Source organism: Xenopus tropicalis, chromosome 5, assembly GCF_000004195.4.
Source record: "Xenopus tropicalis strain Nigerian chromosome 5, UCB_Xtro_10.0, whole genome shotgun sequence".
NCBI lineage: Eukaryota > Metazoa > Chordata > Amphibia > Anura > Pipidae > Xenopus > Xenopus tropicalis.
The window spans coordinates 7,386,629-7,458,717 of NC_030681.2; the positions used below are offsets into that span (position 1 = coordinate 7,386,629).

The 72,089-nt window shown below is 44.4% G+C and overlaps 1 protein-coding gene across 4 annotated transcripts; it reads left to right on the plus strand.

The window, feature by feature from the left end:
- The first annotated feature begins 7,341 nt into the window (after window positions 1-7,341).
- Window positions 7,342-46,728, plus strand: ehd3 (EH domain containing 3). 4 transcript variants are annotated; one of them, XM_031901777.1, is made up of 8 exons: window positions 7,342-7,900; window positions 20,598-20,774; window positions 22,967-23,064; window positions 30,668-30,715; window positions 37,407-37,819; window positions 40,054-40,218; window positions 42,283-42,729; window positions 46,615-46,728. In XM_031901777.1, the coding sequence occupies exons 1-8, from the start codon at window positions 7,674-7,676 to the stop codon at window positions 46,660-46,662; spliced, it is 1,623 nt and encodes a 540-aa protein (XP_031757637.1). In that variant the 5' UTR covers window positions 7,342-7,673; the 3' UTR covers window positions 46,663-46,728.
- Window positions 46,729-72,089: the final 25,361 nt, after the last annotated feature.

Sequence of the window (72,089 nt, forward strand, 5' to 3'; positions counted from 1 at the left end):
GATATAATCTGTGCAGGATCAGGGCCAGATTTGTTATCAGGGCACCCCGGGGCCGGCCCCCCGCGACCAACCCTAAATTAGTGCCGCCCTAGGCCTGGGCCTCGCCACTAATCTGGGCCTGTACAGGAACCTGATTGGTTGTATCACTGAGCCCGCCCCTGTGGTACCAGTGTCCCTGCTGGGGGGGCTCGCTATGTATGGGGCCCATGTGCCGTGGCGCCGGGTAGATAAGCGCGTATGTGAGTCACGGCGACTCCATGTAACAGGGAAAGTTACACAATCGGCACGTGATCCATCCCTGAGCTCCCTTGCCAACATTCCAATGGCATCGCTTTCATAATTACAATAATCCGATCCTTCCCAACTCCCGGCACGCTCCCTGCCATTGGCTCACAGCTCAGGTTAACCCCTTGTGTGCCCTGCGCTCTTCTCCCACATTATATAAAACCTGTAGCGCAAAGCTGGGGCCTACACGTAGCGACTGCTCCTTCGGGGGCCACATTGGGCCAATCCAATCTGTGATTTGTGAATTGTTGCCCATTAGGCTCAGACTGGGAATCTGATTGTGGCAAATGCCAGGGGCTACTGAAGGACATATTTACACTACCATAGACACTATTTACCAGGGGTACCGTAGGCAACCTGGTTGGCCACCCCGCCCCTGAAACCCCCCCACCACATGTGTGCACCCACGCAATGACAAGTGCCGGGGGCAATGACAAGCGTTGGGGGCAATGACAAGCGTTGGGGGCAATGACAAGCGCCGGGGGCAATGACAAGCGTCGGGGGCAATGACAAGCGTCGGGGGCAATGACAAGCGCCGGGGGCAATGACAAGCGTCGGGGGCAATGACAAGCGCCGGGGGCAATGACAAATGCCGGGGGCAATGACAAGCGTTGGGGGCAATGACAAGTGCCGGGGGCAATGACAAGCGTTGGGGGCAATGACAAGCGCCGGGGGCAATGACAAGCGTCGGGGGCAATGACAAGCGTCGGGGGCAATGACAAGCGTCGGGGGCAATGACAAGCGCCGGGGGGCAATGACAAGCGCCGGGGGCAATGCCAAGCGTCGGGGGCAATGACAAGCGTCGGGGGCAATGACAAGCGTCGGGGGCAATGACAAGCGTCGGGGGCAATGACAAGCGTCGGGGGAAATGTCAAGCGTCGGGGGAAATGTCAAGCGTCGGGGGCAATGACAAGCGTCGGGGGCAATGACAAGCGTCGGGGGCAATGACAAGCGTCGGGGGCAATGACAAGCGTCGGGGGCAATGACAAGCGTCGGGGGCAATGACAAGCGTCGGGGGAAATGTCAAGCGTCGGGGGAAATGTAAAGCGTCGGGGGCAATGACAAGCGTCGGGGGCAATGACAAGCGTCGGGGGCAATGACAAGCGTCGGGGGCAAAGACAAGCGTCGGGGGCAGTGACAAGCGTCGGGGGCAATGACAAGCGTCGGGGGCAATGACAAGCGCCGGGGGCAATGACAAGCGTTGGGGGCAAAGACAAGCGTTGGGGGCAAAGACAAGCGTTGGGGGCAATGACAAGCGTTGGGGGCAATGACAACTGTTGGGGCAATGACAAGCGCCGGGGGCAATGACAAGCGTCGAGGGCAATGACAAGAGTCGGGGGCAATGCCAAGCGCCGGGGGCAATGACAAGCGTTGGGGGCAAAGACAAGCGTTGGGGGCAAAGACAAGCGTTGGGGGCAATGACAAGCGTTGGGGGCAATGACAACTGTTGGGGGCAATGACAAGCGCCGGGGGCAATGCCAAGCGTCGGGGGCAATGACAAGAGTCGGGGGCAATGTCAAGCGTTGAGGGCAATGACAAGCGTCGGGGGCAAAGACAAGCGTCGGGGGCAATGTCAAGCGTTGAGGGCAATGACAAGCGTTGGGGGCAATGACAAGCGCCGGGGGCAATGACAAGCATCGGGGGCAATGACAAGCGTCGGGGGCAATGACAAGCGTTGGGGGCAATGTCAAGCGTTGGGGGCAATGACAAGCGCCGGGGGCAGTGACAAGCGTTGGGGGCATTGACAAGCGTTGGGGGCAATGACAAGCGCCGGGGGCAATGACAAGCGTTGGAGGCAATGCCAAGCATCGGGGGCAATGACAAGAGTCGGGGGCAATGACAAGCGTTGGGGGCAATGTCAAGCGTTGGGGGCAATGACAAGTGTTGGGGGCAATGACAAGCGCCGGGGGCAGTGACAAGCGTTGGGGGCATTGACAAGCGTTGGGGGCAATGCCAAGCATCGGGGGCAATGACAAGAGTCGGGGGCAATGACAAGCGTTGGGGGCAATGCCAAGCATCGGGGGCAATGACAAGCACCGGGGCAATGACAAGCACCGGGGGCAATGACAAGCGCCGGGGGCAATGACAAGAGTCGGGGGCAATGCCAAGCGTTGGGGGCAATGACAAGAGTCAGGGGCAATGCCAAGCGTTGGAGGCAATGCCAAGCATCGGGGGCAATGACAAGCGTCGGGGGCAATGACAAGCACCGGGGGCAATGACAAGAGTCGGGGGCAATGCCAAGCGTTGGAGGCAATGCCAAGCATCGGGGGCAATGACAAGAGTCGGGGGCAATGACAAGCACCGGGGGCAATGACAAGCGCCAGGGGCAATGACAAGAGTCGGGGGCAATGCCAAGCGTTGGGGGCAATGCCAAGCATCGGGGGCAATGACAAGCGTCGGGGGCAATGACAAGCACCGGGGGCAATGACAAGAGTCGGGGGCAATGCCAAGCGTTGGAGGCAATGCCAAGCATCGGGGGCAATGACAAGAGTCGGGGGCAATGACAAGCGTCGGGGGCAATGACAAGCGTCGGGGGCAATGACAAGCACCGGGGGCAATGACAAGCGTTGGGAGCAATGACTAGCACCGGGGGCAATGACTAGCACCGGGGGCAATGACAAGCGTTGGGGGCAATGACAAGCGTTGGGGGCAATGACAAGCGTTAGGGGGAATGACAAGCGTTGGGGGCAATGACAAGCGTTGGGGGCAGTGACAAGCGTTAGGGGGAATGACAAGCGTTGGGGGCAATGACAAGCATTGGGGGCAATGACAAGCGTGCCTAATCAGTCTAAAGGGTTAATATCGGCAGCTAGAATCAGCCCGTGTATGGCCTCCTTAAGACGGGGCTCCCCGAGATAAAAAAAAAGTCCAGGGGCCCCGGGGCCCATCCTTGATACTGCAGTACCCGCCCTAGGGAGAAGGGCAATAATATCTGTAAATTTAATTTAATTTGCTCCTCTGTTTGTTACTGTATCGGGCAACTGGATCCAGACCCGGGAGTTAGAAGTGAATAAACCCCCCGGCTTCCTGGAAACAAAATGGCACCAACACTGGAAACCTGGGGCATGTTGTCCTATGGGGGGTACTCCCGGCAGCTCATAAGCACTTATGGGAGTTATAGCTCAACAACATCCAGAAACAGTTTGCCCTAGTATAGGGTCTAGTTCATCTGTATCTGCTACGTAGGGTTATGGGGGTTGCCACCCAGGTAACTTACTAGCCTAAATGGTAATATACCTGCCAAGGCCAGTCCTTCCTCCGCCCCTGGCCGCCCCCTTAAGCCCCCGATCTGCCCAGAATCTAGCGGAAACCTACCCTTCTCCTCTTCCCCGATCCCCCTGGAGTCCCCCCATTTGTCACCGCCCCCTGCTGGTAACTTTCTTCTAAAATGGCGGCAACCCTACCGCTAGGGCCACAGCATTTTCTCCCTACAGAAGCATTTATACACTACTAAAGGGGAAGTTCACCTTTACGGTTTCCTTTTAGTATGTTATAGAATGGCCAACTCTAAGCAACTTTGCAGTTGGTCTTCATTATTTATTTTTTAAAGTTTTAGAATTATTTGCCTTCTTCTTTCAACTCTTTGCAGCTTTCAAATGGGGGGGTCACTGACCCCGGCAGCCAAAACCTATTACTCTGTGAGGCTCCAGTTTTATTGTTATTATTTCTTTTTAACACTTATCTTTCTATTCAGCCCCTCTCCTATTCATATACCAGCCTCTCATCCAAACCACTTCCTGGTTGCTAAGGTCATTTGGACCCTAGCAACCTGATTGCTGCTGAAACTCCAAGCTGGAAAGCTGCTGAATAAAAACTGAAGAATGTTACTCTCTACGTCATACTAAAAGTTAACCCAAAGGTGACCAACCCCTAATCGAAGTGGAAGGAATTTGCCCCACGGATGTGCTAATACCTCCCCATTGTGTTTACTTTATCTCTGAATTGAATCAAAGAGCTGGGAATCTGGGTTATAATGAAACTGTGACTGTAATTAGAGGAGGGGAGACTGCTGCTGTCTGACAGGTCCCGGCACGACTCACCGGCACCTAACCCCGTGCCACCCATTCTCCCCGAGCCCCGGGGTATTATAGAGAAGCCGAGTCCGACGTACGGGCAGCGCCATCTGGCTGAATACAAGCACCCAACCCAAATAAATATATTTCTATTCTTTCTCTTTCCACTCGTAGGAAGCCTTGTTTTGGAACAATTAACCCCAATGGACCCAGCTACACTAAACCGCTCCTGATAAGCTTCTTATTAATTTCCTGTTGTAAATAAACAGCGATAAGATACGGAAATTGTATTGGATCAATGCAAAAAGGGCCAAAGGGGAAGCTCATGTTCCCATGGAAATTGATATTCTGAGACAATTTGCAGTTGGTCTAATATAAACAGTTAATCTACTACAGGTATGGGACCTGTTATCCAGACCTGGGATAAGGGATCTTTCTGTAATTAGGATCTCCATAATGTAAGTCTGCTAAAAAATCATTTAAATATTGAATAAACCCAATAGGGCTGTTCTGCCCCAATAAGGGGTAATTATATCTTAGTTGGGATCAAGTACAGGTACTGTTTTATTATTACAGAGAAAAGGGAATCATTTAACCATTAAATAAACCCAATAGGGCTGTTCTGCCCCAATAAGGGGTAATTATATCTTAGTTGGGATCAAGTACAGGTACTGTTTTATTATTACAGAGAAAAGGGAATCATTTAACCATGAAATAAACCCAATAGGGCTGTTCTGCCCCAATAAGGGGTAATTATATCTTAGTTGGGATCAAGTACAGGTACTGTTTTATTATTACAGAGAAAAGGGAATCATTTAACCATTAAATAAACCCAATAGGGCTGTTCTGTCCCCAATAAGGGGTAATTATATCTTAGTTGGGATCAAGTACAGGTACTGTTTTATTATTACAGAGAAAAGGGAATCATTTAACCATTAAATAAACCCAATAGGGCTGTTCTGTCCCCAATAAGGGGTAATTATATCTTAGTTGGGATCAAGTACAGGTACTGTTTTATTATTACAGAGAAAAGGGAATCATTTAACCATGAAATAAACCCAATAGGGCTGTTCTGCCCCAATAAGGGGTAATTATATCTTAGTTGGGATCAAGTACAGGTACTGTTTTATTATTACAGAGAAAAGGGAATCATTTAACCATTAAATAAACCCAATAGGGCTGTTCTGCCCCAATAAAGGGTAATTATATCTTAGTTGGGATCAAGTACAGGTACTGATTTATTATTACATAAAAAAAGAAATAATTTTAAAAAATTCGGAACTTTCTGTATAATGGGTTTCTGGAAAAGGGATCCCATACTTGTACTTTATAAATACACAAGATTCTCCTGTATTCTGTGAAATTCCAGCTCTCAGGTGGCACTTTTTTTTACCTGTTTGGCATCTTAGATTAAGTCGCTGAAGGTCCTTTGGGTCTCTGGGCACGACATGCAGATGCTTTAGGGTCACTAGAAAGTGACCAGGTGAAAGGATGAACACTGGAAGTTTCAGACAATTAATTCATGCAGTACCATTACTGTCAGGGAGAGGAATATCTGTATCAAATACCTGTAGCGCAGAATGTCCCTCAGGTTACTGCATGCAGTTAGTGTAACGCTGCTCATCGGCATTTAACGCACTCGCAATTAATGTATTTCTATTTATTCTGCTTTAGTTTACTGTTTCTATACATTTACACAAACAAATCTGATAAAAAATAGAAAAATACAAAATCAGATCATTAAATAGTCAGGTTTTCCCATCTACTATATGGGCACAGAACCCCTCAGTGACTGCTAATATCCTTATCATTTACAGTAGGGGGTACATTATCCCTTATAATACATGAGTGATACTCAGAGTTCCCTGTATAACTCAGCCTGCAGCCTTGTGCCTTTATATGGGGGGCACAGAACCCCTCAGTGACTGCTAATATCCTTATCATTTACAGTAGGGGGTACATTATCCCTTATAATACATGAGTGATACTCAGAGTTCCCTGTATAACTCAGCCTGCAGCCTTGTGCCTTTATATGGGGGGCACAGAACCCCTCAGTGACTGCTAATATCCTTATCATTTACAGTAGGGGGTACATTATCCCTTATAATACATGAGTGATACTCACAGTTCCCTGTATAACTCAGCCTGCAGCCTTGTGCCTTTATATGGGCACAGAACCCCTCAGTGATTTCTAATATCCTTATCATTTACAGTAGGGGGTACATTATCCCTTATAATACATGAGTGATACTCAGAGTTCCCTGTATAACTCAGCCTGCAGCCTTGTGCCTTTATATGGGGGGCACAGAACCCCTCAGTGACTGCTAATATCCTTATCATTTACAGTAGGGGGTACAGTATCCCTTATAATACATGAGTGATACTCAGAGTTCCCTGTATAACTCAGCCTGCAGCCTTGTGCCTTTATATGGGGGGCACAGAACCCCTCAGTGACTGCTAATATCCTTATCATTTACAGTAGGGGGTACATTATCCCTTATAATACATGAGTGATACTCAGAGTTCCCTGTATAACTCAGCCTGCAGCCTTGTGCCTTTATATGGGCACAGAACCCCTCAGGGACTGCTAATATCCTTATCATTTACAGTAGGGGGTACATTATCCCTTATAATACATGAGTGATACTCAGAGTTCCCTGTACAACTCCAGGTATCCTGCTGTGGCAGTGAGAGCTAGGCCAGCCTGACACACAGCCATCAGATGATGAAATTAAAGCTAATGTAATTGTAATTATTGGGCAGATTACCCAGCATGCTGCGGGCCCCCAGACAAACAAACGCCTCATTACCTCAGGGGGTTTATTTATAGGGCCCAGCTATGCAGAGTGCTATTACAGACTCTCTCCTGTAGGTGTCGCCAAGCGAACACTTCCATGGAGATGCCGATCATTTCTCAGATCAGCCCTGTTACACTGCAGTACTGAGGAGCTAAGCCGGCCGCACCTCGTTAGACTTGGCCCCGCCCTCTCCGGCTTCATTCCCATGTTACAGTCGGGACGGCTTGCCAGGAGATGGGCACTTCCGGCTTAGGTCAGTTTCCTGGGAAGCTGGCAGTTAAAATCCAGCTGAGAACAGGGCTGCTGTCTATTTGTGGTTCCTCTTTGCTTGGGATGACATGAGAGGTCTGGGGAAGGCTTATTGCTGCACACAGCTCTGAGGGACACATTTAGCTTTGCACTTGCATGCCCTGCAGGATTGCCCATCAATCAGAGCTGAAAACCAAAGCTGAATAGTAAGAGTGGGGTCCATTGAGGTGGGAATATATATATAAAGGGCAGATTTGACTGCAGATCCCAGGGAATCGCTGGACATCTCTCCCCGCAGAGCGCGTTGCCTTGGCCGTGACAGCCCAACATGTTCAGCTGGCTGGGGACCGACGACCGAAGGAAGAAGGACCCCGAGGTCTTCCAGACGGTCAGCGATGGGCTGAGGAAGCTCTACAAGACCAAGCTGCTGCCCCTGGAAGAATATTACAAATTCCACGAGTTTCATTCGCCGGCGCTGGAGGATGCGGATTTTGATAACAAGCCCATGGTGCTCCTGGTTGGACAGTACTCTACTGGGAAGACCACCTTCATCAGGTATTGGGTTGGTGGGGTCTCAGTGCATGAGTATGAGTGTAAGCGTGACTGTGAGAGGGAGCCCGTATCATGGGACCATGGACTCACTTTGGGGGGAAAGTTGACTTTCTACTGTGACACTGATTCATTTGATAGTGTAGGAATGTCCAGCCTTCAGCTAACGTTAAACTGCTCACTCACCTACACGACAGTTACTCACTGACTTGGCATTGGCTTATAGACTAACTGTATTATCTGGGCTGATGGGCTCCGTTCTCTTAGGCTGATTGGCTCCATTTCCTAGGGCTGATGGGCTCCATTCGCTAGGGCGGGTGGTTTCAGTTCTCTAGGGCTGATGGGCTTTGTTCTCTAGGGCTAATGGGCTCTGTTCTCTAGAGCTGATGTTCCAGTTCTTTGGGGCTGGTTGTTCCAGGTCTTTGGAACTGATGGGCTCTGTTCTCTAGGGCTGATGGACTCCATTCTCTAGGGCTGATGGGCTCTGTTCTCTAGGGCTGATGGACTCCATTCTCTAGGGCTGATGGGCTCTGTTCTCTAGGGCTGATGGACTCCATTCTCTAGGGCTGATGGGCTCTGTTCTCTAGGGCCGTTGGGTTCCAATTTCTAGGGCTAATGGGCTCCGTTCTATCGAGGTAATGGGCTCCATTCTCTAGGGTTGATGGGCTCAGTTCTCTAGGGCTGGTGGTTTCAGCTCTTTGGGGCTGGTGGTTTCAGTTCTTTGGGGCTGGTGGTTTCAGTTCTTTGGGGCTGTTGGTGGTTTCAGTTCTTTGGGGCTGATGGGCTCTGTTCTCTTGGGCTGATGGACTCCATTTTCTAGGTCTGATGGGCTCCATTCTCTAGGGCTGGTGGTTTCAGTTCTCTAGGGCTGAAGGGCTCCATTCTCTAGGGCTGGTGGTTTCAGTTCTGTAGGGCTGATGGGCTCCATTCTCTAGGGTTTATGGGCTCCATTCTCTAGGGCTGATGGGATCCGTTCTCTAGGGTTTATGGGCTCCATTCTCTAAGGCTGATGGGCTCTGTTCTCTAGGGTTTATGGGCTCCATTCTCTAGGGCTGGTGGTTTCAGTTCTGTAGGGCTGATGGGCTCTGCATTCTCGTGCTAACAAAGCTTTATTCTTTAGAACTGATGGATAGAGTTGATAGTCTTCTTAATATAAGGCTAATTGGTAGGGCTAACGGAGCTCCTATCTATTAAGCTAATGGTTTTGCTTATGGACTGGTGTAGCGATGATGAGTAAAATTCTGTAGAACTGCTGGCTGGGGCTGGTGGGCTCACAGCTGTAAGGCTAAATGGTATGACTTACAGGCTCCTTACAATGGGCTTTTTACTGTCATACTGATGGGTAGGGCCGATGGGTTCCCTAATGTGGGCCTGATGGGTAAGGCTGATGGACTAACCATCCATTTGTGCAAAGCACAAGCATATTCTGTGGGTGATGGAAAGGAGGCGTGACGCCCTGTAGAACTTTTGGCTTTGTGGCAGTTGTACACCCTGGCTGTTGCTTTTCCCCCGTAGAACTAACTAAATATACAGTATACTCTGCAAAACATGCATTTTATTGATCCAACATAAAAAAATATATTTGGTGGGGATCTTTGGCATATGAGGGATGCTGGGGGTTGTAGTTCCACAAGAGACACAGGTCGTCCGTGCTATTAGAGCAATTTTATATGGACCAAGTGCCACTTATGGTTCTGTTAGTAATTATCTTAATGTAGTTCTGTAGGGTTCTCAGAGGACTGATGCTCAGAACAAAACACATAATGAAACACTTATAATATATAATGAGTTGGGAAAATGTGCTGAGGGTGCGCTTGGCGTTCATTTACTGCACTGCTGGGAGCTTGAGCGGAGTTTACATCAAGCATCGCATGTATTTCTCATGTTTCTGTACCTGCTGGTTCCATATTTCGTTTTTTGTGTTGGAATCAAATGGGCGGGGCTTTTCCAAAATTCATCATAAATCAGGGATAAAAATTGTCACAAATGTTGGTGGATATCAGTGTCTCCATTAATAATAATGACATGATTACATTTATAGTTACATAGTTACATAGGGTTGAAAAAAGACCAGTGTCCATCAAGTTCAACCCTTCCAAGTAAACCCAGCACCCACAGCCTATACTTACCTATCTATCCACTCACATACATAAACTATATATACAACCAGTAATACTAACTGTAGGTATTAGTATCACAATTGCCTTGGATATTCTGCTTGTTCAAAAACTCATCCAGGCCCCTCTTATAGGCATTAACAGAATCTGCCATTACCCCATCACTAGGAAGGGCATTTATTTTAATTATTACTATAAAATGTTAAATACAAATTCCGTTTATTTACATGTATATTAGACTTAGACTCTCATAGGAGAAGATATTGGCGCTGCTGTCGCTTCCTGTTTAGATGTTCCTGGTGGGAATCCTGTTCCTGTGGGAATGGCAGAGAGTGTCGCCTGAGACTGAGGTTCATGTAAAAGAGCGTCACGCGGGGCGGCAGCAAATAAACTTTGTAGAACAAGTATAGGAAATGATCACAGTATTTGCCCCCAGAGAGATAGACTTGTGTTATTAGGGGAGGCAGGGTGGCACAACATAGCAATGCCAGGAAAGGTGGCAGAGGGTGGTGCTGCTGGGTAAAATGACACAAGACGATGCAACGGAGTAAGGCGGCACAGGATTAAGGTATTGGGGAAGGTGGGAAAGGATGAGGTTGCTGAGGAAGGTGGGAAAGGATGAGGTTGCTGAGGAAGGTGGGAAAGGATGAGGTTGCTGAGGAAGGAGGGAAAGGATGAGGTTGCTGAGAAAGCTGGAAAGGATGAGGTTGCTGAGGAAGGTGGGAAAGGATGAGGTTGCTGAGGAAGGAGGGAAAGGATGAGGTTGCTGAGGAAGGAGGGAAAGGATGAGGTTGCTGAGAAAGCTGGAAAGGATGAGGTTGCTGAGGAAGGTGGGAAAGGATGAGGTTGCTGAGGAAGGTGGGAAAGGATGAGGTTGCTGAGAAAGCTGGAAAGGATGAGGTTGCTGAGGAAGGTGGGAAAGGATGAGGTTGCTGAGGAAGCTGGAAAGGATGAGTGCCTACCAACCATACGATAATTTGGCGGATTTGTCAGATTGACTGGGGAAAGGAGAGATAGGATGATGCTGTTGGGAAAGGTGGCACACAATAAAGGTACTGGGAAGGTGGCATGGGTGGGACAGGATAATGTTGTTAGGACACAATGACACTGGGTTAGGATGATGGGAAGGTGAGACAGGATGACATTGGTGGGGAAGGTGGCATGGGTGGGACAGGATTATGTTGTAGGACACAATGACACTGGGTTAGGATGATGGGAAGGTGAGGATGATGCTGTGCTGGAGGGGAAGGCAAGGTGACATTGGGGAAGGTGTAAGATGGTTGGGCTAATTTGGTGGGAGGTGGGAGAGGGAAGACAGGATGATGGATGCTTTTGGGGAAGAAATAAAGAGGCTGAGGTTCTTGTGGTTGGGGGAATGTGGTTGATAGAATCAGGTAGGTGAGACAGGATGTAACTGGGCCGGGCAGGCGGAACCCTGTACTTTCCCGAGTGCCCATACTGTATTACACTCTCTGTGCCAGTATTTCTGATGACTCCATGAAACATAAGAATTGCCTTTTCCCACCAAGGATGAAGCAGAAACACAAAACCGCAGTGGGAACCTACATCCCAACACTCCCAGTTACTCTAACGCTCACGTCTGGCAGCGGCACCACAACAACATCAACCAATCACAATTGCTCTTTTGCACTGATAATTAGTAATTATCTAGTATTTAAAGGGAAAATATAACCCCCACTTTATACATGAGCTCAGTCAATTGGAAAAGGTAAATAGACACTGACGGAACTGCCAAAAATAACTATTTTTTATTTGATGACATTGGCTACAGGTTGGTCTGGCCCTGTAATGGTTATATTGATCTCATTGGCTACAGGTTGGTCTAGCCCTGTAACGGTTATATTGATCTCATTGGCTACAGGTTGGTCTGGCCCTGTAACGGTTATATTGATCTCATTGGCTACAGGTTGGTCTAGCCCTGTAACGGTTATATTGATCTCATTGGCTACAGGTTGGTCTGGCCCTGTAAAGGTTATATTGATCTCATTGGCTACAGGTTGGTCTAGCCCTGTAAAGGTTATATTGATCTCATTGGCTACAGGTTGGTCTGGCCCTGTAACGGTTATATTGATCTCATTGGCTACAGGTTGGTCTAGCCCTGTAACGGTTATATTGATCTCATTGGCTACAGGTTGGTCTAGCCCTGTAAAGGTTATATTGATCTCATTGGCTACAGGTTGGTCTGGCCCTGTAAAGGTTATATTGATCTCATTGGCTACAGGTTGGTCTAGCCCTGTAAAGGTTATATTGATCTCATTGGCTACAGGTTGGTCTGGCCCTGTAAAGGTTATATTGATCTCATTGGCTACAGGTTGGTCTAGCCCTGTAAAGGTTATATTGATCTCATTGGCTACAGGTTGGTCTAGCCCTGTAAAGGTTATATTGATCTCATTGGCTACAGGTTGGTCAATCCCTGTAAAGGTTATATTGATCTCATTGGCTACAGGTTGGTCAATCCCTGTAAAGGTTATATTGATCTAATTGGCTAAAGGTTGGTCTATCCCTGTAAAGGTTATATTGATCTAATTGGCTACAGGTTGGTCTAGCCCTGTAACGGTTATATTGATCTCATTGGCTACAGGTTGGTCTAGCCCTGTAAAGGTTATATTGATCTTATTGGCTAAAGGTTGGTCTAGCCCTGTAAAGGTTATATTGATCTCATTGGCTACAGGTTGGTCTAGCCCTGTAAAGGTTATATTGATCTAATTGGCTACAGGTTGGTCTAGCCCTGTAAAGGTTATATTGATCTCATTGGCTACGGGTTGGTCTAGCCCTGTAAAGGTTATATTGATCTAATTGGCTACAGGTTGGTCTAGCCCTGTAAAGGTTATATTGATCTCATTGGCTACGGGTTGGTCTAGCCCTGTAAAGGTTATATTGATCTCATTGGCTACAGGTTGGTCTAGCCCTGTAAAGGTTATATTGATCTCATTGGCTACAGGTTGGTCTAGCCCTGTAAAGGTTATATTGATCTAATTGGCTAAAGGTTGGTCTAGCCCTGTAAAGGTTATATTGATCTCATTGGCTACAGGTTGGTCTAGCCCTGTAAAGGTTATATTGATGACATTGGCTACAGGTTGGTCTGGCCCTGTAAAGGTTATATTGATCTCATTGGCTACAGGTTGGTCTAGCCCTGTAAAGGTTATATTGATGACATTGGCTACAGGTTGGTCTAGCCCTGTAAAGGTTATATTGATCTCATTGGCTACAGGTTGGTCTAGCCCTGTAAAGGTTATATTGATGACATTGGCTACAGGTTGGTCTAGCCCTGTAAAGGTTATATTGATGACATTGGCTACAGGTTGGTCTAGCCCTGTAATGGTTATATTGATCTCATTGGCTACAGGTTGGTCTAGCCCTGTAAAGGTTATATTGATCTCATTGGCTACAGGTTGGTCTGGCCCTGTAGATGTTATATTGATGACATTGGCTACAGGTTGGTCTGGCCCTGTAGAGGTTATATTGATCTCATTGGCTACAGGTTGGTCTGGCCCTGTAGATGTTATATTGATGACATTGGCTACAGGTTGGTCTGGCCCTGTAGAGGTTATATTGATTTCATTGGCTACAGGTTGGTCTGGCCCTGTAGAGGTTATATTGATAACATTGGCTACAGGTTGGTCTAGCCCTGTAAAGGTTATATTGATGACATTGGCCACAAGGTGGTCTAGCCCTGGGTTGCTTTAGCCCTTTAACCATTCTTATGCGTTGATTGGCTAAAAGTTGGTCTAACCCTGTTCTAATTTAATACATGTTTGTTTAGTCCTATTTGTGCTGTAATTGGCTAGGGACTGGATCAGCATATAAAGGGTCCATTGCTCTGGCTAGAAAAGCCTTAAAGTATAAAGTAGCTGACACGGAGCTGTCATGGGGGTTACAGCAACATGCATGACCCCCTTGACAAATTTTGCATGACATGTCCAAACCTACCTCCTCCCATGGAATGATCCCCGTTCATGCCCACCCTAGAATACAGATTGTCGATAGGGTCAGTGAGAGGCGCAGGATACATAAACAGCCATTTTTGCTGTTTCCTGCATGATTTCCTGCCCCCCCCCCCCGGGTGAGATTAGGAGCACAGGTCAGAGTCCATGACTGTCACGCTAATGCCTGTCACTGGGGATGATTGCTAACACCTGGTCAGGTTTGGACCACATGTACAACTGGCCCACCCAGATCATCCCTATGTATCTAGTTATAGGGACTACAACACTAACTCTTTTTCTCTGTAATAATAAAACAGTACCTGTACTTGATCCCAACTAAGATATAATTACCCCTTATTGGGGGCAGAACAGCTCTATTGGGTTTATTTAATGGTTAAATGATTCCCTTTTCTCTGTAATAATAAAACAGTACCTGTACTTGATCCCAACTAAGATATAATTACCCCTTATTGGGGGCAGAACAGCCCTATTCGGTTTATTTAATGGTTAAATGATTCCCTTTTCTCTGTAATAATAAAACAGTACCTGTACTTGATCCCAACTAAGATATAATTACCCCTTATTGGGGCAGAACAGTCCTATTGGGTTTATTTAATGGTTAAATGATTCCCTTTTCTCTGTAATAATAAAACAGTACCTGTACTTGATCCCAACTAAGATATAATTACCCCTTATTGGGGCAGAACAGCCCTATTGGGTTATTTAATGGTTAAATGATTCCCTTTTCTCTGTAATAATAAAACAGTACCTGTACTTGATCCCAACTAAGATATAATTACCCCTTATTGGGGCAGAACAGCCCTATTGGGTTTATTTAATAGTTAAATGATTCCCTTTTCTCTGTAATAATAAAACAGTACCTGTACTTGATCCCAACTAAGATATAATTACCCCTTATTGGGGCAGAACAGCCCTATTGGGTTTATTTAATGGTTAAATGATTCCCTTTTCTCTGTAATAATAAAACAGTACCTGTACTTGATCCCAACTAAGATATAATTACCCCTTATTGGGGCAGAACAGCCCTATTGGGTTTATTTAATGGTTAAATGATTCCCTTTTCTCTGTAATAATAAAACAGTACCTGTACTTGATCCCAACTAAGATATAATTACCCCTTATTGGGGGCAGAACAGCCCTATTGGGTTTATTTAATGGTTAAATGATTTTTAGCAGACTTAAGTTATAGAAACCTAAGTTTCATAAGAAATATTGGAGTTTCTTTTAAAGGCAAAGTTAATCTCACATGGGTTGTAGAGAGATATTGTGGGATTGTTTCCCTTTCCTTCCACCATTACAGATACATTAGTCTTTCTGCTTTCATTTCATTATTTACCCCCGTGATTTGTCTCTTTACAGCCCGAATACAAAAGCCGCATTGATAAATGGAAGGTTTCGGTAATTCCCAGTATTCCCAGTATTGCCTCACTTCTTTACTTCCCACTGAAGGGACTTTCTGACCCTGCGTTTCCCTTGCTCATTAGCAATAAGCAATGAAAGTTGAAAATGAAAGTTATGGGACTGGGACGGACTGGGATATTGTGTCCCTGGGGTGCGGAGTCCAGGCTTGTTGGGGCAGGGCTTTCCCTAAGCTCCCTGTATGTATCACAGAGCCAGCTGGGGGTTTAGAAGTTTCCAAATACCCACCCCCTGATCGAATTAAAGTGCTCCAGTTTAAGGCTTTAGAGTTGCACGGAACAAGGTTGTGATATTTAAAGGGCAACTATGCAACACAAATCCCCATCGTTTTATGGTATCTCTCTGTACAGGCTATGAGCAAACTTAGGGGGCTGTTCCTGCTGAATTGTGCTTAGTACAGGGGAATCCCTATGTGCCATAGTTTTATGGTATCTCTCTGTACAGGCTATGAGCAAACTTAGGGGGCTGTTCCTGCTGAATTGTGCTTAGTACAGGGGAATCCCTATGTGCCATAGTTTTATGGTATCTCTCTGTACAGGCTATGGGCAAACTTAGGGGGCTGTTCCTGCTGAATTGTTCTTAGTACAGGGGAATCCCTATGTGCCATAGTTTTATGGTATCTCTCTGTACAGGCTATGAGCAAACTTAGGGGGCTGTTCCTGCTGAATTGTGCTTAGTACAGGGGAATCCCTATGTGCCATAGTTTTATGGTATCTCTATGTACAGGCTATGAGCAAACTTAGGGGACTGTTCCTGCTGAATTGTGCTTAGTACAGGGGAATCCCTATGTGCCATAGTTTTATGGTATCTCTCTGTACAGGCTATGAGCAAACTTAGGGGGCTGTTCCTGCTGAATTGTGCTTAGTACAGGGGAATCCCTATGTGCCATAGTTTTATGGTATCTCTCTGTACAGGCTATGGGCAAACTTAGGGGGCTGTTCCTGCTGAATTGTGCTTAGTACAGGGGAATCCCTATGTGCCATAGTTTTATGGTATCTCTCTGTAAAGGCTATGAGCAAACTTAGGGGGCTGTTCCTGCTGAATTGTGCTTAGTACAGGGGAATCCCTATGTGCCATAGTTTTATGGTATCTCTATGTACAGGCTATGAGCAAACTTAGGGGACTGTTCCTGCTGAATTGTGCTTAGTACAGGGGAATCCCTATGTGCCATAGTTTTATGGTATCTCTCTGTACAGGCTATGAGCAAACTTAGGGGGCTGTTCCTGCTGAATTGTGCTTAGTACAGGGGAATCCCTATGTGCCATAGTTTTATGGTATCTCTCTGTACAGGCTATGGGCAAACTTAGGGGGCTGTTCCTGCTGAATTGTGCTTAGTACAGGGGAATCCCTATGTGCCATAGTTTTATGGTATCTCTCTGTAAAGGCTATGAGCAAACTTAGGGGGCTGTTCCTGCTGAATTGTGCTTAGTACAGGGGAATCCCTATGTGCCATAGTTTTATGGTATCTCTCTGTACAGGCTATGAGCAAACTTAGGGGGCTGTTCCTGCTGAATTGTGCTTAGTACAGGGGAATCCCTATGTGCCATAGTTTTATGGTATCTCTCTGTACAGGCTATGAGCAAACTTAGGGGGCTGTTCCTGCTGAATTGTGCTTAGTACAGGGGAATCCCTATGTGCCATAGTTTTATGGTATCTCTATGTACAGGCTATGAGCAAACTTAGGGGACTGTTCCTGCTGAATTGTGCTTAGTACAGGGGAATCCCTATGTGCCATAGTTTTATGGTATCTCTCTGTACAGGCTATGAGCAAACTTAGGGGGCTGTTCCTGCTGAATTGTGCTTAGTACAGGGGAATCCCTATGTGCCATAGTTTTATGGTATCTCTCTGTACAGGCTATGGGCAAACTTAGGGGGCTGTTCCTGCTGAATTGTGCTTAGTACAGGGGAATCCCTATGTGCCATAGTTTTATGGTATCTCTCTGTACAGGCTATGAGCAAACTTAGGGGGCTGTTCCTGCTGAATTGTGCTTAGTACAGGGGAATCCCTATGCTTCCATAAGAAGAGAAGAATATCTCACCTCTGTTCATACTGTATTACAATAATTGGTGCTTATGTGACTGATGTTTGGAAGTGGTTGGAGCCGTATGTATAATTAATGGCACCAATAATAACAAATCTCATAATCTTGGAAGGTTAATGTTATAAAGGGTCACAAATGACTTCATGCAAAACTCTGGGAGGAAGGTTAAATCCCGTATAAAAATGTATGTATATTGTTATCAGATTGTATCCAAATGCAGCTGATTCGGCCCAGTGTTCAGTTTCCCATAATGCAATGCAGTTCCAATTTGTGTTTGTGATTTATCAAGTTTATGTGTGAAAATCACATGACTGCAAAGCTCCAGGCAAGCGTCAAAGGGGCATGAGCAGCCAAAGAAAACGGTTTTAGATGTGACTGGAATTTGTTCTACTGTGTAAAGTAGGGTTCTCAAAAGAGGCTGCTCCTGCTGAATTGTACCTGTTTGATCAGCTCAGGACCTGTTATCTTTCCACAATTGGGCTCTCCATAGTCTACTCATTTAACCATTAAATAAACCCAATAGGGCTGTTCTGCCCCAATAAGGGGTAATTATATCTTAGTTGGGATCAAGTACAGGTACTGTTTTATTATTACAGAGAAAAGGGAATCATTTAACCATTAAATAAACCCAATTGGACTGTTCTGCCCCCAATAAGGGGTAATTATATCTTAGTTGGGATCAAGTACAGGTACTGTTTTATTATTACAGAGAAAAGGGAATCATTTAACCATTAAATAAACCCAATAGGGCTGTTCTGCCCCAATAAGGGGTAATTATATCTTAGTTGGGATCAAGTACAGGTACTGTTTTATTATTACAGAGAAAAGGGAATCATTTAACCATTAAATAAACCCAATAGGGCTGTTCTGCCCCAATAAGGGGTAATTATATCTTAGTTGGGATCAAGTACAGGTACTGTTTTATTATTACAGAGAAAAGGGAATCATTTAACCATGAAATAAACCCAATAGGGCTGTTCTGCCCCCAATAAGGGGTAATTATATCTTAGTTGGGATCAAGTACAGGTACTGTTTTATTATTACAGAGAAAAGGGAATCATTTAACCATTAAATACACCCAATAGGGCTGTTCTGCCCCCAATAAGGGGTCATTATATCTTAGTTGGGATCAAGTACAGGTACTGTTTTATTATTACAGAGAAAAGGGAATCATTTAACCATTAAATAAACCCAATAGGGCTGTTCTGCCCCCAATAAGGGGTCATTATATCTTAGTTGGGATCAAGTACAGGTACTGTTTTATTATTACAGAGAAAAGGGAATCATTTAACCATTAAATAAACCCAATAGGGCTGTTCTGCCCCAATAAGGGGTAATTATATCTTAGTTGGGATCAAGTTTTATTATTACAGACAAAATTGAAATCATTTGTAAACATTTGAATTAGAATATATCTTTATTGTCATTGTCACATAGTAAACAACAAGATTTAAAAAAGAATTAGTTGTTCCATATGGATTCTATGGGATATGACCTTCCCTCAGTTCTGTAGAATGGGTTGCCACATACCTGCAATTGAATTTAAAGGGAGAGAAATGCCCCAGCAGACATATTTCAGGCAACACAAATGCCCCTAGGGCCAATTTAGAGGCTGAATAACAAGTTTGTGAGTTTCGCAGCTCACGTATAGAAGTTCCCACGTTGCTGTCACTGTTGACATTAATGTGTGAGATATAATCTTTACATACTGTGATTTAGTAAATACCCCTGAATTAGTTCAGCTGAGAAATAACCTGGTATTTTATTGGCCCGTGGGGCTAGGGGTGCCCCTCCCTGTGTGACATGGGGCTACGCCTGTGTGTTGGAATAATAATAACTGGGGAAGCTCAGCCTTTATCTCAGAGTCTGGGTGGTTATACATATATATATATATAACAATGCACTGTGTCCAGGCACAGAGTGGGGGTCCTGTAAGATCTATGGGTGTCAGGGAAACCCCACCTTTAGAAAACAGAATAGGGGAGCAGTTTCTACCTGGGCTTTCATGGCAGGGAATCTGGGCATAGGCAGTACCCCCAAATCTCTTAACTGATCTTCTACTTGGGCTTACAGGGGTATCTGGGAGCGCATATTGGCATTATCCCCAAATCTCCTCCTTACTGACCTTCTACCTTGGCTTTCAGGGGTATCTAGGAGAACATATAGACATTATCTCCAAATCTCTTCCTAAATTACCTTCTACCTGGGCTTACATGGGTATATAGGAAAGCATATAGGGTATTATCCCTAAATCTCCTCCTTACTGACCTTCTACCTGTGCTTACAGGGGTATCTAGGAGAGTATAGAGGCATTATTCCCAAATCTCCTTCTTACTGACCTTCTACCTGGGCTTACAGGGGTATCTAGGGGAGCATATAGGCATTATCCCTATATCTCCTTCTTACTGACCTTCTACCTGGGCTTACAGGGGTATCTAGGGGAGCATATAGGCATTATCCCTAAATCTCCTTCTTACTGACCTTCTACCTGGGCTTACAGGGGTATCTAGGGGAGCATATAGGCATTATCCCTAAATCTCCTCCTTACTCACCTTCTACCTGGCTTACAGGAGTATCTAGAAGAACACATAGGCATTATCCCTAAATCTCTTCCTAACTGACCCTCTACCTGGACTTTCAAGAGTATCTAGGAGAACATATAGGCATTATCCCTAAATCTCCTCCTTACTGACCTTCTGCCTGGGCTTACAGGGGTATCTAGGAGAGCCTATAGGTGGTATATATAAGTGCATATAGGCATTATCCCCAAATCATGCTGTAATTTTCCTTGTGCCTGGGCTCTCAAAGGTATATATGAGAACAAATAGGCATTATACCCAAATCTCACCATTGCCTTTCCCTGTGCTTTCAGGACTATTTAGGAGAGCAAATTATCCAGCTGTTTCAGTTGGCGCAATAAGAAGTCTGTAAGTTAATATGGTGCTTGGCACGGAACATAGGACGAAACATCTGTGCTGAATAAGCCACGCGCCCGGGGAAAGTGCTCACTGAGCAGCAGTATAACGATGAGTTCATCCTATAATTTATGGATTGCAGTCGGATTTAATGTTGCTGCCAGCGATCATCCTTGGCAACGCGCAGATATGGCTCTTATGTCCCACTGGCTCACATGTCCCATTGCCCCCTGTCTCTGCAGGTACCTTCTGGAGCAGGACTTCCCAGGGATGCGCATCGGACCCGAACCCACCACCGACTCCTTCATTGCGGTGATGCACGGGGATGTGGAGGGCGTCATTCCTGGCAACGCTCTCGTGGTGGATCCCAAAAAACCTTTCCGAAAACTCAATGCGTTTGGAAATGCCTTTCTGAATAGGTATTAGCGTAACCCCCTTCCTATATACACACATATTCCTGGAAGTGCCTCATTATTTGCATGATACACTGTTCTAAAAATCTCCCCACACTAATTTGACCGGCAATTACAGGTATAGGACCTGTTATCCAGAATGCTTGGGGTCTGGGGTTTTCCGGATAAGGCATCTTTCTCTAATTTGGATCTCCATACCTTAAGTCTGCTAAAAATCAATTAAATACTGAATAAACCTGATAGGCTTGTTTTGCACCCAATAAGGATTAATTATATCTTAGTTGGGATCAAGTACAGGTACTGTTTTATTATTACAGAGAAAAGGGAATCATTTAACCATGAAATAAACCCAATAGGGCTGTTCTGCCCCAATAAGGGGTAATTATATCTTAGTTGGGATCAAGTACAGGTACTGTTTTATTATTACAGAGAAAAGGGAATCATTTAACCATGAAATAAACCCAATAGGGCTGTTCTGCCCCAATAAGGGGTAATTATATCTTAGTTGGGATCAAGTACAGGTACTGTTTTATTATTACAGAGAAAAGGGAATCATTTAACCATTAATTAAACCCAATAGGGCTGTTCTGCCCCCAATAAGGGGTAATTATATCTTAGTTGGGATCAAGTACAGGTACTGTTTTATTATTACAGAGAAAAGGGAATCATTTAACCATTAAATAAACTAGGAGGAATGGTCCATTAAGGGTCAGGCATTTCTGACTCCTCACATGGGTTTGTTGGATAATTAGGGAGTTTTTTTTTTTTTTAATTTTATGGTATCTTCAATACCATGTGAGGTTTCACACAGAGCAGATAATTACCCAGCAATAAGGTGCCAGGGTTCTAATGGTTTGTAATGTGCATACGGTGGGGATTCCCATAGCAGCATAACATGGTATTTGGACTCTAGGCTCTAATTAAACCCTCACACCCCCTCATTGGTATAATGAGTAGATCCACCCAAATGTCTGTGCGTGCAGTGCTGAGATGTGTTAGTACATTTATTGTGTATCAGAACATAACAGCCCTTTTGTATCTGGTGTAAATGTACTAAAAGGGATAATGTACCCCCTACTGTAAATGATAAGGATATTAGCAGTCACTGAGGGGTTCTGTGCCCATATAAAGGCACAAGGCTGCAGGCTGAGTTATACAGGGAACTCTGAGTATCACTCATGTATTATAAGGGATAATGTACCCCCTACTGTAAATGATAAGGATATTAGCAGTCACTGAGGGTTCTGTGCCCATATAAAGGCACAAGGCTGCAGGCTGAGTTATACAGGGAACTCTGAGTATCACTCATGTATTATAAGGGATAATGTACCCCCTACTGTAAATGATAAGGATATTAGCAGTCACTGAGGGGTTCTGTGCCCCCCATATAAAGGCACAAGGCTGCAGGCTGAGTTATACAGGGAACTCTGAGTATCACTCATGTATTATAAGGGATAATGTACCCCCTACTGTAAATGATAAGGATATTAGCAGTCACTGAGGGGTTCTGTGCCCATATAAAGGCACAAGGCTGCAGGCTGAGTTATACAGGGAACTGTGAGTATCACTCATGTATTATAAGGGATAATGTACCCCCTACTGTAAATGATAAGGATATTAGCAGTCACTGAGGGGTTCTGTGCCCATATAAAGGCACAAGGCTGCAGGCTGAGTTATACAGGGAACTCTGAGTATCACTCATGTATTATAAGGGATAATGTACCCCCTACTGTAAATGATAAGGATATTAGCAGTCACTGAGGGGCTCTGTGCCCATATAAAGGCACAAGGCTGCAGGCTTGGTCTGTTAATTTCCATTATGTTTTACTATGAATGTCACACATATGGACGTTAGGACACAGAGTCTCATTTATCCCCATATTCTAATATAAACATATGGGGGTGGGGGGATCAGACTGCTCGGTATATGGAGCTACAGGGCTTTCTATTTCCATTTCAGGGCAATGAGAGGAAGGTTCTCTTATAGTTTATTCACCTGTGAGCCCTTCCCTTGACTCCCACCTGTGTATCCCATTATTCACATCAATTATCATTGCAAATCTCCCAACAATATGACTAGAGCAGATCTGAAGAGAGAATTGAGGATTGCTGACGCAGCCTGTAATGGCAGTCATACAACATACTTGTGGCAAAGCAAAGAAATTATCATTTTGCTCAGATTTCCCTATTTTTTGCAGATTTGTTTGTGCCCAACTGCCCAGTCCCGTGCTGGAGAGCATCAGCGTCATCGACACGCCGGGAATCCTGTCCGGAGAGAAACAGAGGATCAGTCGAGGTACGGCCATTGTATCTCTGTGTGTCCGTGGGGGCAGTGACTCCGCCATCTTGTCTCCTGTAAAGGGAAACCATTCCCTACTGGTCGATTCTATAGGGGCAGAAAAGGTTTATCATTGCTCTCAATGGGATTCGGTTCCTTGGACCCGTTGTTCTGTTGGTTCAAATGGCTGGAAATCTGTAGGGTTCCCTGTTTGAGTTCTAATAAATGTGGCCCTATATATTAAAGGAGAAGTAAAGCTATTATCACTGGTTGGTCCAAATGTTAGGCACCTCCCCAGCAACTATAATCGCTTACTTGATACCGCCGGCCGGTGCTTCTGTTAAACTAAACCTCACCTGCCCGGGGCCAGGGCCGGCTTAGGTCAACTGGACCTATTGGGCCCTGCACCCAAGGGGCCCCGCACCAATGGGAATAAGCTCATAAAGCTGTCCAGCCCGCCCCCAGCAATGCCCAATAATGGTGCTATGTGTTCTGGGCCATTAAACACAAAGTGGGCCCTGCATTCATACTGCCACCCCAGGGTACCCACTGTCACTGTGTATGGTGTGCCTCAGGGGCCAGTGCTTGGGGGCCACATTGTGCCATGAAATGTTGGGGGCCAATGGAACATCAGCCACAGAGTGAGAGGCAGGGACTATTTGCCCACCCAGTTCTGGAACCCTGTGCCAGCTGGCAACACCTTGTGTATGGGGCCCCACCAAAATGGTCCCAATTGGGCCCCGCAGTTTATAGGACAGCCCTGCCCGGGGGCATCAAAGAATAAAGGAGTGGAAGAAGGCAATTGCTCCATGTGATCGCTCAGAAGTACGCTGGGCCGGTGGGGGGCTGTTTGGGCCCCTGTGTACGTGCAATGCCAGGGCCTATTTTGAATCCCAGCCTGGACCTGCCCCACCCCATGGTGCCTATGGCAGCAGATAAGAGAGAATAACTGCTGTAATAACAGGCAGCTGCCTAGGCAAGCTCTTCCCTCTCAAGTATATAACCTTCAGGTCATAATTAATAACTGTATCTATACTGTATAAAGTCTAATAAGTGTCCATTTAAAGGGCAAGCAAACGCTCATTTACACAATGTCTGTACATGGCGTTAATAAAAAGAACTTTTACTTTGCAGGGCTTATTGGGCCAAGCTTTGAGTATATTATTGCCTTAAGCTCGGATACATTAGGCCAGGGATCCCCAACCTTTCTTACTCGAGAGCCACAGTCACATGTAAAAAGACTTGGGGAGCAACACAAGCACCATAAAAGTTCATGGAGGAGCCAAAGAAGGGCTGTGATTGGCTATTAGGGGCCTCTATGCACCCTATCAGCTTACAGGGGCTTTATTTGGTAGGAAATCTTGTTTTTATTCAACCAAAACTTGCCCCCAAGTCAGGAATTCAAAAATAACTCCCTGGTTTGGGGGCACTGAGAGCAACACCCAAGGGGTTGGGGAGCAACATGTTGCCCCCGAGTCACTGGTTGGGGATCCCTGCTTTAGGGCTAAGGATGAATGGTTGGTTATTCAGTATGCAGGGATAGGACCTGTTATATACAATGCTCCAGACCTGGGGTTTTCCATATACAGGATATTTCTGTAATTTGATTACTAAACCTGAAGGCTGCTAAACATCATTTAATAATAATGAAATAAATCCAGTTTTTTGGCACCAATATAGAACCTACACGGTACTGTTTTATTAATCAGGTTTAAAATGTAGTATTTGCTTATTATGGGTTTATGGGAGATAATGGCCTTCCTGTAATTTAGAGCTTTCTGAAAAGGGTTTTCGGTTAAGAGATGCCATACTTGTAATAGAAATGAAGTGTGCCTTAGTGTGCATGTGTGTGTATATACGTGTGTGTATATATATATATATGTGTGTGTGTGTAACTGTGTGTATATACGTGTGTGTAAATATATATATATATGTTACTGTGTGTATACGTGTGTGTATATATATATATGTGTGTGTAACTGTGTGTATATACGTGTGTGTAAATATATATATATGTTACTGTGTGTATACGTGTGTGTATATATATATATGTGTGTGTAACTGTGTGTATATACGTGTGTGTAAATATATATATATGTTACTGTGTGTATACGTGTGTGTATATATATATATATGTGTGTGTGTAACTGTGTGTATATACGTGTGTGTAAATATATATACATGTAACTGCGTGTGTATACGTGTGTGTATATATGTGTGTGTGTGTATATATGTAGCTGTGTGTATATATGTGTGTGTATATATACATGTAACTGCGTGTGTATACGTGTGTGTGTGTGTGTATACTGTATATATGTACATGTAACTGTGTGTATATGTGTGTGTGTGTATATATATATAAATATATGTAACCGTGTGTATATACGTGCGTATATGTGTGTGTATATATATATATGTGTGTGTGTGTGTATATGGGTACATGCGTGTGTATAATGTGCCTCTGGGGGAAGGATGTGGAGTTGCTGATGTTGCTCTTGTTATTGTTTTTGAAAAGTGACGTGTTTTAACCCTCTCTGTGCCGTGCCCCCCCCCCTCTGCCCCAGTTTAACCACTTATTAATATTATTATTATCCCCGATGGCACTTTTTTGCTGCCCTGGGGTTTTTTTATTTCTTTTTTTAAAAACACTTCATTTGTGCTGCTTTGTTATCATGAGGATTGTGTATGAATTCCCCATTAGTAATTCTGTCACAGACGCTCTGTTATTATTCTTTATTCTTCTCTCCCGTATCACTCGCTGCCCTTCCTTCCCCGTCTCTCTCAAGCCTTTGTGTCTCTCTCCGCTCTAATCTCTTTCTTATTGTCAGGTCTCTCGCGGCTCAGGGGCCCCCAATACAAATGGGGCTCAGTAACTGATTGTGCCATTAGCTGAGCACCATGTGAAATACAGCGCTGAAGCTCATTGGCTGCTACTGACCTAGAACTCCCAGGGTGCATTGAGTTAATACAGGACAAATATATATGGCAAGCAGTATGGCACCTCCCATCCATATATACAGAGAAGGAATGTTCTGGGCACACAATAAGCTGTACCCCCATACTGTACTGTCTAAGGGAAACACTATGGCACCCCCTACCCATATGTATAAATACAAATATACAGAGAAGGAATGTTCTGGGCACACAATAAGCTGTACCCCCATACTGTACTGTCTAAGGGAAACACTATGGCACCCCCTACCCATATGTATAAATACAAATATACAGAGAAGGAATGTTCTGGCACACAATAAGCTGTACCCCATACTGTACTGTCTAAGGGAAACACTATGGCACCCCCTACCCATATGTATAAATACAAATATACAGAGAAGGAATGTTCTGGGCACACAATAAGCTGTACCCCCATACTGTACTGTCTAAGGGAAACACTATGGCACCCCCTACCCATATGTATAAATACAAATATACAGAGAAGGAATGTTCTGGGCACACAATAATCTGTACCCCCATACTGTACTGTCTAAGGGAAACACTATGGCACCCCCTACCCATATGTATAAATACAAATATACAGAGAAGGAATGTTCTGGGCACACAATAATCTGTACCCCCATACTGTACTGTCTAAGGGAAACACTATGGCACCCCCTACCCATATGTATAAATACAAATATACAGAGAAGGAATGTTCTGGGCACACAATAAGCTGTACCCCCATACTGTACTGCCTAAGGGAAACACTATGGCACCCCCTACCCATATGTATAAATACAAATATACAGAGAAGGAATGTTCTGGGCACACAATAAGCTGTACCCCCATACTGTACTGTCTAAGGGAAACACTACGGCACCTCCTACCCATATGTATAAATACAAATATACAGAGAAGGAATGTTCTGGGCACACAATAAGCTGTACCCCCATACTGTACTGTCTAAGGGAAACACTATGGCACCCCCTACCCATATGTATAAATACAAATATACAGAGAAGGAATGTTCTGGGTACACAATAAGCTGTACCCCCATACTGTACTGTCTAAGGGAAACACTATGGCACCCCTACCCATATGTATAAATACAAATATACAGAGAAGGAATGTCCTGGGCACACAATAAGCTGTACCCCCATACTGTACTGTCTAAGGGAAACACTATGGCACCTCCTACCCATATGTATAAATACAAATATACAGAGAAGGAATGTTCTGGGCACACAATAAGCTGTACCCCCATACTGTACTGCCTAAGGGAAACACTATGGCACCCCCTACCCATATGTATAAATACAAATATACAGAGAAGGAATGTTCTGGGTACACAATAAGCTGTACCCCCATACTGTACTGTCTAAGGGAAACACTATGGCACCCCCTACCCATATGTATAAATACAAATATACAGAGAAGGAATGTCCTGGGCACACAATAAGCTGTACCCCCATACTGTACTGTCTAAGGGAAACACTATGGCACCCCTACCCATATGTATAAATACAAATATACAGAGAAGGAATGTTCTGGGTACACAATAAGCTGTACCCCCATACTGTACTGTCTAAGGGAAACACTATGGCACCCCCTACCCATATGTATAAATACAAATATACAGAGAAGGAATGTCCTGGGCACACAATAAGCTGTACCCCCATACTGTACTGTCTAAGGGAAACACTATGGCACCCCCTACCCATATGTATAAATACAAATATACAGAGAAGGAATGTTCTGGGTACACAATAAGCTGTACCCCCATACTGTACTGTCTAAGGGAAACACTATGGCACCCCCTACCCATATGTATAAATACAAATATACAGAGAAGGAATGTCCTGGGCACACAATAAGCTGTACCCCCATACTCAACCAAATACAATAGCTGTAAGGATATATGGTTGGCTACTCAGTATACTAGAATGAAATGTGTCTGGAGAAGTGGGGGGCCCTTGTGGGGCTCTGCCGGTGCAGTTGGGGGTGGTGGCCTGTGCAGTGACCCTCTTACCTAATATGGGGTTTACTTCTCCTTTAAATATGTCCAATGAGGGTGGCTTCCCAAGAGCCTGGGAGTTATAGGGCTGCAGCTGCTTTAAGTCAAACTATTTAGACTCAGATGCAGTTTGTGCTACTAAGCCAAATGTTTGTTTGCTGAGGGTCATTAATCCCTTTATATACGGTGTAACCGGCTCTGTTTGCCGGCAGCTGGCACAATCTCATACCCATCCCTGCCAACATGATCCGCTCTGACTAAATGCCCTTTATTTACTAACACGGGCACCGTGCAGAAACTCCTAGCAACCAATCAACAGTTAGCTCCCATCAGCCTCCTCAGCAACATGAAAGAAACCTTACATATGGCCACACATTATACAAAAACACAAGCTTCCTAGTTGGACCCCTAAAAGTGCTGTGTGTACCCCCGCTGACAGTTTGCAGTGCAAATATAAAACACAAACCATATACGCAGCCAATTGGTGCCCAGTCTGTGGCTATAGAGGGGGCAGGGGCCGAGGGAAGCACAGAGGGGCCCCGAGCTCGGACAGACAAGGAATTTTGGGGAGACAGTTGTTCTTTGCAGCCCTGCTGTCTCACCTTCACCTACATGCCTTCTACAAAGGAGACCCATAGCAAGGGAAACACGTTGTGGCCCTGCAAGGGTTAAATAAAGAAGATGGAATTAGTGACTGCCTGCCAAAAAGGAGCAGATAAATGTAGGGGATTCCTTCCCTGTGTCTGACCCACTCACCATCATCATCATCATCATCCTGCATTGAAGATTTTTCCGATCTCTGTGCCATGTTGAATCCCTGGAATCTTACACTCACTTAATGCCCGCGCCACATTCTGCCCCAGCCCACCCACTGCCTACAGAGTTATTATATCTGCACCCTGGTAATGGCCCCACCTTGCCCCCCCCCCCCCCACATTCCGCTACTGGAGTCCGTGACAAGTGGGTGCCTTTCCCTTCCGTATTCAGGTCGTACCCTGGTGTTGAACTTAACATCTCCATTAACGTGTTTTGCCCAGGGGTCATTCATTCTCACGTAGTAGGGAAAGTGCTTTGTACTCGGCTTTCAAAGGCGGGCAATGGAACGTAGCAGCTCAGCTTGCAAAAAGACTCCAGTTTCCACAGTGCTGTGATAAGTCAGGGAAGAAGGAGAATCACACGGGGCATTCTTTTAGTGAAGTTCCCCTTTAAGTGCTGGTTAGTACACACAAGGAACTCTTCTTCCCTCAGCTGTGTTTATTATGAGGGGTGGGGGGCCGCCCTGTGGCTTTACCCCCCTGGGGCAGCAAGCTGAGAATAAAGGAGAAACTTTGGAACTGGGCTCTTATGACGGCGGCACCGCTGTGTGATTGGACGACAGGAAGCCAATCGTGTCCCACTGTGGCAGAAATACACATGTAGCCAATAGTATTTATTGCTGCACATATTTATCATTGCAGCCAATTGCTGAGTAGCTAAAGTCACATGACTTAACCTAAATACTTTTGGGGCTCCCATTAACTGCTCCGATGTCAGTAAGAACTAGAAATGGGCCTGTAAGTAGTTGTTCCATAGGCCAATAACCTTGCATACAACACCCCTCTCCCAGGCGGCACATATAGCTTCTGTATTGAGATTATAACATAATAGGAGGCTAAGGGATATTTTATGGGGGTCCCAGTAACTGCTCCAATGTCAGTAAGAACTAGAAAAGGGCCTGTAAGTAGTTGTTCCATAGGCCAATAACCTTGTATACAGCACCACTCTCCCAGGTAGCACATATAGCTTTTGTATTGAGATTATAACATAATAGGATGCTAAGGAATATTATATGGGGCTCCCATTAACTGCTCCAATGTCAGTAAGAACTAGAAATGGGCCTGTAAGTAGTTTTTCCATAGGCCAATAACCTTGTATACAACACCCCTCTCCCAGGCGGCACATATAGCTTTTGTATTGAGATTATAACATAATAGGAGGATTAGGGATATTATATGGACATGGGTAGCCAGACAACTTGCAACAGGCAGGCTGAGCCAGTATCCCCTTCCTGAAGGCATAGTGTTTTAGGTAGTTGACAGTTGCACCAGTGAGATGCCATTTAGGCCTAACGACTGACGGCAGAGACCTGAGAGTAAAATCCATAAAGGGGAACTCCACCCAAAAGCTGTTTTTGCACAGTAAAAAAAAAAACTTACCATTTACACATCCATAATGGTTTGAAAGCTACGTGTAAAGGTAATTGCTATTTACATGTCGGTCTGTTCCTTTCTGGATTTCTGATGCTGTCTACAATGTGTCTGCAGTCGGAACCAGCAGTGAGGAGAATATAAACAGTCACTAGCAATTTCATTTATAAATGAATCTAAAGCCATTGTGAATGTATATTTTATAGCTTTGGGGTGGCGGATTTCCCCTTTAATCATGGCTTCCTAGGCAAGACCCCTCATATCTCACCGGTGTATTATTATTATTATTATTATTAACATTTATTTATAAAGCGCCAACATACCCCGCAGCGCTGTACAATAAGTGGGTTCCATACATTGGACATACAGAGTAACATATAAAGCAATCAGTAACTGATACAGGAGATAGAGAGCCCTGCCCTAAAGAGCTTACACTCTACAAGGGTATCTTTTCATTGTGTGTGTGTTCTGTTTCCTTGTCCAGAGCGAGAGGAGAGTGGCTATAGCGGGCTGCGCAGATGCACGTACGGAGGTATTCCATAGCATTAATGCCTTAACCCCCTGCCGCTGGAACCTGCATGGACTGACAGTTTTGCATTAACTGTTCTGACTACTGAAATTTAACCATTGCTGTTACTGACCGACTGCTGCAATGGCGGCAATCAGATGCAATAGCCAGATGCACCTATTGCATTGGAACCGGGTTTATTTGCTGATCTAATATGTATTTATATTATTAATGTATTGTGCCAATAATGTCACACACAGCTACCTAACTGCCAGGCTTCCCTTATAATACACACAATTTATATACCAGTGCCTTCCTTCTCTGTATACAGTGGAGGAAATAATTATTTGACCCCTCACTGATTTTGTAAGTTTGTCCAATGACAAAGAAATGAAAAGTCTCAGAACAGTATCATTTCAATGGTAGGTTTATTTTAACAGTGGCAGATAGCACATCAAAAGGAAAATCGAAAAAATAACTTTAAATAAAAGATAGCAACTGATTTGCATTTCATTGAGTGAAATAAGTTTTTGAACCCCTACCAACCATTAAGAGTTCTGGCTCCCACAGAGTGGTTAGACACTTCTACTCAATTAGTCAACCTCATTAAGGACACCTGTCTTAACTAGTCACCTGTATAAAAGACACCTGTCCACAGAATCAATCAATCAAGCAGACTCCAAACTCTCCAACATGGGAAAGACCAAAGAGCTGTCCAAGGATGTCAGAGACAAAATTGTAGACCTGCACAAGGCTGGAATGGGCTACAAAACCATTAGCAAGAAGCTGGGAGAGAAGGTGACAACTGTTGGTGCGATTGTTGGAAAATGGAAGGAGCACAAAATGACCATCAATCGACCTCGCTCTGGGGCTCCACGCAAGATCTCACCTCGTGGGGTGTCAATGATTCTGAGAAAGGTGAAAAAGCATCCTGGAACTACATGGGAGGAGTTAGTTAATGACCTCAAATTAGCAGGGACCACAGTCACCAAGAAAACCATTGGAAACACATTACACCGCAATGGATTAAAATCCTGCAGGGCTCGCAAGGTCCCCCTGCTCAAGAAGGCACATGTGCAGGCCCGTCTGAAGTTTGCCAATGAACACCTGAATGATTCTGTGAGTGACTGGGAGAAGGTGCTGTGGTCTGATGAGACCAAAATAGAGCTCTTTGGCATTAACTCAACTCGCTGTGTTTGGAGGAAGAAAAATGCTGCCTATGACCCCCAAAACACCGTCCCCACCGTCAAGCATGGGGGGGAAACATTTTGCTTTGGGGGTGTTTTTCTGCTAAGGGCACAGGACAACTTATTCGCATTAACGGGAAAATGGACGGAGCCATGTATCGTGAAATCCTGAACGACAACCTCCTTCCCTCTGCCAGGAAACTGAAAATGGGTCGTGGATGGGTGTTCCAGCACGACAATGACCCAAAACATACAGCAAAGGCAACAAAGGAGTGGCTCAAGAAGAAGCACATTAAGGTCATGGAGTGGCCTAGTCAGTCTCCGGACCTTAATCCAATAGAAAACCTATGGAGGGAGCTCAAGCTCAGAGTTGCACAGAGACAGAAACCTTAGGGATTTAGAGATGATCTGCAAAGAGGAGTGGGACCAACATTCCTCCTAAAATGTGCGCAAACTTGCTCATCAATTACAAGAAACGTTTGGCCTCTGTGCTTGCAAACAAGGGTTTTTCCACTAAGTATTAAGTCTTTTTTTGTTAGAGGGTTCAAAAACTTATTTCACTCAATGAAATGCAAATCAGTTGCTATCTTTTATTTAAAGTTATTTTTTCGATTTTCCTTTTGATGTGCTATCTGCCACTGTTAAACCTACCATTGAAATGATACTGTTCTGAGACTTTTCATTTCTTTGTCATTGGACAAACTTACAAAATCAGTGAGGGGTCAAATAATTATTTCCTCCACTGTATTTGTATTTATACATATGGGTAGGGGGTGCCATAGTGTTTCCCTTAGACAGTACAGTATGGGGGTACAGCTTATTGTGTGCCCAGAACATTCCCTCTCCGTATATTTGTATTTATACATATGGGGAGGAGGTGCCATAGTGTTTCCCTTAGACAGTACAGTATGGGGGTACAGCTTATTGTGTGCCCAGAACATTCCCTCTCTGTATATTTGTATTTATACATATGGGTAGGGGGTGCCATAGTGTTTCCCTTAGACAGTACAGTATGGGGGTACAGCTTATTGTGTGCCCAGAACATTCCTTCTCTGTATATTTGTAGTTATACATATGGGTAGGGGGTGCCATAGTGTTTCCCTTAGACAGTACAGTATGGGGGTACAGCTTATTGTGTGCCCAGAACATTCCTTCTCTGTATATTTGTAGTTATACATATGGGTAGGGGGTGCCATAGTGTTTCCCTTAGACAGTACAGTATGGGGGTACAGCTTATTGTGTGCCCAGAACATTCCTTCTTTGTATATTTGTATTTATACATATGGGTAGGGGGTGCCATAGTGTTTCCCTTAGACAGTACAGTATGGGGGTACAGCTTATTGTGTGCCCAGAACATTCCTTCTCTGTATATTTGTATTTATACATATGGGTAGGGGGTGCCATAGTGTTTCCCTTAGACAGTACAGTATGGGGGTACAGCTTATTGTGTGCCCAGAACATTCCTTCTCTGTATATTTGTATTTATACATATGGGTAGGAGGTGCCATAGTGTTTCCCTTAGACAGTACAGTATGGGGGTACAGCTTATTGTGTGCCCAGAACATTCCTTCGCTGTGTATTTATTCCATGCTCTGGGCACAGAGGATGCCAGGGTGCTGAATGCAGGAATTTTCCTTCCTATTATCTGTGGGATGATCCCTAACTGGCATTGTGAATGGACTTATCCTGTTGTTCTCTTACCCATAGTTCTCGGGGAGGGGGATGTCAGCAGCCCCGGTGACATTGTGAGCTCAGGATGTTTAATGCCTGTCACTCGGGCTTTATCCTGTAACAACACCAGGCCCCCTGCCCGCGCGCTTGTTTTGCTAAGCGCCACTATTGTGTTCCCTGGCCCCTGTTAAAAAGTAACTGACGCGGCAGTTTATTTGGTTCTGTCCGCTGAGAGCGACCCGCTGGCCAAGTGAAATCTGTTCTCTCCCCGACTGAGAAGTGGCAGCTGCCCTTTGCTTTAATTGGCTCCGCATGTAACGATTTCCCCTCGTGGAACTGGCGCTACACTCGCACATACAGTTCCAACGATTTTCTCTTAGTTTCAGGCATTTTTGGACTTCTGAGTAAATCTGACAAGTTTAAAGGGGAACTTAAGCCTAAGAATAAGGCTAGAAATGCTGTATTTTATACACTGAATTTACTGTACAGCCCAGAGGTTCAGCAGCCCTATAACAGTAATGATGAAAGTTGCCCCCAGCAGTTCTCCATCTTGGATCTTGTTAGGCCATCTTCTGTGTGTCAGTGGCACTGCACGTGCTCAGTGGGCTCTGGGCTGCTGCTGAAAAGCTTAGGGGGTGTGGAAAATCATCAACAGAAATTGAGGTTTATTTGCCATAGAAGCTGATGCTACAGGGCTGATTGTAAATCAATTCTGATGCAGACTGCACTGATTTCTGTTAGAATATACAGGTATAGGATCCCTTATCTGGAAACCCGTTATCCAGAAAGCTCCGAATTACAGAAAGCCCGTCTCCCATAGACTCCATTTTAATCAAATAATTCAGAATTTTAAAACTGATTCCCTTTTCTCTGTAATAATAAAACAGTACCTGTACTTGATCCCAACTAAGATATAATTACCCCTTATTGGGGGCAGAACAGCCCTATTGGGTTTATTTAATGGTTAAATGATTCCCTTTTCTCTGTAATAATAAAACAGTACCTGTACTTGATCCCAACTAAGATATAATTACCCCTTATTGGGGCAGAACAGCCCTATTGGGTTTATTTCATGGTTAAATGATTCCCTTTTCTCTGTAATAATAAAACAGTACCTGTACTTGATCCCAACTAAGATATAATTACCCCTTATTGGGGCAGAACAGCCCTATTGGGTTTATTTCATGGTTAAATGATTCCCTTTTCTCTTTAATAATAAAACAGTACCTGTACTTGATCCCAACTAAGATATAATTACCCCTTATTGGGGGCAGAACAGCCCTATTGGGTTTATTTCATGTTTTATTGATTTTTTAGTAGACTTAAGGTAAGGAGTTCCAATTTATGGAAAGACCCCTTATCCGGAATACCCTTGGTCCCGAGCATTCTGGATAACTGGTCTTATACCTGTGACATAGCGATTATGAGCAGAATGCACTCAGGAGGCTTCTGATTGGTGAAGCCTTCCGCATACTAACTAAGTGAGCAGTTCTGCAGTAACACAGTTAAAGTGGCCAGTGTAGTAAGTCCCCTTTAATAATGTATAGAGTATAATGGGGAAAGTGACGGACTCCGTAGCTCCGTGTAGCCGACACTGTTTACTTGATCATCCCTCGTTATCCAATTCTCTTGTGAGTCATTTCTGCTCTAATGGGCCAATCTGTGTGTCACACAAACACTCAGCCAAACAATACGGTTTCCTGTACAGACACTAATGAGAGGGAGATGCTGATTAGACAAGAGGCCTCGCTCTCGTCTCTCTCTCGTCTCTCTCTCGTCTCTCTCGTCTCTCACATTCCTTATAATATATAGTGGATAAAGTGCCCCCTATTGTAACATATAGGGATATTATAAGCCCCCGAGGGGTTCCTTATAATATATAGGGAATAAAGTACCCCCTATTGTAACATATAGGGATATTATAAGCCCCAGAGGAGTTCCTTATAATATATAGTGGATAAAGTGCCCCCTATTGTAACATATAGGGATATTATAAGCCCCCGAGGGGTTCCTTATAATATATAGTGAATAAAGTACCCCCTATTGTAACATATAGGGATATTATAAGTCCCCGAGGAGTTCCTTATAATATATAGTGAATAAAGTACCCCCTATTGTAACATATAGGGATATTATAAGTCCCCGAGGAGTTCCTTATAATATATAGTGAATAAAGTACCCCCTATTGTAACATATAGGGATATTATAAGCCCCCAAGGAGTTCCTTATATAGTGAATAAAGTGCCCCATATTGTAACATATAGGGATATTATAAGCCCCCGAGGGGTTCCTTATAATATATAGTGAATAAAGTACCCCCTATTGTAACATATAGGGATATTATAAGCCCCCGAGGGGTTCCTTATAATATATAGTGAATAAAGTACCCCCTATTGTAACATATAGGGATATTATAAGTCCCCGTGGAATTCCTTATAATATATAGTGAATAAAGTACCCCCTATTGTAACATATAGGGATATTATAAGCCCCCGAGGAGTTCCTTATAATATATAGTGAATAAAGTGCCCCCTATTGTAACATATAGGGATATTATAAGCCCCCGAGGAGTTCCTTATAATATATAGTGAATAAAGTACCCCCTATTGTAACATATAGGGATATTATAAGCCCCCGAGGAGTTCCTTCTAATATTTAGTGAATAAATCACATCACTAAGCTCCGATTATAACTGATGACATCACTAAGCACCATTTATAAGGATATAATTTACAGTTTGGTCCCATAGGGAAATGTATATTTATATAGTGTTTCTAGTAAGTTTGTGTTTCCCAGAGCCCAGTCCCAATTTATCTCATTATCAGAGAGGAAGAGGAGCTCAGGGTTCAAGGATTACAGGCACCAATAGAACAGAATGACTTATGGGCCCTGGGAGTCTCTGGGACAAACCAAATGTTTAAGTGTATAGGCAGGGCCAATAATCCCGGAAATGTTCTTTCTAAAAGAGAAATGCATTCTAGTGTAAACATGTTTATTATCATGATCCCCATAAATATAACTGTCTGATACCCATTGTAAGCAGCAGTCCTGCTCTTAAAGGGAAACTAAACCCCCAGAATGAATACGTAACCAACAGGCAGTTTATATCATATTAAGTGGCCTATTAAAGACTCTCCCCAAACTGGAATATATATATCAGTAAATATTGCCCTTTTACATCCTTTCCCTTGAGCCGCCATTTAGTGATGGGCTGTGTGCTCCCTCAGAGATCAGCTGACAGGAAGTGATGCAGCTCTAACTGTAACAGGAAGTAGTGTGAGAGCAAAAGGCAGAACTCTGTCCATTCATTGGCTGATGGGGCCTAGCATGTATGTGTGCCTTGGCTTGTTTGTGTGCACTGTGACTCCTATGATCCCAGGGGGCGGCCCTTAGTACCTAAAATGGCAGTTTCCTATTTAGGATTACCCAATGGCACATACTGCTAAATAAGTATATTTATATGAAAATGGTTTATTTAGATGAAGCAGGGTTTTACATATGAGCTGTTTATGCAGTATATTTGTATAGAGACCGACATTGTTTGGGGGTATGAAGACTGAAAATATTTTAGCTCATCTTTATTTTGACTGATGCCCGAAACGCGTCAGGCGTCTGATACTGATGTTTTATGTGATCCCAAATAAAGATTGAGTCATTTAACTGATGTTCAGTGTTGAGGCCACGCCTTCTCCTCTCTTGGCAATGGTTTGGGGTGCCTAGAGGATGCCACGCCCGAGCAGGACGCCATTTTGTACGTGTAGTGAGTGGGAGCAGTGACTGCCATTTGCTAATGTGAATGATCGGTATTTATGCCCCATTGGGGGCCGTTGTTAATGAACTTATTGTTCCCGTTTCAGGATATGACTTTGCGGCCGTTCTGGAATGGTTTGCGGAACGAGTCGACCGGATCATCCTCCTGTTCGACGCGCACAAGCTGGACATCTCCGACGAGTTCTCGGAAGTCATAAAGGCCCTGAAGAACCACGAAGACAAAATGCGGGTGGTCCTCAACAAAGCCGACCAGATCGAGACCCAGCAGCTGATGAGGGTTTACGGCGCCCTCATGTGGTCCCTGGGTAAGATCGTCAACACGCCGGAGGTCATCCGGGTCTACATTGGCTCTTTCTGGTCCCACCCACTCCTCATCCCTGACAACCGCAAGCTGTTTGAGGCTGAAGAGCAAGATCTGTTCCGGGATATCCAGAGTCTGCCGCGAAACGCGGCGCTCAGGAAGCTTAACGACCTTATCAAACGAGCCCGACTGGCAAAGGTATGTGGTACTTTATGTTGCTCACTTCTAACGTAAATATGATTCTTATTGGATACAGAAATTCTTTCAAGGGAAACTATAACTGAAAGAATAAGTTCACCCCCCAGAATAACATACTTTTCTTCCTGAATCCATCCATTTATTTTGTTTCTCTATTACAAACAACTGAATAGAAGTTCTTTTAGTTACTTCCTTTTCTAGTGTAAAGCTCCACCCCCTTTTGCTTTCTGAGCCCTCCTTCCCTCTCTGACTATAATGACATCAACAATGTGCCTACTGTGCATGCCTGATTGATTTTAATTGGAGCAGAAGCAGTGAGCATGCCCAGTAGGAACCTCTTTGATGTCATAATAGCAGGGTCGGACTGGGCCGAAAAATCCCGGTGGGCCCCGGCGGCCCAGACCCGACCCTTGCCAGTGCTCCCCCTGCCCGACCGTTCCTCCCCTGACGCGTTAAATTTACACTCGATCAGGGGAGGACATTGGTGGGGGACCCTGTGGGGGGGTTAGGGTGGCCCCTGCGGGGGAGGGGGGGTTAGGGGACACAGCCGGCAGGGGCACCTGCAGAGCCCCTGGGGTGGGAGCCCCGGTGGGCCCTGCACCCCCCAGTCCAATCCTGCATTATAGTCAGGGAGAGAAGAAGGGCTCAGAAAGCAAAAGAGGGCGGGGCTTCATGCTAGACAAGGAAGTCAGTAAAAGAGCTGCAGTTCAACTACTTGTAATAGAGAAACAAAATAAATCTGCATGCAGGGAGAAGGGTATGTTATTCTGGGGGCTGTACAGAGTAATTTTAGGTGATTTTAAAATAAAAGGCTTACTTATCCTTTAAGTACAGTTTAAGTACAGAATACAGGCAGCAATAATTGCCCTGCTGGCTCTGACTTATGAAACAATGTGCAGAATACATTGGGGCTTTATAAACAGGTGAACGGGCCTGGGAAGAGGTAGATTCTGTTACACTGTTTTTTAAAGGGGCACCACCACCTACAAACAGCCCAGACATGATGTATAAAAGAGTTTAGGGATATTTCCCCTTTAATAAAATAAAAGAGCTCCATAATGTCAGGGAATAATGGAAGCGCTAGTTCCACGTATCCTATAGATAAAAGACAATAAAGCCAGGGCTGAGTGGCAGTTGGGGAGTAGGAATGTTGGTGCCGCCTCCATTGGCCAGCGCTGCGCGGCTGCTATTTCCTGCGCTCGCTCGCAATCAGTTCTGCAGTGATCCCGTCTGTATGGCTGGGGAGTCGCAGGAAGCAGTGAATGGCGTCTCTAGGGACGGCGGCCTGTAGCGACTCTTTTGAAGCAGCACTTAAGTTACAGGACAGTTTGTTTCCATCTGGGCTTCTTACCGGTGATTTGGGCTAAATATAGGGATTTCGGCCTGTGAAATGGCACTTCCTGCTCAGCGGCACTTTGGGGACATTCCTTTCCCTTAGAATCCTCATTCTGTAAGTACTTTCTCAGCCGCGGGGCCCTGCGTCCATTCTCACAGGCCGAAGGGATTCCAGTAACCGAAAGCTTTCTCCCAACATCTGGGAACTCACTGTGTCGCTCCGGCTACGTGTCTTGTAGGTTCCCTGGTATTGAGCCTTGTAATACTGCCCCTTCCCTTATAGAATATACAATAAAACTATGGCACATAGGGATTCCCCTGTACTAAGCACAATTCAGCAGGAACAGCCCCCTAAGTTTGCTCATAGCCTGTACAGAGAGATACCATAAAACTATGGCACATAGGGATTCCCCTGTACTAAGCACAATTCAGCAGGAACAGCCCCCTAAGTTTGCTCATAGCCTGTACAGAGAGATACCATAAAACTATGGCACATAGGGATTCCCCTGTACTAAGCACAATTCAGCAGGAACAGCCCCCTAAGTTTGCTCATAACCTGTACAGAGAGATACCATAAAACTATGGCACATAAGGATTCCCCTGTACTAAGCACAATTCAGCAGGAACAGCCCCCTAAGTTTGCCCATAGCCTGTACATAGAGATACCATAAAACTATGGCACATAGGGATTCCCCTGTACTAAGCACAATTCAGCAGGAACAGCCCCCTAAGTTTGCCCATAGCCTGTACAGAGAGATACCATAAAACTATGGCACATAGGGATTCCCCTGTACTAAGCCCAATTCCCCCCTTTAAAGGCAATCATGGTGCTGGGACCATTAATGCAATGCCTGTTTATAGAATGCTAAATAAATCCCTGTTTCCATTGTTCCCCCCAGGTCCACGCTTATATCATTAGTTCTCTGAAGAAGGAGATGCCGGCCGTGTTTGGAAAGGACAACAAGAAGAAGGAGCTCGTTGCTGGTTTGGGAGAGATTTATGCCCGGATTGAACGAGAGCACCAGATCTCCCCGGGAGATTTCCCCAACCTGAAGAAGATGCAGGTACAATAAACATTCCACATCTTTGTCAACCCTAGGAGGTGCCATAGTGTTTCCCTTAGACAGTACAGTATGGGGGTACAGATTATTGTGTGCCCAGAACATTCCTTCTCTGTATATTTGTATTTATACATATGGGTAGGGGGTGCCATAGTGTTTCCCTTAGACAGTACAGTATGGGGGTACAGCTTATTGTGTGCCCAGAACATTCCTTCTCTGTATATTTGTATTTATACATATGGGTAGGAGGTGCCATAGTGTTTCCCTTAGACAGTACAGTATGGGGGTACAGCTTATTGTGTGCCCAGAACATTCCTTCTCTGTATATTTGTATTTATACATATGGGTAGGGGATGCCATAGTGTTTCCCTTAGACAGTACAGTATGGGGGTACAGCTTATTGTGTGCCCAGAACATTCCTTCTCTGTATATTTGTATTTATACATAGGGGTAGGAGGTGCCATAGTGTTTCCCTTAGACAGTACAGTATGGGGGTACAGCTTATTGTGTGCCCAGAACATTCCTTCTCTGTATATTTGTATTTATACATATGGGTAGGAGGTGCCATAGTGTTTCCCTTAGACAGTACAGTATGGGGGTACAGCTTATTGTGTGCCCAGAACATTCCTTCTCTGTATATTTGTATTTATACATATGGGTAGGAGGTGCCATAGTGTTTCCTTTAGACAGTACAGTATGGGGGTACAGCTTATTGTGTGCCCAGAACATTCCTTCTCTGTATATTTGTATTTATACATATGGGTAGGAGGTGCCATAGTGTTTCCCTTAGACAGTACAGTATGGGGGTACAGCTTATTGTGTGCCCAGAACATTCCTTCTCTGTATATTTGTATTTATACATATGGGTAGGAGGTGCCATAGTGTTTCCCTTAGACAGTACAGTATGGGGGTACAGCTTATTGTGTGCCCAGAACATTCCTTCTCTGTATATTTGTATTTATACATATGGGTAGGAGGTGCCATAGTGTTTCCCTTAGACAGTACAGTATGGGGGTACAGCTTATTGTGTGCCCAGAACATTCCTTCTCTGTATATTTGTATTTATACATATGGGTAGGAGGTGCCATAGTGTTTCCCTTAGACAGTACAGTATGGGGGTACAGCTTATTGTGTGCCCAGAACATTCCTTCTCTGTATATTTGTATTTATACATATGGGTAGGGGATGCCATAGTGTTTCCCTTAGACAGTACAGTATGGGGGTACAGCTTATTGTGTGCCCAGAACATTCCTTCTCTGTATATTTGTATTTATACATAGGGGTAGGAGGTGCCATAGTGTTTCCCTTAGACAGTACAGTATGGGGGTACAGCTTATTGTGTGCCCAGAACATTCCTTCTCTGTATATTTGTATTTATACATATGGGTAGGAGGTGCCATAGTGTTTCCCTTAGACAGTACAGTATGGGGGTACAGCTTATTGTGTGCCCAGAACATTCCTTCTCTGTATATTTGTATTTATACATATGGGTAGGAGGTGCCATAGTGTTTCCCTTAGACAGTACAGTATGGGGGTACAGCTTATTGTGTGCCCAGAACATTCCTTCTCTGTATATTTGTATTTATACATATGGGTAGGAGGTGCCATAGTGTTTCCCTTAGACAGTACAGTATGGGGGTACAGCTTATTGTGTGCCCAGAACATTCCTTCTCTGTATATTTGTATTTATACATATGGGTAGGAGGTGCCATAGTGTTTCCCTTAGACAGTACAGTATGGGGGTACAGCTTATTGTGTGCCCAGAACATTCCTTCTCTGTATATTTGTATTTATACATATGGGTAGGAGGTGCCATAGTGTTTCCCTTAGACAGTACAGTATGGGGGTACAGCTTATTGTGTGCCCAGAACATTCCTTCTCTGTATATTTGTATTTATACATATGGGTAGGAGGTGCCATAGTGTTTCCCATAGACAGTACAGTATGGGGGTACAGCTTATTGTGTGCCCAGAACATTCCTTCTCTGTATATTTGTATTTATACATATGGGTAGGGGTGCAATAGTGTTTAATAAGCTATTCACCCATCATTTTTGCTGCCCTTCAGGATCTATTGCTGGCCCAAGACTTTAACAAGTTCCAGCCACTGAAGAACAAGCTCCTGGAGACAGTGGATGAAATGCTTGCCCACGATATTGCCCACCTCATGGTACTGGTCAGACAGGAGGAGACTCAGAAACCAGTTCAGGTGGTAAAAGGAGGAGCCTTTGAGGGAACCCAGAATGGGCCCTTTGGCCACGGATACGGCGAGGGTGCGGGAGAAGGGATCGACGATGCCGATTGGGTGGTTTCCAGGGACAAACCCATGTACGATGAGATCTTTTACACCCTCTCTCCGGTCAATGGAAAAGTCACGGGCGCCAACGCCAAGAGAGAGATGGTGAAGTCCAAGCTGCCCAACACGGTTCTGGGAAAGATCTGGAAACTGGCCGACATAGACAAGGACGGAATGTTGGACGATGAGGAATTTGCTTTAGCCAATCATCTCATTAAGGTTAAACTGGAGGGGCACGAGCTTCCCAATGACCTTCCTTGTCACCTCCTCCCCCCGTCCAAGCGAAAGGTGCATGAATAAAATAATAGAATGCCCAATCCAGATGGAGACCCCAATACTTCTCCTCGTTACCTGTTACCCCCAATGTGAAACGGGCCCCCGTGGCCCTTCGTTATATCCAAAATGCTGAACCAAAATGTAACTTCCATTAACAATGTAACCCCTATTGCTTTCATGCTCGTTACACGTACTAAACCCCGAGGGAAAGTGGACTCCGGGGGGCGCCCCGTTCCCTCCAGTCGTGCTGTGTATTCTATTATTTTCATGCTGTGGGTGGGGGGGGTGGATACCTCATTGTGTTGTGGGCGGGGAGAGTGTTACTGGTGGGCGGGGCACTGATGCTGGGGCTGCTGGGTTATCCCAAGGTATTCGGCTATTTGTTTTTAACTAAAATCTCTTTTAATGAGTATAGCAAGTTAAAGGAGAACTAAACCTTATCATGTATTAAATTAGCGAGTCAACAGAGGCGGATCTTTCACTCGCACATATTCTTGTTTGATCAAATTCTTAAACAGTTCACGTATTAGAATATAAATTAAGTATTGGTCATTTTATTTATATAAATATACACACATAGTTGCTCTTCAAAATTCCCTGTTGTTATTCTGTAAGATACCATCAGAGTATTGTTGTCCAGCCATTTGCTTCCTGCACCTCCCCCTGTACTAGTCCCACCCACTGCTTGAGTCAGAGACTCCCTGCCCCCACATAATCTGCATCATCAGTGTTCTAGGCCCACCCACTACTTAAGTCACTAACTCCCTTCCATCAGAGTCCTCTAGGCCAACCCACTACTTAAGTCACTGACTCCCATCAGAGTCCTCTAGGCCCACCCACTACTTAAGTCACTAACTCCCATCAGAGTCCTCTAGGCCAACCCACTACTTAAGTCACTGATTCCCATCAGAGTCCTCTAGGCCCACCCACTACTTAAGTCTCTGACTCCCATCAGAGTCCTCTAGGCCCACCCACTACTTAAGTCTCTGACTCCCATCAGAGTCCTCTAGGCCCACCCACTACTTAAGTCACTGACTCCCATCAGAGTCCTCTAGGCCCACCCACTACTTAAGTCACTAACTCCCATCAGAGTCCTCTAGGCCCACCCACTATTTAAGTCACTGACTCCCTTCCATCAGAGTCCTCTAGGCCCACTACTTAAGTCACTAACTCCCATCAGAGTCCTCTAGGCCCACCCACTACTTAAGTCTCTGACTCCCATCAGAGTCCTCTAGGCCCACCCACTACTTAAGTCACTGACTCCCATCAGAGTCCTCTAGGCCCACCCACTACTTAAGTCACTAACTCCCATCAGAGTCCTCTAGGCCCACCCACTACTTAAGTCACTGACTCCCATCAGAGTCCTCTAGGCCCACCCACTACTTAAGTCACAAACTCCCATCAGAGTCCTTTAGGCCCACCCACTACTCAAGTCACTGACTATCTTCCATCAGAGTCCTTTAGGCCCACCCACTACTTATGTCATTGACTTCCTTCCATCACAGTCATCTAGGCCCACCCACTACTTATGTCATTGACTTCCTTCCATCACAGTCATCTAGGCCCGCCCACTACTTAAGTCACTAACTCCCTTCCATCAGAGTCCTCTAGGCCCACCCACTACTTGAATTGCTCATTTCAGGGACTCTTTGCTGAGAGGCAGAATAAATATTTCACGGATGGGCCATCTAGGCCCTGGCATTCCAAGTACATGTACCCGTATTAGTTTAGATCAGATCCAGTTGCATTAGAAAGTAAGAAATTGCCCCAAACTGGATCCTCTGTCATTGACCCACGCTGAGAAGGTGCCTGGGAGTTGTAAAATGTAACCCAAGGGGCATCAGTTGTATAAAATACATTTCAAGGTATCGTTCTCCTCTCCCCCTCTGCATTGTGGGTAATGGGATCCGCTATCCAGCCCCTGGGATCACCCAGCCCCCCGGTACTGATTGGGGGCTCACACTGTGTAGTCCCAGCTATGTGTCTGATTAACTGTGAATATGTCCTGTATATAAGATATAGGGGGGAAACATGGCTGATGTGATGGTAGGTGAGTAGGTGGGGGGGGTAAGTGAACTTCAGGGGACATTACATATATGTAACCAATCAGTGCTTATGTTTGTACATGTGAGGGCCCCTTCCATTCCAGCGCGGCCTTATGCGCCCTAACGTTTGCTGCCTGCACCTCAGTAAGCGAGTCCCGCCTACAAACGCTAGAGCGCACAAGGCCACGCCCTTATTATGGAAGTCTCAGTCTCAGAGGCGCTACAGAAACCATGTGATCCGCAGCTGCCAATGAAAGCCAAACGGGCCACCACAATGGGAAGTGGGCTAACTGGGCAAACCTTTCCGCCAGTCTTACTTTGAGTTGCCTGATATATAATAACTTATTTTCAAAATATATATATATATATACTTAACACATTTTATCTGTTGTGTGCCGTGTTCTTATTGGAGCAATTCCTGGAACTCATGGTTCTCTAGATTCTGCTGAAATCTGGGGAATGGACCCCAGGGGCGGGAGGGGTTGGAAGGGTTAATGTTTTGGAAAATGAATGGAAGAAGCAGTGGGTTCTGGGGAAACCCATATGTGTTCATGCTGTAAGGGCCGCCCCCTGGGATCATAGGAGTCACAGTGCACACAAACAAGCCAAGGCACACATACATGCTAGGCCCCATCAGCCAATGAATGAGCAGAGTTCTGTCTTTTGCTCCCACACTACTTCCTGTTACAGTTAGAGCTGCATCACTTCCTGTCAGCTGATCTCTGAGGGAGCACACAGCCCATCACTAAATGGCGGCTCAAAGGAAAGGATATAAAAGGGCAATATTTACTGATATATATATTCCAGTTTGGGGAGATTCTGTCGGGTAAGTATTCATTCTGGGGGTGTAGTTTCCCTTTAAGGTCACTGTATTGAATGTAAGCACCTGAATGTGGCCATTGGAAAGCTGTGATTTGATGATGGCAGAGGACCAATAGAATCGATACAACAATGGGATTTTGGACCATTTTAGTATGTTGTATAGAGAGCTATTCTGAGACAATTTGTATTATTTGTGTTTTTTTTTTTTTAAGTTTTATATTCAGAAACTCCCCAGTTTGGGATTTTTAGCATTTATATGGTTGCTAGGGTCCAGATTACCCTAGCAACAAGGCAGTGGTTCTAATGAGAAACTGGAATATGAATAGAATAGGGTCTGAACAGAAATATAAGTAATACAAAGTAACAAGAATAGTAAAAGTGCAGCCTCATGTGACCTGTGCTCTGATAAACTTCACTTACACTTTACTGCTGCGCTGCAAGTTGGATATCCACCCCCCCCCCCAGCAGCCGATCAGCAGAACAATGGGAAGGGAGCAAGATAGCAGCTCCCAGTAGGTATCAGAATAGCACTCAATAGTAAGAAATCCAAGTCCGGCTTGGGACTCCTCCAGTTACATGGGAGTAGGAGAAACAATAGGTTAGCTGAAAGCAGTTCTAATGTGTAGCGCTGGCTGAAAGCTCAGACTCAGGCACACTTTACTGCTGCGCTGCAAGTTGGAGTGATATCCCCCCCTCCCCCCAGCAGCCGATCAGCAGAACAATGGGAAGGGAGCAAGATAGCAGCTCCCAGTAGGTATCAGAATAGCACTCAATAGTAAGAAATCCAAGTCCGGCTTGGGACTCCTCCAGTTACATGGGAGTAGGAGAAACAATAGGTTAGCTGAAAGCAGTTCTAATAAGGTTTTGTGTAGCCGTAACAATGATAGTGAAAGCCTGATGGCAGGGGGCACTGCCCAGGTAGGAATTGCATAAATATTAACTCTTGTTTTATCTGTTCCAGGCGCCTAGATTTTACTCCGTTGCTCGAGGTTCTGCCTCACACAGATAGACTCGCCTGCACGCCGGGCCCTCCAGTTCTACTTCTCTACTTTCATTAAAGTCTTGGTTCTAATTATCTGTGAGAGTGTGAGTGTCCAGGGTCAGTGTAGGATCCCTGCCCGGGCCCCAGTGTTAGTGGGGGAACATTTACACCTGAGTTTTTTGGTTAATAAACCCACCAGAAATGTTTCGGCAGTCCCCGGGCCTCATTGCAGGGGCAGTTGTACCCATAGATGTTCCACCTCTGTGCCAAGGGGCCATGAAATGCTTTCCCTTTGTTATTATATCATGGATACAGTAGGGGGGACAATTCTGTAATAATGATCCCCCAGAGCCCTGCCCCAGGCCCACTAGGCCTTTCCCTTTATTATTGTAATAACACAGGAGGCTATGCATTATCTTTACTTTATCCCTTGTTTAAGGAGTAGGTTTACTATATAACACACAGAGCCATGAGTATCTTGTAAATTATGTTCTTACAAACGGTGCTCAGTGATGTCATTTTGTCACATGACTCACTAAACCATCAGGCTGGGCCCCCTTAGCCCATAACAAGGTTACAGATATATAGAAACATTGGGGTAACAGTCACCCCGCTATAGTTCCAGGGGTACCCAGGGCACAAATAAGCACTCACCCCAAATCCCCCCCCCCAACTGGCCTTCAGGCTGGGCCCCCTTAGCCCATAACAAGGTTACAGATATATAGAAACATTGGGGTAACAGTCACCCTGCTATAGTTCCAGGGGTACCCAGGGCACAAATAAGCACTCACCCCAAATCCCCCCCTAACTGGCCTTCAGGCTGGGCCCCCTTAGCCCATAACAAGGTTACAGATATATAGAAACATTGGGGTAACAGTCACCCCACTATAGTTCCAGGGGTACCCAGGGCCCAAATAAGCACTCACCCCAAATCCCCCCCTAACTGGCCCTTAGCCCATAACAAGGTTACAGATATATAGAAACATTGGGGTAACAGTCACCCCGCTATAGTTCCAGGGGTAACCAGGGCACAAATAAGGCCCCCCTCCCTCAAGCCCCTGTGCAGTCAGTTTCATCCAGTCCCATCAAACTAATTCTGTACAGACCTGGCTTTGTGCATGGGGGTGTCCCTATACTTATAGTTTATATAAATAGATATATTTATATATATAGGGTATATTATTCTATGAGTATCCAGAGAGTTACTGTACATAAAACTGGGCCTTTGATTTACTGTTGGGGCCTCCTATGGAAGCCCTGGAAACCACTGGAGATAATGTCTTGGAAAGTATAAAACTAGACCTATTGGTTGCTGGGGGCCCAGCCTGCTCGTGCTCCAATGGCTGCAAGTTTGACATCACAGGGTTATGACATGGTTCAAAACATGTCCTTCTGGTGCAGTCTGAACCAAGATGGCTACCTGAGCCAATGAAGAGATGCCAAATACAAGAGTTTGGCTAAATACATTCTGAATGGAGCTTTGCCCAGTTATCAGACCCACCCAAGATATCAATCCCCCCCATAATTAGTATTAATGATAGACGTGTATGTTTCATAGATTGGGGGAGATACCATCATGCACTTGGGTTGCACACAGACTCTCCGGTGGCCCAAGTTCCATATCTATTGCCATTTTACCTGCCTCTTTGGAAGGTTGGGGCAAATGGCTAAGGGCTTGTGCCATAATTCAGTCTTTATATTTCATTCCTATGCCTTCATGGGGACGTTGCCAACAATAGAACCCCCTCCGTCCCTAAGGGAGAAAGATAATGTTTGGCCTTGGGAATATCCTGAGCTTTGTGCATTTTGCCGCCATAGGGAGTATCCAAGACCCCGTGTTGCCTCGGGGGTGGGATGGTTTTTATTCTTTTGCAAGCCGTGACTCCCCTTTTCCCTACTTGTAACCTTTGTTTCCCAATAAGGCTGCGACTATAGAAAACCAAGTTATTTTAAGGTTTTCTTCCTTTCCTTCCTTGGCTTTCCAGCCCTTTTCCTTGCAAGAACGCAGCCCACAGAGCAAGTGCACCGGGGAGAAGTTCAAGGGCAGTTCAGCCCAAAATACGAGGTTTAACTCTCGCACAGTAAGGATTTCATCAGCCTGGCCTTCAGCACCGAATACATAGTCCATGTGTAATAACTGCTAGGCCTAAACAGTGGAATTAGTAGCACTCAAGATACAGTTATTAGGGGGTTCCCATCTACTGATCCCTTTAGTAAGTTCCATAAACACTGGAAGATCTCACACAACATACAGTTATTTGGGGTTCCCATCCACCGATCCCTTTAGTAAGTTCCATAAACACTGGAAGATCCCACACAACATACAGTTATTTGGGGTTCCCATCCACCGATCCCTTTAGTAATTTCCATAAACCCTGGAAGATCCCACACAACATACAGTTATTTGGGGTTCCCATCCACCGATCCCTTTAGTAAGTTCCATAAACCCTGGAAGATCCCACACAACATACAGTTATTTGGGGTACCCATCCACCGATCCCTTTAGTAAGTTCCATAAACACTGGAAGATCTCACACAACATACAGTTATTTGGGGTTCCCATCCACCGATCCCTTTAGTAAGTTCCATAAACCCTGGAAGATCCCACACAACATACAGTTATTTGGGGTTCCCATCCACCGATCCCTTTAGTAAGTTCCATAAACCCTGGAAGATCCCACACAACATACAGTTATTTGGGGTACCCATCCACCGATCCCTTTAGTAAGTTCCATAAACACTGGAAGATCTCACACAACATACAGTTATTTGGGGTTCCCATCCACCGATCCCTTTAGTAATTTCCATAAACCCTGGAAGATCCCACACAACATACAGTTATTTGGGGTTCCCATCCACCGATCCCTTTAGTAAGTTCCATAAACCCTGGAAGATCCCACACAACATACAGTTATTTGGGGTACCCATCCACCGATCCCTTTAGTAAGTTCCATAAACACTGGAAGATCTCACACAACATACAGTTATTTGGGGTTCCCATCCACCGATCCCTTTAGTAAGTTCCATAAACCCTGGAAGATCCCACACAACATACAGTTATTTGGGGTTCCCATCCACCGATCCCTTTAGTAAGTTCCATAAACACTGGAAGATCCCACACAACATACAGTTATTTGGGGTTCCCATCCACCGATCCCTTTAGTAAGTTCCATAAACACTGGAAGATCCCACACAACATAGCACCTCCTTTGCAGTTTTACTCTACAGCATTATGGTGTCTATTGTTCAGCCGTATTCCCATAATGCAGCTCCTTCCCATTGGAATGATGAAGATGGGGATCTTCTCAACAGACAAGCCTCTGAGATGGTTGCACTCTTGGACTGTTCTGTAGGTTTGTTAGATTCTACATGGATTGTATAATTAATCTGATGTCCCTGGAAGAGGAAATAGGTCTGAGCAACAGTTTTATACTGCAGATACCTTGGCCGAGTCTTCCTGTGATTGTCCATAGACGGTGGTCATGATAGCAGCCATCAAGTCCTGCTTCTCTCCCACCTTGGTGACCTCCTTTACACCATCAAGTTGTGAATGTATCTCTTCTCACCTCTCCCTAAAAGCTAATTCCAGGTTTCCCGTTGTAGTTTTAGGCTACAGCATTATGGTGTCGATTGTTCAGCCATATTCCCATAATTCAGCTCCTTTCCATTGGAATGATGAAGATGGGGCAACAGGCAAGCCTCTGAGATGGTTGGACTCTTGGACTGTTCCGTAGGTTTGTTACATTCTGTAGGCATCGCAAAATTAATCTGGAGGAGGAAATAGATCTGAGCAGCAGTTTTATACTGCAGATACCTTGGTCGAGTCTTCCTGTGAATGTCCATAGACGGTGGTCATGATAACAACCATTGTGTCCCTCCTTGATGGCCTCCTTTACACCATCAAGTTGTGAATGTATCTCTTCTCACCTCTCCCTAAAAGCTAATTCCAGGTTTCCTGAATCACTAATCCTGTTGGTGGCTCAGTACAAGCCAACATGGGCCTCTGCCAGGGGAATTGTCTGCCTCGCTTGGTCTGAACTTCATCAGGACATGTTTAGATATCAGCCTGAGAGCAGTATTTAATCAGCTAAGAAATAAGATTCATTGGTCCCCATGATTGGCCAGCAGCGTAAACATCTGAATCAGCCTGATTGACCCCCATATGGATGATCAAATTGGATAAGGATCCTTTTAAATGGCTGCAGGCCCAGCCAAGCAGATTTTGAAGGTGCTGATGGCCATTTTAAGACTAACCCAGAATGGTCCTCTTTCTAAAGTCCTTCTTTCTGCGGTCTCTGTTCTCACTCCATAACCAATATTTACCCATTGGGGCAGATTTACTACTCTACTCTACTATTCGGCCAAGATTCAGCCTTTTCGGCAGGATTCAGATTCAGCCGTATCCATGCTCCTAGCCGAACCAAATCCGAATCCTAAAAATCACGTGACTTTTTGTCACGTAAACACGGAAGTTGAAAATGTAACCCTTCCGTACCCTAATTAGGCAGAATCCTTTATGAAGGATTTGGGGGTTCGGCCGAATCCAAAAAAGTGGATTTGGTGCATCCCTAATAATTTCTCATTTTCTTTATTCTCAAATTCGACTAAACTCACTAATATTTACTAAAAAAAAGTCACAAGGAAAAGTCGCTGCGAGAAAAGTCGTAAAAAAACTTTTTTGTATTGTTGCCACGAAAACAAGATTTTACCAAATTGGCGCTGCGACAATTTGAAAAAGTCGGGATTTTCGGACAAAACCCAGCAAACTCTGTAAAGTTTTGAGACAAAAGAAGAAACTTCAGGGAAAGGGAAGGGACCTCTGCCATTGGCTTCTACATGAACTCGGCAAGTTTAATCCGGCGAATTGTCGTAGTAAATCTTGGAAAAGTCGCAGGATTTTTTCTCTGCAATTTTTTCGAAAAAAATTTGAATTGGGTTTAAATTTAAAAATCGATGGTTAGTAAATGAGCCCCTATGTGTCATTGGTTGAAGAGAGACTAAAGGTGCCCATACACGTTAAGATCCGCTCCCTGGGGCCAAACGATCGAATTAGAACGCTGGTAATAGGCACAATTGGTCCCCGATCCAACTACATTTTTTAACCTGCCCGATCAATATCTGCCCAATTTTAGGCCGGATATCGGTGGGACAGGCCCGTCGGTAGTGCCCATACACAGGCCGATAAGCTGCCGAATCTAATGGACCCATATCAACAGCTAGAATTGGACTGTCTATGGCCACCTTAAAAGGTCAGGTTGGGTAAATGAGGGCAGCGCCTACTCATAGACCTTTCAAACATACATGGGGATCTTGTACCTTTAATACTTAATGAGGAACCCATTGTTCCCTTTATCAACTGGGGGCAAAATGTTTCAGTGGGCCCCGAGTTCTCCTCCTCTGCATTGTTTGCCCCAGTTACATACTGACAAGGGATGGGGGTCATGGAACCATCAAGCATGGGTGTATATTGAGCAACAATTCCAGGGGGCAATTATTATCCTGCCTTCTTTCGTTTTAATATGAAAACATTTTATATCTGGAGGATTGAGCCTGGAACCAAAACTAGAAAGACATTTGGGTTGGACTGGTCTTGTGGCGCTTCAGTTTGGCCTTTAAACTACTCTTTGAATCTTTGGTCAAGAATCCTTAGGACCTGTAGTCCCTTAATGTTAACTGTTACTTAATGTTGACTTGGAATCCCCTTATGGTGACAATTCCTGGCTAAAACAGACTTATTGCCCAACCTGGTCTCCCCGATGGCATCAGGGCTGCCCCAGTAAGGAACACCCATAGGGATCATATGGAGACGGGGTCTCAGAGCCGGGCCCGGCTATTAATGGGACCCGTGTAGAACCCCCATAGGTATAATATGGAGACGGGGTCTCAGAGCCAGGCCCGGCTATTAATGGGACCCGTGTAGAACCCCCATAGGGATAATATGGAGTCGGGGTCTCAGAGCCAGGCCCGGCTATTAATGGGACCCGTGTAGAACCCCCATAGGGATAATATGGAGTCGGGGTCTCAGAGCCAGGCCCGGCTATTAATGGGACCCGTGTAGAACCCCCATAGGGATAATATGGAGTCGGGGTCTCAGAGCCAGGCCCGGCTATTAATGGGACCCGTGTAGAACCCCCATAGGGATAATATGGAGTCGGGGTCTCAGAGCCAGGCCCGGCTATTAATGGGGCCCGTTTAGAACTCCCATAGGTATAATATGGAGACGAGGTCTCAGAGCCAGGCCCGGCTATTAATGGGACCCGTGTAGAACCCCCATAGGTATAATATGGAGTCGGGGTCTCAGAGCCAGGCCCGGCTATTAATGGGACCCGTGTAGAACCCCCATAGGGATAATATGGAGACGGGGTCTCAGAGCCAGGCCCGGCTATTAATGGGACCCGTGTAGAACCCCCATAGGGATAATATGGAGTCGGGGTCTCAGAGCCGGGCCCGGCTATTAATGGGACCCGTGTAGAACCCCCATAGGGATAATATGGAGTCGGGGTCTCAGAGCCAGGCCCGGCTATTAATGGGACCCGTTTAGAACTCCCATAGGTATAATATGGAGTCGGGGTCTCAGAGCCGGGCCCGGCTATTAATGGGACCCGTGTAGAACCCCCATAGGGATAATATGGAGTCGGGGTCTCAGAGCCAGGCCCGGCTATTAATGGGACCCGTTTAGAACTCCCATAGGTATAATATGGAGACGAGGTCTCAGAGCCAGGCCCGGCTATTAATGGGACCCGTGTAGAACTCCCATAGGGATAATATGGAGACGGGGTCTCAGAGCCAGGCCCGGCTATTAATGGGACCCGTGTAGAACTCCCATAGGGATAATATGGAGACGGGGTCTCAGAGCCAGGCCCGGCTATTAATGGGACCCGTGTAGAACCCCCATAGGGATAATATGGAGACGGGGTCTCAGAGCCAGGCCCGGCTATTAATGGGACCCGTGTAGAACCCCCATAGGGATAATATGGAGTCGGGGTCTCAGAGCCGGGCCCGGCTATTAATGGGACCCGTGTTCCCGGGGCATGCTGGGATTACACACTCTATGGAAATGGTGTTTGTTATTAAATCACACTTAGTTCCGTTGTATGTTATTTTATCTCTTCTGCTCCTTGTTTGCCACATCCTGCCCCCCGGGGAGATTCTATATACAACTTGTCTTGTGTTGTTTAACGTTTGCTCCGTCGGATATTCTTATATCCCAAGCGGTGACCTGAGGAAGCTTCACACCGTGCTCGTTTCACCCCCGACAGCACTTTCCTACTGGATATTTGGGATCTGTGACGTCTGTACTCAAGGCATAAAGGCTGAGGAATGTGCTGGGCAATCGGCCATAGCAGGAAATGCTGTTATAGTCCTACATAACCAGGAGCAGGTACCTTCTAGAACTGTGGGTGATGGGTGAAAGCCATTGGTGCAGGATATACAGTATCTGAACAACTGAGAATGTACCCCCTACTGTATGTGATAAGGATATTAGCAGTCACTGAGGGGTTCTGTGCCCATATAAAGGCACAAGGCTGCAGGCTGAGTTATACAGGGAACTCTGAGTATCACTCATGTATTATAAGGGATAATGTACCCCCTACTGTAAATGATAAGGATATTAGCAGTCACTGAGGGGTTCTGTGCCCCCCATATAAAGGCACAAGGCTGCAGGCTGAGTTATACAGGGAACTCTGAGTATCACTCATGTATTATAAGGGATAATGTACCCCCTACTGTAAATGATAAGGATATTAGCAGTCACTGAGGGGTTCTGTGCCCCCCATATAAAGGCACAAGGCTGCAGGCTGAGTTATACAGGGAACTCTGAGTATCACTCATGTATTATAAGGGGTAATGTACCCCCTACTGTAAATGATAAGGATATTAGCAGTCACTGAGGGGTTCTGTGCCCATATAAAGGCACAAGGCTGCAGGCTGAGTTATACAGGGAACTCTGAGTATCACTCATGTATTATAAGGGATAATGTACCCCCTACTGTAAATGATAAGGATATTAGCAGTCACTGAGGGGTTCTGTGCCCATATAAAGGCACAAGGCTGCAGGCTGAGTTATACAGGGAACTCTGAGTATCACTCATGTATTATAAGGGATAATGTACCCCCTACTGTAAATGATAAGGATATTAGCAGTCACTGAGGGGTTCTGTGCCCATATAAAGGCACAAGGCTGCAGGCTGAGTTATACAGGGAACTCTGAGTATCACTCATGTATTATAAGGGATAATGTACCCCCTACTGTAAATGATAAGGATATTAGCAGTCACTGAGGGGTTCTGTGCCCCCCATATAAAGGCACAAGGCTGCAGGCTGAGTTATACAGGGAACTCTGAGTATCACTCATGTATTATAAGGGATAATGTACCCCCTACTGTAAATGATAAGGATATTAGCAGTCACTGAGGGGTTCTGTGCCCATATAAAGGCACAAGGCTACAGGCTGAGTTATACAGGGAACTCTGAGTATCACTCATGTATTATAAGGGATAATGTACCCCCTACTGTAAATGATAAGGATATTAGCAGTCACTGAGGGGTTCTGTGCCCCCCATATAAAGGCACAAGGCTGCAGGCTGAGTTATACAGGGAACTCTGAGTATCACTCATGTATTATAAGGGATAATGTACCCCCTACTGTAAATGATAAGGATATTAGCAGTCACTGAGGGGTTCTGTGCCCCCATATAAAGGCACAAGGCTGCAGGCTGAGTTATACAGGGAACTCTGAGTATCACTCATGTATTATAAGGGATACTGTACCCCCTACTGTAAATGATAAGGATATTAGCAGTCACTGAGGGGTTCTGTGCCCCCCATATAAAGGCACAAGGCTGCAGGCTGAGTTATACAGGGAACTCTGAGTATCACTCATGTATTATAAGGGATAATGTACCCCCTACTGTAAATGATAAGGATATTAGCAGTCACTGAGGGGTTCTGTGCCCCCCATATAAAGGCACAAGGCTGCAGGCTGAGTTATACAGGGAACTCTGAGTATCACTCATGTATTATAAGGGATAATGTACCCCCTACTGTAAATGATAAGGATATTAGCAGTCACTGAGGGGTTCTGTGCCCCCCATATAAAGGCACAAGGCTGCAGGCTGAGTTATACAGGGAACTCTGAGTATCACTCATGTATTATAAGGGATAATGTACCCCCTACTGTAAATGATAAGGATATTAGCAGTCACTGAGGGGTTCTGTGCCCATATAAAGGCACAAGGGCATTATATGATAAAGATGTCACTTTAATTGTATTTTATTTAGTAGTTGTATTTTTATAATCTGTTATTATAAGCAGAACAAGCACAGCCCGTAGCACTGACGCCCCACACACACAGTGAGACACACACACATATATATATATATCATTCACTTTCAGAAAACAATGGTCTGTCTCTGTGATAAAATTAGTATTTTCGGCGTCTGTAAAATTCACTATTTCTATTTACAGACATTTTTCTGCTTCTGGGAGAATTATTTTCAGACGGGAAAAGCGGTTTCATTAATCTTTTCCACATGTTCAAGTGTAAAATCAGATTCTAGTTGTGATGTTAGAGACAGGGACGGGAACATGGCGCTAAGGAAAAGGGCAACTAAATATAAAGTAGAAATCAGGCAAAAACACATAAGTGTTTCCTTATGGATAGGAAAACACAAAAAAAATGATTTCCATTAACACAAAAGTGTTTTTCTACTCACAAAATGAATTCCATGAACAAATAAATGTTTTTCTACTAACAAAATGAATTTCATAAAAGAAACGAATATCATTAAAAACACTGTTAACAATGTATAATTTTAACAAAATGTAAAACACTGGAAAATGACAGCACTGTGATAATAATGTACATGGAAATAAAAGAAGTTACAAAATGAATTTCATGAACACAAAAATGTTTTTCTATTCACAAAATGAATTCCATGAACTCAAAAATGTTTTTCTACTCACAAAATGAATTCCATGAACTTAAAAATGTTTTTCTATTCACAAAATGATTTCCATGAGCACAATAGTGTTTTTCTTCTCACAAAATGAATTCCATGAACAGAAAAATGTTTTTCTATTCACAAAATGATTTCCATGAACTTAAAAATGTTTTTCTACTCACAAAATTATTTCCATGAGCACAAAAGTGTTTTTCTACTCACAAAATGAATTCCATGAACAGAAAAATGTTTTTCTATTCACAAAATGAATTCTATGAATGCAAAAATGTTTTTTTACTCACAAAATCAATTCCATGAACAAAGAAAAGGTTTTTCTATTCACAAAATGAATTCCATGAACTTAAAAATGTTTTTCTATTCACAAAATGAATTCCATGAACTCAAAAAAAAATAAAATTCTACTCACAAAATGAATTCCATGAACAAAAAAATGTTTTTCTATTCACAAAATTATTTCCATGAGCACAAAAGTATTTTTCTACTCACAAAATGAATTCCATGAACACAAAAATGTTTTTCTACTCACAAAACACAAATTTGACAAATACTTCACGTGTTGACAGAATCCTTTTTTGCTGACAATATTCTTTTTGTGGTTACAAAATGTTGTTTTATAAATAAAAATTATGTTTTATAAATAAAATTAGAAACTGAATATAAAAATTATCATATATTTTTTAAAAGGCAGTCATTTTAATGGATCTGGCAGTCCAGATTTAGGTTAACAAGTAGATTCAGAGAAGAGAAAAGTTTTTAGAATCCTTATCACCCCCTGCAGTTGGGTTTAATACATCAGGGGTGTTAGAGATCAATGCTGCTAAGCTCTAACACACCATAGAGCACAATGGTGTGAGCAGATGAATAAATTCTGATGGACTAACAAATGTATCTAAAGAAGCTTTATCACAATCTTATTTTTATATTTTTTAAAATAAACTAAACATATTTTTTCTTCAATAAAAAGCTTATTACAAACCGAGGTTTTTATATTTTGTATAATATCATTTTTAGAAGAAAAAACGCTGTGAGAAACAAAAACAATTTAGGAAAAATATGTATTCGATGTAAAGACAAAACGATCATGTTAACGAGACCGACTGCATTTTTAAAATGAATTCCCCGACTATAAGATACTAATTTACTAATTTTTTAATTTGTTTTTTTTTTTTTTCAAATATGGAAAAATCATGAATAAACTTGTGAGTAATTTTCTTTAAAGTTAAAAAAATGTAAAAAAAATTTTTGTGTCATGATAAATATTCAGGAAAGTAAAGAAAATGTTGAAAAATGTTGATAAATCTGCCCTTGTGCTTTTTAATTAATTAATTCATTTGCTTTTGTGAACCCCTAAATTTAAAAATTCTACTCAATTTTCTACAAAAAGTACTAGATATATTTTTGGGCTACTGAAGAATATTTGTTCTAACAAAAAAATAATTGTGTCATTTAATACACACTTTGTAGTTGCAAACTTCATTTTGTGACTATATCATGTTTTTTAGAAATGTAGAATTCATTTTGTCATCATGGGATGTATTATTTAGTCACCAAATTAATGTTATCAGCACAAAATACAAAATGTTTTGGTACATTTGATGCCCTGAGCATAAACCACAGTGGAAATAAAGTTGCACGGCACGGAACTAGGTTATAGCTTATGAATGCAACATCTCCAGGGCCCAGCAGAGTGCTTATTTCATTATTGCCCCAAAAATACCTCAATGCATGCCCATCTTTACTTGATGTGGGGAATCTTTGGGATGCCATCATTAATATAGAGAAGGAGTATCCAAATCTTGGTCCTTGTGCTGTTTTAAAATTACATGCTCTAGCACCCCTATAGTCCTTCAGTTGTTATTTAGGTACACCTCCATTTAGCACCCTGAGACCATTCCATCATTTTGCCCTTTTGTCTCCATCTTGCTCTACTTTTGTCATTTTGCTTTACTCTCTACATATTCCCTATTTTTACCATCTTGCTCTATTGCCACCATCTTGCCCTACTGTCTCCATCTTGTCCTACTGTCTCCATCTTGTCCTACTGTCTCCATCTTGTCCTACTGTCTCCATCTTGTCCTACTGTCTCCATCTTGTCCTACTGTTTCCATCTTGTCCTACTGTCTCCATCTTGTCCTACTGTTTCCATCTTGTCCTACTGTTTCCATCTTGTCCTACTGTCTCCATCTTGTCCTACTGTTTCCATCTTGTCCTACTGTTTCCATCTTGTCCTACTGTCTCCATCTTGTCCTACTGTTTCCATCTTGTCCTACTGTTTCCATCTTGTCCTACTGTTTCCATCTTGTCCTACTGTCTCCATCTTGTCCTACTGTCTCCATCTTGTCCTACTGTCTCCATCTTGTCCTACTGTCTCCATCTTGTCCTACTGTTTCCATCTTGTCCTACTGTCTCCATCTTGTCCTACTGTTTCCATCTTGTCCTACTGTTTCCATCTTGTCCTACTGTCTCCATCTTGTCCTACTGTTTCCATCTTGTCCTACTGTTTCCATCTTGTCCTACTGTCTCCATCTTGTCCTACTGTTTCCATCTTGTCCTACTGTTTCCATCTTGTCCTACTGTTTCCATCTTGTCCTACTGTCTCCATCTTGTCCTACTGTTTCCATCTTGTCCTACTGTTTCCATCTTGTCCTACTGTCTCCATCTTGTCCTACTGTTTCCATCTTGTCCTACTGTTTCCATCTTGTCCTACTGTCTCCATCTTGCCCTACTGTCTTCATCTTGCCCTACTGTCTCCATCTTGTCCTTCTGTCTCCATATTGCCCTACTGTCTCTGTCTTGCCCTACTGTCTCCATCTTGTCCTACTGTTTCTATCTTGTCCTACTGTCACCATCTTGTCCTTCTGTCTCCATATTGTCCTACTGTCTCCATCTTGCCCTACTGTCTCCATCTTGTCCTACTGTCTCCATCTTGCCCTACTGACTTCATCTTGCCCTACTGTCTCCATCCTGCCCTACTGTCTCCATCTTGCCCTACTGTCTCCATCTTGCCCTACTGTCTCCATCTTGTCCTACTGTCTCCATCTTGTCCTACTGTCACCATCTTGCCCTGCTGTCTCCATCTTGCCCTACTGTCTCCATCTTGTCCTACTGTTTCCATCGTGCCCTACTGTCTCCATCTTGTCCTACTGTCTCCATCTTGCCCTACTGTCTCCATCTTGTCCTACTGTCTCCATCTTGCCCTACTGTCTCCATCTTGTCCTACTGTCTCCATCTTGCCCTACTGTCTCCATCTTGCCCTACTGTCTCCATCTTGCCCTACTGTCTCCATCTTGCCCTACTGTCTCCATCTTGTCCTACTGTCTCCATCTTGTCCTACTGTTTCCATCGTGCCCTACTGTCTCCATCTTGCCCTACTGTCTCCATCTTGCCCTACTGTCTCCATCTTGTCCTACTGTCTCCATCTTGCCCTACTGTCTCCATCTTGCCCTACTGCCTCCATCTTGCCCTACTGTCTCCATCTTGCTCTACTGTCTTCATCTTGTCCTACTGTCTTCATCTTGTCCTACTGTACCCATCTTGCCCTACTGTCCCCATCTAGTCCTACTGTCCCCATCTTGCCCTACTGTCTCCATGTTGCCCTACTGTCTCCATCTTGTCCTTCTGTCTTACCATCTTACTGTGACCAAAAAACCCTTATACTGGCCCCATGTTTAGCCAGTGCATGATCTAGCCAAGATGGTGGCAGCCCATTGTTCTGTTTTCCCGCCGAAAGGGTTTTAAACAAAGAAGCTCCCAGAAGTCCCCTCCAGAGGCTCATACGTCATACGTTGTGTGACACTTACCACCTGCTCCATCTTGCTCACTGGTAGCATCTTGTCCTACAGTCACCCTAGTGCCCGGCTACACCTGCTGTGTTTTGATGGTTCCTCCCTTGCCTGTCTTTTCTATTAGAACCCTTAGCTCTCTCTAAACAGCAGGGAAATGACCAATGAAGGTGGTTCCTTACAGTCAATGTGTGTAAATCCATAGGCAAGTAGTATAGAGCCTACGTAGCTTATATATTTATATTTATGCCTATATCATGTCACATCTTTGTACAATTTACTGAGTGCCGGCTCTCTTGTGCTAGTTGTATGATATAAATATATAAAGCTACATATACACATTAGCACAGCCCTAAAATAATCAGCAGGAAGACACAATAAATCCGTGGGCAGTCAGAATGTTATCAAACGAAGTGACAGCTAAAAGATACTGATTCCCCCCTCGCTGCTGTTTTTTCCCGTGCAACGTTCCCCTCCCTGATTTCGGCCTGGGCCTGACGCCCATCGGAGCCCATAAATCTCTCCCAAGCAGGTTGTGACAGGGGCAGGAACACTAAACTGACACTTGTACTGAGCAATAGAGCTTCCTGCCTGGCCGATAGGCACTTCCTGTTGTTTCTGTGAATGGAGTGCAGGCCTGAAGCCGAGAACAAAAGCCACTTGTAGGGAATTAACCTCAACTATTTATCAAGTCTTATGACTGGGCCTGGAATGGGCTGAGAGGGGCCGGGATTTCCAGCAGCCGCAAACCACTTCGAAAGTCCCCGTAATCTAACAAAGGGCAAGAATTTGTTTTATTAAATGTAAATAAAATAAATAAGTCAATGACACATAATTACTAGTGAGTTTTGATATCATCGGGACACTTCCCATTGATGGCAATGGTGGGAATGCCAGAAATTATAGAATATTACCGACCGGTATCACTATATACATATAAGCGTCGGTCACTATATACATAGAAGTGTCGGTCACTATATACATATAAGCGTCGGTCACTATATACATAGAAGTGTCGGTCACTATATACATATAAGCGTCGGTCACTATATACATATAAGCGCTGGTCACTATATACATATAAGCGTCGGTCACTATATACATATAAGCGTCAGTCACTATATACATATAAGCGTCAGTCACTATATACATAGAAGCGTTGGTCACTATATACATAGAAGCGTTGGTCACTATATATATATATAAGCGTCGGTCACTATATACATATAAGCGTCGGTCACTATATACATATAAGCGTCGGTCACTATATACATATAAGCGCTGGTCACTATATACATATAAGCGTCGGTCACTATATATATATAAGCGTCGGTCACTATATACATATAAGCTTCGGTCACTATATACATATAAGCGCCGGTCACTATATACATATAAGCGCAGGTCACTATATACATATAAGCGCCGGTCACTATATACATAGAAGCGTCGGTCACTATATACATAGAAGCGTTGGTCACTATATACATAGAAGCGTCAGTCACTATATACATAGAAGCGTCGGTCACTATATACATAGAAGCGTTGGTCACTATATACATAGAAGCGTCGGTCACTATATACATAGAAGCGTCGGTCACTATATACATAGAAGCGTTGGTCACTATATATATATATAAGCGTCGGTCACTATATACATATAAGCGTCGGTCACTATATACATATAAGCGTCGGTCACTATATACATATAAGCGTCAGTCACTATATATATATAAGCGTCGGTCACTATATACATATAAGCGTCGGTCACTATATACATAGAAGCGTCGGTCACTATATACATATAAGCGTCAGTCACTATATACATATAAGCGCTGGTCACTATATACATATAAGCGTCGGTCACTATATACATATAAGTGTCGGTCACTATATACATATAAGCGTCGGTCACTATATACATATAAGCGTCGGTCACTATATACATATAAGTGTCGGTCACTATATACATATAAGCGCCTGTCACTGTATACATATAGGCGTCGGTCACTATATACATATAAGCGCTGGTCACTATATACATAGAAGCGTCGGTCACTATATACATAGAAGCGTCTGTCACTGTATACATATAGGCGTCGGTCACTATATACATATAAGCGCTGGTCACTATATACATAGAAGCGTCGGTCACTGTATACATATAAGCACCTGTCACTGTATACATATAGGCGTCGGTCACTATATACATATAAGCGCTGGTCACTATATACATAGAAGCGTCGGTCACTATATACATAGAAGCGTCTGTCACTATATACATAGAAGCGTCGGTCACTATATACATAGAAGCGTCGGTCACTATATACATAGAAGCGTCGGTCACTATATACATAGAAGCGTCGGTCACTATATACATAGAAGCGTCGGTCACTATATACATAGAAGCGTCGGTCACTATATACATATAAGCGTCGGTCACTATATACATAGAAGCGTCGGTCACTATATACATAGAAGCGTCGGTCACTATATACATATAAGCGTCGGTCACTATATACATATAAGCGTTGGTCACTATATACATATAAGCGTCGGTCACTATATACATATAAGCGTCGGTCACTATATACATATAAGCGCTGGTCACTATATACATATAAGCGTCGGTCACTATATACATATAAGCGTCGGTCACTATATACATATAAGCGTCGGTCACTATATACATATAAGCGTCGGTCACTATATACATATAAGCGCCTGTCACTGTATATATATAAGCGCCTGTCACTGTATACATATAGGCGTCGGTCACTATATACATATAAGCGTCAGTCACTATATACATATAAGCGCTGGTCACTATATACATATAAGCGTCGGTCACTATATATATATAAGCGTCGGTCACTATATACATATAAGCGTCGGTCACTATATACATATAAGCGCCTGTCACTGTATATATATAAGTGCCTGTCACTGTATACATATAGGCGTCGGTCACTATATACATATAAGCGTCGGTCACTATATACATATAAGCATCGGTCACTATATACATAGAAGCGTCGGTCACTATATACATAGAAGCGTCGGTCACTATATACATAGAAGCGCCGGTCACTATATACATAGAAGCGTCGGTCACTATATACATAGAAGCGTCGGTCACTATATACATATAAGCGTCGGTCACTATATACATAGAAGCGTCGGTCACTATATACATAGAAGCGTCGGTCACTATATACATAGAAGCGCCGGTCACTATATACATAGAAGCGCCGGTCACTATATACATAGAAGCGTCGGTCACTATATACATAGAAGCGTCGGTCACTATATACATAGAAGCGTCGGTCACTATATACATAGAAGCGTCGGTCACTATATACATAGAAGCGTCGGTCACTATATACATAGAAGCGTCGGTCACTATATACATAGAAGCGTCGGTCACTATATACATAGAAGCGTCGATACTGGGGAAAAAGGAGATTTCACCTTTAGTAAAGTGGTAGTGCCTGCTATATCTGTAAAATTCTTTTTTACATAGCATGGCAACTTGGTCCCATTTATGGGGGGTCAGACTGGGCCAATTATGGCCCACCAGAGAACCTGAGATTGAGTGTTGTATTATCCCATGGTCAGTGTTGGGCAAGGCTTCCTAGGGCCCCACAGAGAGTACCAACCAGAGAGATTTATAGGCTTGTGGGGGAAATAGCAAAAGGGCCAATACCTTCCCAGACTGGGGGGCACTAAGGCTTCAGCCCACCCAATGATCCTCTAGCACTCGGGCAGGTAAGCAGGTCAACTCGGGGTTCAGTCGGATCCTAAAATAGTGTATTTGGTGCCAGCGCTGGATTTGTAATCAGGGCACCCCAATGCCACCCCCTGTCCGGTCCCCATTGCTCCGTATGGGAGAAAAAGTTTAACATTTTGGTGCAGCCCTAGGCCCGGGCCTTTGCGGCCTTTCCACAAATCCGGGCCTGTTTGGTGCATCCCTGGTTTGGACAGAAGGTGTTTAATAGAGGAGGAGAGAGTCCCCAGAGCTAAACTCGTGCACTTAGGGCCCGGGGCAGTAAATGGCGCTAAAGAGACTTGGTGAAAGCCCCAACTGTCTGTCCATTCATAGAAAGGAATAAAATGAATGGCTAATGTGAGCGTCGCACTTTTCTCATCCGGTCGTTTATTTCGTTTAACATTTCCCGAATCGTCTGCTCCTAGGAACGCGCTCATTTAAAGCCACGGCTGTTTAATTTTAGTAAAGAATTCTGCCTATCTCTCTTGGTGGGAGAACTGGGTATAAATAGAATTTCCTGTGCCGGGTGGGGGGGGACATATTCCTGTTTTCATTCACTTTTCGCTGAAATCTCATTCACTTCAACTGATTGATGAAGGGTTTGTTATTCTTCTTTCTTTACATTTTGGGGACAAATGCGCCTTCCCGACTGGATGTTTTGGTGCAAAACTCGAGATCCGAATGATCCAAGTTATATTTTTAGAGCACAGTCGTTTATTTTCCTTGGACAATGCCTTTCCACTGACTTCATATGTTTCTAGGAAAAGAGCGATCAACAAGGGGCCACAATAGAATGTGAATTAATGGTTAAATGATTCCCTTTTCTCTGTAATAATAAAACAGTACCTGTACTTGATCCCAACTAAGATATAATTACCCCTTATTGGGGGCAGAATAGCCCTATTGGGTTTATTTAATGGTTAAATGATTCCCTTTTCTCTGTAATAATAAAACAGTACCTGTACTTGATCCCAACTAAGATATAATTACCCCTTATTGGGGCAGAACAGCCCTATTGGGTTTATTTAATGGTTAAATGATTCCCTTTTCTCTGTAATAATAAAACAGTACCTGTACTTGATCCCAACTAAGATATAATTACCCCTTATTGGGGGCAGAATAGCCCTATTGGGTTTATTTCATGGTTAAATGATTCCCTTTTCTCTGTAATAATAAAACAGTACCTGTACTTGATCCCAACTAAGATATAATTACCCCTTATTGGGGCAGAACAGCCCTATTGGGTTTATTTAATGGTTAAATGATTCCCTTTTCTCTGTAATAATAAAACAGTACCTGTACTTGATCCCAACTAAGATATAATTACCCCTTATTGGGGGCAGAACAGCCCTATTGGGTTTATTTAATGGTTAAATGATTCCCTTTTCTCTGTAATAATAAAACAGTACCTGTACTTGATCCCAACTAAGATATAATTACCCCTTATTGGGGGCAGAACAGCCCTATTGGGTTTATTTCATGGTTAAATGATTTTTAACAGACTTAAGGTATGGAGATCCAAATTACGGAAAGATCCCTTATCTGGAAAACCCCAGGTCCCGAGCATTCTAGATGACAGGTCCCATACCTGTATAAGATAATAACCTTTACACAACACAAAGGTATTGCTGTTGGTGCTTCCAGTAAAACATAACCCCTATACATTATACCCTATAGTTAGGGTTCCCACCCTGCCAGTGTTTGACCAGCCCGGTGAGTATACTACCAGCTGGAAATACAAATTTACTGGATACGACTGAATCCAAATCCTGCTGAAAAAGCCGAATCTTGGCTGAATCCCGAGCCGAATCCTGGATTCAGTGTATCCCTAATACAGATATTCCCTCTCACTGACAGTATCTTTTGAGTTATAGATATTTACACATTTGTACATAAAGGCTCCACATGTTCTCTCTGCATTCGGCCCATTTGGATGAACTTTCTATTCTTTGAGTGATTATTCAGCTCTTCTACTTGGGAGCTTCACTTCTTCCTCCCATAAAATGAAGACGTCCTTAACATATCTTACCCAAAGCAAAACATGTGCCCCGGCCCGTACCTCTGTAGCAGTGATCCCCAACCAGTGGCTCGGGGGCACCATGTTGCTCACCAACCCCTTTTATGTTGCTCCCAGCGGCCTCAGAGTTGGTGCCAATTTTTACATTTCTGGCTTGGAACCCAGTCTCAACGTCAACCCCCTTCCCACACCATGTACCATACTTCCTTCTTGAGGGTGCTATGTGGGGGGGAGATGCGCTGCCACCCACACGCAGAGGGAGTGGACTGGGTCGCTGGGCACAGTGGGGCCAACTGGGTTTTTTCCTGGTGCCCCACCAACCCAGTCCAACCCTGCTTAGCTTGCCTTACTGCACCATGAAACAATCCTTTCCACAGCCAGTTCTCTAGTCCCTGCTTTCTTGTCTGCATTGCTATGGCACAGTAACGGTGACTGCCATCCTGTAGTCTATGTGCCCAGTGGATTAGAGGGTCCATCAAAGTGATCTCAGCCACTGCCACTGCCGCCACAAGTCCCTGTCCCACAGTTCAACCAAATCAATCAGCGGCGCTTCTTCAACTTCTCTCTGTCCTCCATCATGTTGTGTTGGGGCAGGTAATACAACTGAGCCGTTAGCGTTATCAGGGCAAAACTACTGAATTGTGGGACGTATTTATAGGTATAAAGTGGCATAAGGTGCTCAAAAAGGCTGAACTTGAGAACAAATTTCATCAATATTCTCATTAAAATGATGTTTAAGTGCTTTATAAGAAATGAGAAATAAATGTTGACATAGCAATGTGTTAGAAACGAAAGATTCCTGCCATATTAGATATACTTATGTACATACTGTGTATATGAACAGATTTGGCAAATGTTACTACTCGAGCTCTTTATAAATAAAGCCATATGGAACCATGCAGCTCTGTATAACAATAGGGATGTCTGGATTCAGAACCAAAACCTCCATGTAAGGTTTGTCTGGATACCAGACCCAAACTGAACTCTAATTTGCACCTTCAAATATGAACAAAATAACAAAATAGTCTAAAAAAAAAGCAAAAAACGCTGACTGTAAAGCTGTACTCATGCTCAGATGGCTGGCCCAGACTGGCAAACTGTGGGTTTAGGCAAATGCCAGGGGGGCTGCTGTAAGGTGCCACAGACAGATTGGGTTGGGAAGTTTGGGCGATTGTGAGCACACTGCTGGGCATGTACAGTATGTACCATCAGACCAATAATCCAGCGATCCAGATTGTAAGGGAATCTGCCTTACCAGCGCGGCGGGGACGCCCGCCGCGCCACCATCGGCGGGGACGCCCGCCGCGCCGTCTTTCCTCTGCGCCAGTTCCTTCCTAGTGTGCGCGCGCGCGCACTTCCGCGTTGTTAAGCGCATGCGCGCTGGCGTGATGACGTCAGCGCGCAATGGCGCGAAATTCAAAAGTATTTAAAGGGATTTTTGCCTTTTGTCAGTGCCCGTGATAGGATTTGATCCTGGTGCTTTTCTGAGCCTTGTACACTTCATTTCTGTATCCTGCTTGTTGCCTTCCTGTGTTTTGACCCGGCTTGCTCCTGACTCTTCTGATTATCCATATCTGACCCCGGCTTGTACTTTGACTACGATTTCGTCTCATCCTGCTGTATTGATTACCCGGTTTGACCCTTGCCTGTCTGACTATCCTTGATTGCTGTCCGCCCCGACCTAGCCTGCCTGACGACGACCTTGTTTAACCCTATTTTGTACCGTGATCTGTGGCCTAACTGACTTTCTACAGTCGTGCCCCATTGCTAGCCAGAACTCCTGCTTTGCACCTCTCATATAAGTCCAGGTGGCATCCGAGTAGCTGAGAGCTCCTCCCGAAGCCAAAGGCGGTCACGCTACTGGTGAAGCACGAGCTGAGACCAGGGTGCTTGGCACTAGTTCTGGTATTGGGTGCCGACCGTGACATTATCACGGGCACTGACAATTATCTGCCCTGATGGAAAATATCCATTGGTTGGTATACCAGAGAGTCCAAAGTCATAACAGAGGGAAGTAGATAGAATTCCGAGCAAATTCCTGAGCCATGAAGAGTTTCTACTGGGCTTCATCCTACATCCTACTGGGCTTCATCCTACTGGGCTTCATCCTACATTCTACTGGGCTTCATCCTACATTCTACTGGGCTTCATCCTACTGGGCTTCATCCTACATTCTACTGGGCTTCATCCTACATTCTACTGGGCTTCATCCTACTGGGCTTCATCCTACATTCTACTGGTGCTTCATCTTACATTCTACTGGGCTTCATCCTATTGGGCTTCATCCTACATTCTACTGGTGCTTCATCCTACATTCTACTGGGCTTTATCCTACATTCTACTGGGCTTCATCCTACATTCTACTGGGCTTCATCCTACATTCTACTGGGCTTCATCCTGCATTCTACTGGGCTTCATCCTACTGGGCTTCATCCTACATTCTACTGGGCTTCATCCTACATTCTACTGGGCTTCATCCTACCGGGCTTCATCCTACATTCTACTGGGCTTCATCCTACTGGGCTCCATCCTACATTCTACTAGGCTTCATCCTACATTCTACTGGGCTTCATCCTACTGGGCTTCATCCTACATTCTACTGGGCTTCATCCTACATTCTACTGGGCTTCATCCTACATTCTACTGGGCTTCATCCTACCGGGCTTCATCTTACATTCTACTGGGCTTCATCCTACTGGGCTTCATCCTACATTCTACTGGGCTTCACCCTACTGGGCTTCATCCTACATTCTACTGGGCTTCATCCTAGTACATTCTACTGGGCGTCATCCTACATTCTACTGGGCTTCATCCTAGTACATTCTACTGGGCTTCACCCTACTGGGCTTCATCCTACATTCTACTGGGCTTCATCCTACATTCTACTGGGCTTCATCCTACCGGGCTTCATCCTACATTCTACTGGGCTTCATCCTACTGGGCTTCATCCTACATTCTACTGGGCTTCATCCTACTGGGCTTCATCCTACATTCTACTGGGCTTCATCCTACATTCTACTGGGCTTCATCCTACATTCTACTTGGCTTCATCCTACATTCTACTGGGCTTCATCCTACTGGGCTTCATCCTACATTCTACTGGGCTTCATCCTACATTCTACTGAGCTTCATCCTACATCCTACTGGGCTTCATCCTACATTCTACTGGGCTTCATCCTACTGGGCTTCATCCTACATTCTACTGGGCTTCATCCTACTGGGCTTCATCCTACATTCTACTGGGCTTCATCCTACTGGGCTTCATCCTACATTCTACTGGGCTTCATCCTACTGGGCTTCATCCTACATCCTACTGGGCTTCATCCTACATTCTACTGGCTTCATCCTACATTCTACTGGGCTTCATCCTACTGGGCTTCATCCTACATTCTACTGGGCTTCATCCTACTGGGCTTCTTCCTACATTCTACTGGGCTTCATCCTACTGGGCTTCATCCTACATTCTACTGGGCTTCATCCTACATTCTACTGGGCTTCATCCTACATTCTACTTGGCTTCATCCTACATTCTACTGGGCTTCATGGAACATTCCACTGGGCTTCATCCTACATTCTAGTGGGCTTCATCCTACATTCTACTGGGCTTCATCCTACATTCTACTGGGCTTCATCCTACATTCTACTGGGCTTCATCCTACATTCTACTGGGCTTCATCCTACATTCTACTGGGCTTCATCCTACATTCTACTGGGCTTCATCCTACATTCTACTGGGCTTCATCCTACATTCTACTTGGCTTCATCCTACATTCTACTGGGCTTCATGAAACATTCTACTGGGCTTCATCCTACATTCTACTGGGCTTCATCCTACATTCTACTGGGCTTCATCCTACATTCTACTGGGCTTCATCCTACATTCTACTGGGCTTCATCCTACATTCTACTGGGCTTCATCCTACATTCTACTGGGCTTCATCCTACATTCTAGTGGGCTTCATCCTACATTCTACTGGGCTTCATCCTACATTCTACTGGGCTTCATCCTACATTCTACTGGGCTTCATCCAACATTCTACTGGGCTTCATCCTGCCCTGGGACCTCTGGTTTCTACACAGGTTCCACCCTGACCTGAAGGACCATCACACCTAGGGGCATGTTTATTATAGTGTGTAAGCCAACATCACCGGTGAGGTTGTCATAGCAATTAGTCTGATTTTTTAACTTGAAGGTGTTCAATTCTAATTGCTGATTGGTTGCTTTGGGCATCCTGATGTAATGAATATGCCCCTTAGAGTTGCTACCTATTTTATCTTGTAATGCTAGCCTTTGGGTTGGGGTGTAACATGGGGTGGGGCAATTATTTCATAGGGTGGGGAAAGGGGCGGAGTGGACAGGGAAATAGGTGGGGCATAGGCAGGTTTGTACCTAGTAGAGAGGGTCAGGGAAGGGAGGGATTTGTAGGGTTATAATATTATTATTATTATTATTATTATTAATATTTTTAATTATATTGCCTGCCAGGGGCAACTAATTTGGGAAAATATTTATTGAGGTTCATAACTTGTTATAAACCAATGAACAATCAATATCAGCCCCCCCCCCCCCCCCCCACACCTTCATAAAATTCAGTTCCCCGGTGTCCCAATGCCTAAACCCCTTGGATTTACCTGGTCCTGCTATGAAGTAATGGGCTAAGGGCGGCCAAGCTCCTTGGTGGGGGTGGGGGGGGGGGAATCATCCTTATAATTTAGGAATCTCACCCTCAGATGCTTATATTCAGCCACTAGGGAAAAGTCTGTCCTGAAAACAAAAAGGAATTTCGCAGCGGGCAGGGGGCCAAGCCCAGGAATAGCAGCCGCTAAATGACTTAACAGTTGCAGGAAGAAAAACTCATCCTTGCGTATTTTTAGCCCGAGAGGAGGATGATGATTGGCCGTACTCTCTTTGTGTGATAAAGGTACGCATCCTGATGCCCTTGTAAAACCTAATATTATTTTCCTCTCAGGATGAGAGATTCAATAATAAACGACTTAATCACAGCTCTTGCCTGGAAAGAAAAACAGGAAAAGGGAGAGCGGCGGTCACCCTGGCCTTGTGCCGCCCCCCCACCATCGGCAGCTTATATAATTCTACAGGAATTCTGCTCTGTGACCCATTGTCTGCTTTCTCTTTCATTAAAAACTATTACTATAAATATACTGAATAACGAGACCTGTATTTGGTAGTTAGGATATTACTAAACCACTGTTATGGGGCCCAGTGTGCCATTTGGAGCAGCTTTGTCTTGCCCTTGGGGGGTCCAGGGTGAGATACCTGCGACTGTTCCGGTTCCTGGATCCGGGAATGTGCCTGCTGGTGGCTCTACTGGGGCCAATAACACTGAGAGACCATCCAATAAACCAAAACTAAATTCCTGTGGGCCACCAATACATCTAGAACACGTCCATTGGACCAAACCAATACTTATGGCATCCCACAGTAGGTTCTTGTACAACAATTACTTTATCATTTTGGGATTAATAATCTCTTATAACTCAAGGTCTTCTGATCGGGCAATTTAAATGTCCATTTAGGGCAGGGGTCCCCAACCTTCTTCTCCTGTGAGCCACATTCAAATGTAAAAAGAGTTGGGGAGCAACACAAGCATAAAATAGTTCAGGGGAGCCAAATAAGGGCTGTGATTGGCTATTTGGTAGCCCCTATGGCGACTGGCAGCCTACAGGAGGTTCTGTTTGGCAGTACATCTAGTTTTTGTGTTTCCAATCCAGGAATTCAAAAATAAGCCCCTGCTTTGAGTCAACTGGGAGCAAAATCCAGGAGCTTGGGGGCATCATGTTGCTCCTGAGCCATTCGTTGGGGATCACTGACTTAGGGGCTACCACAGGCAGGATATGTGCTTCCCCACATGGTTGTGGTCATTTTAATCACCCAAGTCCTCCTTGATACATACATGCT

Bases quoted from the DNA above. Each gene is read 5' to 3' on its own strand.
- ehd3 (XM_031901776.1), top strand. From the start codon at position 7,674: ATGTTCAGCTGGCTGGGGACCGACGACCGAAGGAAGAAGGACCCCGAG. The intron at 7,901-20,597 runs GTATTGGGTTGG...CTGTCTCTGCAG, and splicing joins GGGAAGACCACCTTCATCAG to GTACCTTCTGGAGCAGGACT. The intron at 30,716-37,406 runs GTATTCCATAGC...TTCCCGTTTCAG, and splicing joins GCGCAGATGCACGTACGGAG to GATATGACTTTGCGGCCGTT.